Source organism: Peromyscus eremicus, chromosome 9 (genome assembly GCF_949786415.1).
Source record: "Peromyscus eremicus chromosome 9, PerEre_H2_v1, whole genome shotgun sequence".
Classification (NCBI taxonomy): Eukaryota; Metazoa; Chordata; class Mammalia; order Rodentia; family Cricetidae; genus Peromyscus; species Peromyscus eremicus.
This window is the reverse complement of record NC_081425.1, coordinates 8,590,784-8,662,872: the sequence shown is the minus strand read 5'-3', so window position 1 is coordinate 8,662,872 and position 72,089 is coordinate 8,590,784.

Genomic DNA, 72,089 nt, shown 5'->3' with positions numbered 1-72,089 from the left:
TGTTAGTTGCCTTCTGGATTCACACTGACTGGGCCCCCTTCCAGGGCCACCCTTGTGTAGCTGTTCTTTCTTAGCATACACTGAACAGGTTCAACCTGTTACTTTTTGGTAGAGTTTCTGCAGAAGATACATTTTAAAAAATCCCTCCAAGATGAGAGATGCATGAAATTCACATATTGAAATATATATATTTAAGTGAACACTTCAGCAATGAAGTTGATAGCCCTTAAAGTTTGTTATGAAATTGCTATGTGTTGATAGGAACAATTCTACTTGGAGACATTAGATCTATTATTAGTGACATGAATACAAATATGTAGTTATTCATAGTGCTTAATAGAATAGACTGCTTCTTATCTATTTTAGTACTGGTAATCACACACCTCTTTAACTGAAGTAGTGGTTTAGATTAATAAAGATGGAGTTGAGAATTCTAGTTGTGACAATTTGATAAGTTACTTCTGGTATCATAATCTTGGTATCATAATCCATGAACTGGGAAAAGTAATGAAGACCATTACATCAAAGACTGAATGAGATATATATATATCATGATATCATATATATATATATATATATATATATATATATATATATATATATATATATATATACCATTGTCTGATAGGTAGTACAAACTCAATAAATATTTATATAGATGGGCAATTTTTCCTTGTATCTTTAGAAGATGAAAAAACATAATGCACATATAGCTCAAGTATGAGAATTTATCAGTACAGAATATAAAAATGCAGAACACTAGAGTTTAACACTGAGAAGAATTTTTTTAACTCTCCCATTTTCTACTTCGAGTTCAACTGTATTTTATGGTTAATAGCTAATAATAAATCATCATGTCCCAAGATTATTCATATATTGTACCTATTGACATGTTTCCAAGCTTTTCTTATTTGGGAATATTAATATATTATTTTGAAAGACAACACAATTGTATCTTACATGTGAAAGAATTATAAATCTATTTAAGATTATGTTTTATAACTAACTGTAGCACTTCTCTCAAATGAGTACATATTGTAATAGGTTACTTTAGAATTATTTTTAAAATTTTGACTTTATTAGAAATGTTTCCATTTCTCTATAAACTCAGACAAAATGAAAAGGAAACTAAAACCACACATGGATGCATAAGAAATGACTGATTTCTCACTTTTAATAAAGAGGATTTGAAAACAGACACAGGAATCTCTAACTCACTTCTCTCTTTCTTTAAATGTCTTCTCATCAACAATAACAAAAAAGTTATTGTGATAAGTGCTACAAAAGAAATATTATTTCTAATTTTTGTGGTTTGTTTTAAAGTTTTAATTAGTTAAAATTCCTGCCTTCATCATTTTATCTTGAATATTTTTCCATTTCAGACATTTTCCTTTAAAAATCTCTAATCCTTACATTTTGGGTTTGAGTTTTGACTGATGTTGGTTTTTTTTCTCAAACTTTTCCTGAGGTTATGAGTCTAGAAAATAGTTACATCCTCCCAGCATAATGAAAATACCAAACGATGGACATTAGTTTATCTGCTTTCTAAATGATAACCCCTTGTAGATGGCTTGCCCCTTCTCTCTGGCTTCATTTGGATGTCATTTCTCTCTTTGGCGTTCTTCTGTGTTTCTAACTTAGATCAGTTGTAAGAGCATAAATGCCTCAGCCTTCCTTTTCATATGGAGTTTCAATTACAGTGGTGTTTGTCCCATGTTGATGGCATTAGATTATGAGTTCATATTATCAGAACGTTGTCTGGAATTCTGGATATATTATATTGAGTTTATTTATATTTTTTAAAATATATACTAGTTATATAGGCACACTTATATACAAATAGCTATTAGGGTGTGCAACCAAACTAGAATGGCCTTAATCTCATACCTCCAAATGGTATAAGAACTATATATCTACAATCAAGAAGACAATAAACAAAAGGCTTGTGGCCATTGTATATTTTATGCCATAAAGGGAAGGGACCAAAACTAGGAGATATTATATGTTCTTTGAAATTGTGGCACTTACATGTGGCCTGTCCTTACTCCTGGATCTGCACATAGATCTCTTTGCACATGTGTAAACTGTGTTTTCTCACTTCTGTAGCTATGCTCAGCCCAGTCATTCTGGGTTTTCTAATACTTGCTTTTTATGGTGCATTAGCTCCAACAGCGCCTTTATAAGTAGCTTTTCATTTTTTAAGATTTGCTTCACCTCAGTCTCCTTGAGACCTTGAAATTTGTGTGTTTTGAATCTAGACATTGCATTCACTTATTCTGTATTTTATTGTGGCTTTCTGTCATTCAATAGTGCATCAAAATCACCATTTGCCATATTTCACAAAATGTGCTGCAAGGCATTTTTGAAATTATGAAGTTTTTAATTAATTCTAATGGAATTATTGGTACTTCATTCTTGAAATATTAAAGGAAATGAATTATCACCTATCTCAGAGACTACCATTAGATCAAAATCAACAGTCTATAATATGAATGAATCATAGATAAACAAGTTCATGTATCGATAACAGAATGACAAGTTGACTGTAACATAAAATTCTGTAGAATTTAAAATGCTCCTTGACAACATTTGATACACAAATACTGGCAACATCATTTTGAAATCAGAACTATAAAATATACCACATCTATGATATTTTAGGTAAAACTTATGATAGAAGTGAACATACATTTTTGAATCTTAGAAGAGAAATAAAGTATCAATAAACGTACAACATGTGTCACAAAATATAGATTTTTCAAAAAATCAAACATATAAAAATGTAAATAAATGACTAACTGCCCTGCATGATGAAAGCAGATAAATGTGAAGTGAGGAGAAGCAGTCACAGCAGGAAAGATAACGTATCTTTATACAGCCCTTCTGTGTCACACTAGCAGCAAATCTTTCAGTTTGGGTTGATGACAAAACTAGAACTCAATCCAGTTCAGCCAGAGCCATGCTTAGTAAGTTTTAACATTGAGGAGAAGAAAAACAAATCTTGTAGACACACAGAATAGAGGTCTCCTGAGTTTCTTCTCCCAGTAATGTGGTCTGATCATTGTGAAATTAGGACATGGCTTTGAGAGGAGGACAAGTGAGTATGGTTACACTGATGATACTTCTGCTTTATCCCTAGTCAACCAAACTGTGTTGTTTCAGCTGTTTGGTCTAAGCACTACCCTGTCAACAATGTGAGCAGGTTAGGCCTGGTATTTTATATAATCCTTAATAGACCCCCCCACACACACACACACACCTAACATATAAAAACACTTAACAGTTCTTCAAGTGAATATTGCAAAGGGGGAAAACAGGAAGCCACAAATCATCAGCCTTCTCTTAATCTAGATATTAACTCTGTCCTTCCATATGCATGTAGCAATAAATGATTATATGCTACCAGACTCTAGTATTAGGTAGGTATGGGACTGCAAGGCAAAATCCAGAGGATTTTTTTGGAATGCATCTAATATGGAAATCATTAGAGTTGAGAGTAGGACAAAATACCACGAGGTGTCTTCAGAGTTCAGACAATAACAAAACCAACTCATACTTGGCAAGCTGGAAACGTCTTGGTATAAAACAACTTTAACTATCTTAATAACAACAGCACATATTTTGAGAAAAATATTTTCATTGGTAAATGATTTTGGCAGAAATACTCATAAGAATTACTGTGAAAAAAATCAATTTGTTACTCATCTTCAGTTTGTTCAATGAGAAAATAATTTTCTATGGTTACATAAGTAAAACCAACTAAATAGTTTTCAAGAGAATACCTTCCTAAGCAAAATGATACTTTTCAGATTTACTAGATGAGAGGCACACACAAAGTGCTTGAAAGACATGATGAAGACTATTTTTATTGAATCCACCCAAAATTTGTTAATTTATGTTATAACTATGTCTGATAGGAATGATATCATAACTAGGAACAAGAGGACATAAAATTATAGAACTAATATTAAAGAAAAAATTGGTGACATGTTCATATATAATGGCATGTCTACACAGTAATAACACAGATAACCAGCTCAGCAAATCATGTTGTATTTATAAAGAGAATCTTTCAATTAAATAACTCTACCCAGCTAAATTTCAATAAATATTTCCTTCATGAGGAATAGAATCCAACTTTGAGTCTATTTCCATCTTTATATAACTTTGATCCAAGATGGAATTAGGTACTATACTTGGACAGAATGAGCAAAACATCTCTTTAAAGACTCCAAAGAATAAATAACAGAACAAGGAGTGAAGACTATATTTCAGGAAAGACTAACCTGGCAATGCTCTTACCTTTCTTTTTCTCCAGAATAGTTCTGTAATGCAGAACTGGGCATCATTGTGGGGTGAGGGACCATCAGTGATGTATTCTAAGTTAGGCTCAAAGAGAAAGAGAGACGATTCTGGGTAGCTAGAGCAAGAGGTAGGGATTGTAACCACCTGAAACTGTGATGGTAGGAAATTCCCTCTCTGGTTTACATGGCAGTGGCTTCAAGATGGGAAGGGCACTACCATTGGTTTCATTCTTGTGGTCCTCCTACCACTTTCTTAGAAATAAATTCAACTCCAAAAGCAGCACTAGATGAAGGTAAATCAACCCAAAACTTACTGGCCACCTGTGAGAGGAACCACCAGGGAAGTGGAAAGTACGGAGGATGTCAGGTCAGAGAGGGGTTGAGGAGGGCTAAGTTTCTTCCTATAATTTCTCCAGGGCGTCCTGATGGTGGTTACATTTGACTCTTTGGCCTAATCTACAATCTGTGGCTCTCACTCTTTGGTTCTGAGGAAAGTTTAGGTAACATAATTGAAATTCCTATTTCCTCTCTTTTATGTTCTCCATATCACTGAAGAGAATGTAGGAACCACTGGTGTCCTGTGTCAAGGCTTCTGGACGATGTTTTGAGGCAACTCTTTTCACTTGGTTCTTCCTCATTTAGGCTCAAGATAGACCTCATCGCTTCATGCAATAGCCAGTGGAGAGTAGACTTAAATTCTTGGAAGACAGAAATTAAAACTCTTGCTGGAGTCCAGCCTTGGGTCAGGTTAAGGTCATGAAATGGGAAAGGGGCATTGGCACAGGAAAATTTCTGACCACCAGGTTTATTATATTTAAATGGCCCTAAATAACTCGAGCTCTTTTTATTTATACTTAAAAAGAGTTTTTTCTACCATGTTTACATGAACAGTTTTATTATTGGGTCCTATTTTTGACTTTTAAGAAATATGTCATATTTTAAGAAATACGTCGTAATCATTATAAAAGCCTTGCTCTTTTGCTCTTTCCCTTTATGCTTCCCCAAATACACTTTCCCACCCCTACATAACTTTATTCTAGACAAAGCGTTCAGCATTTTTCAAGCTTAACTAAATATTGAGTCAGACACATCCTGCTCTTACAACACTTACATCAGCTGGTAGCTACTTGCAATTATAAAGTTAAAAGTAATAGACATGTGCACAATGACTTAGGGACAACAATATTCAAACCCAAACAATTCTTCCATGTCTACAAGATATGCTTTTATACAGTTCCCTTTTCCACAAAAAGGTCCCATGTCTCAATCTCTCTATAAAAGGCAGACTTTGATAAGGAACTCTTTTCCCATCTCACTATACCATACTTCTTCCACCAATTTAAGTTCCTGTGTATGGTGACAATGGATCTATCCTTCCCATAGTTTGCATTGCATTTTTCCTCTTGGAGTATATCAGAACCTACCAACATTGTATACATTTCTATATGCTTGGTGTCCATGGAACTTACTCTCAATAGTTGGCACTATATGTATCCTGAGCCTTTTTCTTTTCTATTCTGTGTGTGCATGCCTTAAACTTCTTTCCAGAACTGTGAGACATGGATAATGTTCCAAGTGTTGTGTTTTTATACGTGCCCATTACTTCCTGCCACTACTGTTCTAGTAGTCTCCTCCACAAAGTGGTTCTATCTACCTTTTTCCTCAGAACAATTATAAAAGCAAGACTCATTAATTTTAACTGCCTCTATTGAGTCAGAAGAGTTCCCAGGATTAGGAGTTGCAGTTAGTCATTCCAGATAAGAAATTTAAGGAGCATTAGCCCTCTGCTGATTCTAAGGGGGAAATATTTGAGAAATAACAGAATTTCCAGGGAAAATTACAGGTTTTGAGTGTATGATTGACAAGGTGAAACTAAAAAAAAACTGTCAAAAGAATCAACAATATAATGAGAGAGAAAAGACCCTGCAAGCTTCATGAATTCAGCAAAGTCCTGCACTGCCCAGTGGTCCACTCTTCTTGTCACATGAGAGACTGTCTTCTATGGGCTCTGCCTCATGGAGAACCTTTGGACAGGCATTCATATGCTGATCCAAAACTAGGCTGCATGGCTCTGACAAACTGTACTGTGAAATAAAAAATAAATGATAAATAATGACTCTAAGACTCAGAAAACTTCATTGGTCTTACCATGTTGACCCACACATCACTGAGCTGAAGATGTTTCACCGTAGCCTTAGTTTCCACCCAGCTTCTCTACCTTTTTTGTCCTAAATTGAAAACTTGTAAATCTACTCTGCCTTTCATGCTTTGTACATGTGAATTGCCCTGTCTAGAATACCATTGCATCATTATTCACCCTAATCAATTCTACCCTTTCCACTAGACAGATTTAGGAATTCGGTGTTCTGATAACCTGTCCTAATTCACTTTCCTCACATGGCAGACTCACTACCTCCCCAGGCACCCACCCCCACCATTTATCTTCACAGAACATTGAGCTTACCTCCATTGTATTACCCATACAGTATATTTTAACTTTGCTTATTACACCATTAATCATTCCATGTACTTTTAAGCATTTTTTTCAGCAGTAGCCATAGTTTGATTGTTAAGTATAAAAATGAATGTAAGAATGAATGAAAGTAGCATTCACTAGCTTCAGCCCATTCTTAATAAAATATCTTTAAAGAATTCTCTGTGAAATATTTTTCATTCTTATGTGAGGCATTTGAAAATGTGTTATTTACAAAAGCTGGCAGAATTGATGAAATGCCTTTTCACATGAGAATGTGCAATTGTTTTCATAACCGCTTTGGACAACACTGAATAAACTCAAACCCACTCTACCTATATCATCTCGGCTATGATGTTAGCAGAATCTCTAAAAGCAAAGTGAAGTTATTTACAAGTTACACCACTGAGAATTGAAAATGTTATAACCGCTGTACTATTTTCAAAGAAAAAATGTCGAGGTGTTTTTATTTAGAATTAAATGGAAATAGCTTGTATTTCATAGAAAGAAATGCACCATGTAGAATTGAAAGTCTTTGACAATCAAGAGAAAGAAAACTTTATGCATTTGACAGCTTAGCTTATTATTTTAAGATTCTATTTGAAATGGTTCTGTATTTGAAATCTATGAAACCATTTCATGTATATTGAATGAACTGTTGCTGAATAGACTGTCCTATTTGTGTGGTTCAGTGCAATAAAATGAACATTGTTTATCATCCAGACACACACACACACACACACACACACACACACACACACACAAGTGTTTGTGTGTGTGTGTAAATGTACATAGATAGCTAGACAGAGAGATGATAGATAGATAAGCAGATAAATATAGTTAGAAAACAGATCTTTTTTTCAATGAAAAATTAATTATTACAGTCTTAATAATTGTTTTTAGAGGAGATACCATAATATGAAGAATGGAAAAAAACACATGTTACTATTCAATCAAGGACTCCTACAATGTATTGTTTTTTTCTAATCTCTTGATAAATTTCATGAAACCTTGTACGCAGTAAACAATGCTGTATTTTCATGTATTTGTAAACACAAACGTAGAGGTTAAGTAACTTGCCTAAAGACACAAGGTTAATAGAAAAGGTATTACCAGCCTCAATCGCTAGCTTAAGTTCCTAAAGCCTATGCTTTACAGATGGCTAATGCTTATTTGAAGGTTTATGACTTTCCAGAAACCCAGCATTGTAGATGGAGCTCCATTAAAAAATCTATTTGAAGGTAATGATAGGAAATCCATAGAGATGAATCAACACACGGCAAGAAAAAAGGAAGATGTGACTGAAGGTGGTAAGAATTTGAAAGTAATTTAGATGGACTTATGGAATGGTGGTAGGATGAAATTTTTACAAGACAAGTTACTCATTCATTGAGTCATTCCTGCATGAAGAATTGGGAAGTCTATGCTCTGGAAATCTAGATGGAAAATTCTGAGGCGAGTATAGAGGAAGCAAACAAACAAACAGACCAGTAAGCCCATTCACATGGAAATTAGACTCCAAAGACATTAATAGAATAGATAATACATGATGATAAGCCAGAGAGTAGTGAACACTCTGAATTACATGCAGAGGAACTCACAGGTGCACACTCTGTCTTGACCTATCCCTACCTCAAAAAATGATTTTTCAACATCGACAATTGAATAATCATTTGCCTGACTGATATCATTATCTCCTCAATTTCCCTATTCAATCTGTCTTTCCTAATGGGAATTACCTTCTCTAGATTGGATCTAATAGTCTGTGACCTTGTGAGCATCTTATTTTCCTTAGACTTCACCTACAAACTTTGTTCTGTTACTTAACATCAGATGTTGTCTCCTGAGTGATTGTCACCCTTTGATGTACTGGCCTTCATAGAGCATGTGCCATCTCTTCCCCTCCCCATTCATTTTCTTATTTCTTTATGTGACTTTAGCATAGCACCTTATGCAGACATTCCATAAATATTTGACAAGTGAAAAGGAGATGGAAATATGAGGACAGGTAAAGAGAAGTCACCCTGGAATTTTGTGCTCAAATTTCACACTGTGGTGCACTGATGCCCAACCAAGTGTCACACTTTAAAGAGGTCAAACACTTGCGATATGCTTGATACAGAGAAGGAAACAAAGGAACACAGCCTCTTCATCTCCATCAGTGTGTAGGAACTTAGTGATCTGTACTTTTCACAGGATATGGTAAGGATAAGAGATGCAAGGCACTGAAAAATGATCTTTAGGAATGAGCACTTTGTCAAAACAATAGAGCAAATGTTTATAGGAGAGAAATCCCTAAGTCATTACACTTGAAAGAAACAGTCCCACTTTAAAAATTGATATGGCATGCAGTATCAGAATACTCTTTTTTTAAATTTTATTTTATAATTTAATTTTACATATCAGCCATGGATTCCCTTGTTTTCCCCCCTCCTGCCCCCCCCCCCGCCTTTCCCCCAGCCCACCCCCCATTCCCATCTCCTCCATGGCAAAGACTCCCCTGAGGATTGAGTTCAACCTGGTAGATTCAGTCCAGGCAGGTCCAGTCCCTTCCTCCCAGGCTGAGCCAAGTGTCCCTGTATAAGCCCCAGGTTCCAAACAGCCAGCACATGTACTGAGGACAGGTCCCGGTCCCATTGCCTGGATGCCTCCCAAATAGATCAAGCTAATCAACTGTCTCACTTATCCAGAATACTCTTAACTGTATGTTAACTACTTAATGACCCAGGATGTACAAGTGAATTTGGCACAAGCTGCATTTTATTCAAATAATGCAAAGCAGTGTCCTGTCATAAAAAAGACTCAACAAAATCCTTGAAACATAATTAAAGCTGTTTTCTGAAAGCACTGTTTTGCACTCACCGCCTATGTCTTAGAAGTAATTTCTAGCTGGGCGGCTGTGCACATGCTTTTCATCCCAGCACTGGGGAGACAGAGCCAGGCGGATCTATGTGAGTTCAAGGCCAGCCTGGTTTACAGAGGAAGATCCAGGACAGGCACCAAAACTACACGGAGAAATCCTGTCTCAAAAAACAAAAAAACAAAAAACAAAAAAAAAAAACAAAGCAAATAAACAAACAAACAAAAAAACAAAAGAAGGGGAAGAAGTAATTTCTAGAAGTATAACGTTTTAATTTTTTATTGCTTCATCATTTGAAGAATCCATATATATTCAGACACTTAGTCATGTGCTTAAGGATTACTTCAAGTACAACTTCATTTACAATTTAAAAAATGTATTTGAAGAATATCAAAATTCTCATTATCAACTGGACCTATGTTAAGATGGTGATGTCTTCAAATAAAAGACTTGTGATCAGTTCAAATATGGTTTAAAGGAGTTTGTCTATCCCAGGGTTTCTTGAGACCATCCATTAGATTAGCAAATTTATAGCAATTGAAAAAGTTTGTTGTTGTCCTTAAAAGGCAAGGAGAGAGAGAGAGAGAGAGAGAGAGAGAGAGAGAGAGAGAGAGAGAGAGAGAGAGAGAGAGAGAGAGAGAAGAAGAAGAAGAAGAAGAAGGAGGAGGAGGAGGAGGAGGAGGAGGAGGAGGAGGAGGAGGAGGAGGAGGAGGAGGAAGAGAAGGAAGAGGAAGAAAGAAAGACAGAAGGAAGGGAGGAAGGAAGGAAAGAGAAAGAAAGGAAGGAATGAAAACACAAAAAGATCTTAAGTATCCAGGTTCTCCAGTGTAGACTTGAACTCAATATAGTCAAGGATAGACTTGAACTTCTTTTCACTCCTACCTCTGCTTCCATAGGGCTGAGATTACAGGTACCCATCACTATGCCCTCTTTATTCAGTGCTGTAGGTAAACCCATGGCTTCCTGCATGCTAGGTCAGCAGTCTACCAACTGAGCTACATTTGATTATGTATCCCAGGCTGGTCTTGAAATCATGATCCTAAATCCTTGGCCCTAGAATGCTAAGGTTAAGGTATGAACTATCACAAGTGACATTAGAATTTTGATGGAATATACTTACTTCTAGAAATTATAAAATAGGGTGCTGAAAAGCTATAGAAATAACCTAAAATGTTTAATAGTATTCTACAATGTGTTGTGTTTCAGTGTTATTAAAGATGGGCATCTTACTGAAGAGCATATGGGCAAGATTGCATACACAGGTCACATAGGAATCACTAGCATCAGGGATCTGCCTTGAACTCTCTGATAAAGTATTGTTTACTTATAATGTTTCAAATATATGTAACTGTAGTTTCTTTTCAGCTTGCATATGTCTTTGCCTTTTTATTATACATAGGCTTGACATGAAAGCACTAGGATGTTCAGCCTTTGCTCATTGATCTTATGTAGCACAAACTTCTTGCTGTGAGTCAGTGCTGTTTGTAGCAGCTCCTGCTAATGCATCCGCCTCTGGGTTACATCATGTGGAACTGCAGGGCTCTGTCTTCTAGATCTCAGTAGGATCAGTGGCATATGCTGAATTTCCACCTATAATAGACTATGAAAATTCATTTATCTTAACTAGGAAGCTAGATACAATAAGGAGGGCAAGCTAATCCATCCCCATTACCATATCTCTCAGCCCCATGACATCTTGGCATTTCTTCCAAGGCATCCGTCCTGTCTGCACCTCAGTGCTTTCAAACTCTGTGGAGTGGAGGGAGGGAGGGAGGAGAAGGTCATCTATAGATGTGTGAGTCTTTCTGAGCATTGATGTATGCTGCTCCAACCAGTTTCATTGAGTTTTATGACTGTAATTAGCACCTTCTATAAGTTCTAGATTGATAACTTCTACAAGAGACATCAAAGGAAAAGCAGAAGCTCTTTCTTCTGAAAGCTTAGGAGTTTGTTTTCATTTTATTCATTTAGTTGTCTGTGAAATTCTTAGGAACTTCTTTTCATTTTCCATATACATTTCTATTTAAATTATTCTGCCTTATTTTTCAATGAATCTGCTAGCTTTAGAATTAATTTGTATCCTTTATCTCCTATAGTCCTACACTTTTAAATTTCACCTAGTCATTATTTTTGTATTCTGCACGAACGTTGAATGTCCATCCTTTACAACATTTTGGTTGGATTTACAGTAAAACTTTTTTTTTTCTACTACCGCAAATACATTTTAATTATACTTTCTTCTGTTATGATGTGTGTACACAAATATTTAACTAATTCACATGATGGTGATGTCGCTCTGTATGCTATAAATATGTTGCTCTGATTGGTTGATAAATGAAATGCTGATTGGCCAGTAGCCAGGCAGGAAGTATAGGTGGGATAAGCAGATAAGGAGAATTCTGGGAAGAGGAAGGCTGAGTCAGGAGATGCCAGCCTACTGTCCAGGGAGCAGCATGTAATGTCACACAGGTAAAGCCATGGGACATGTGGTGACATATAGATTAACAGAAATGGGCTGAGTTTAAGTGTAAGAACTAGTCAGTAGTAAGCCTGAGATAATGGCTGAGCAGTTTTAATTAATATAAGCCTCTGTATACTTGGGGGACGCAATGGGAAGAGATTTATCCAGGCTGCTGGCAGTCTGGGACACAGGAAAACTTTCAGCTACATTCACATTTGAATATTGCCTGTTATTTATTCACTTGGGCATCTTTTTGTTCATATAATTTTGTTGTGATTTCAGATAAGTCAACTTTTGTACATCTCATTAATATAAACATTCTTGTTTAGCTATAATGTCCCAGGGTGCATCGCTGGGCATTTCTTCACAAGTTATTTTCTCTTCTTTCAATCTAAGATATTATGCCATAACCCCCATGTATCTTTCAGTAGTTAGTTATTTAATCCAAGGAAACAGATTTTTATAAGCATGTCACATCACTACCTAAGTTTGATTCCTCTCTCACCTTAGGAATTTATTACACTGACAGTTTCTATCAAAATAGAAAGCAAGCCAGGTGGTGGTGGCACATGCCTTTAATCCCAGCACTCAAAAAACAAATCCAGGTGGACCTCTGTGAGTTTGAAGCCAACCTGGTCTACAGAGTGATATCCAGGACAGGTACCAAAAATACACAGAGAAACTCAGTCTCAAGAAGCAGAGAGAGAGAGAGAGAGAGAGAGAGAGAGAGAGAGAGAGAGAGAGAGAGAGAGAGAGAGAGAGAGAGAGAACAGAGAGAGAGAGAGAGAGAGAGAGAGAGAGAAGAGAGAGAGAGAGAGAGAGAGAGAGAGAGAGAGAGAGAGAGAGAGAGAGAGAAAGTGAAATAATCTCACCTCATCATCATTCTGACCCTATTGTTTCCTGAAGGAGTGGAAGACTAGTGAGTAGTAGACACCCTCTGAACACAGCATTCTCTTAATTAATTTCTAGGAGGGAGCATGTATCCGTTTGTTTTCTGTTGTGATAAACACGATGACCAAAAGTAACTTCAAGAGAAAAGGTCTCGTTTTATATTACAGGTTGTATTTGTAGTTCATCATCCATGGACAGCAAGGCAGCAACTCAAGGCAGGGACTTAAAGCACAAACAGAGAAACATCGGTTATTGACTTGCTCAACTCAGTTACCTTTCTTATATAGCCCAGCCCCATCTCTCTATGGATGGCATTACTTATAGTAGTCCGGACCCTCCTACATCAATTAGCAATTAAGAAAATGTCACACAGAAAATGCCACAGGTCAATTGAATCAGGGAAATTCCTCAATTAAAGGTATCTCTGGGTTATGACAGATTAACAGCTAAACCTAAACATATTTCATCCCTCGTCATCATTGGCACATAAACACAGCACTTTAAATCATATTCTTTCCTTTACTGTTTGTCTCAAAGATTTCATTTTAATATAATAATATAAAATGTAACACAACTTTAAAAGTCCCACAGTCATTAAATATCCAACAGTTTTAAAGTTCAATGCCTTTTATAAGTTCAGGATTGAGCCAGGTGTGGTGGCACATGCCTTTAATCACAGCACTCAGGAAGCAGAGGCAGGAAGATCTCTATGAGGTCAAAGCCAATCTGCTCTACATAAAGAGGTGCAGGGTTAACTCCATTTATTTTCTTTCCCATTCTTTAGCAGTGTTTGTACAAGTGTGTGTGTGTGTGTGTGTGTGTGTGTGGGTGGGTGGGTGTGGGTGTGGGTGTGTGTGCACACACACACACGTGCACATACAATGTAATCACACATTATGATAATCTGTACTTTTAGTATTTCCAGATAACATTAAATATTTTAGTATCATATAGTTGGATGCTACACTAGGAACAGCCATTACAAATTCACCTTTAAGTGAGAAATTAAACAATAACTAAATAAGTTTTCAAAGACATTTGACTGTTAATTTTCAGTAGATAAAACATATTTACAAATCATAAAAAAGAAAAATCCCTATATAAATGTCACAGTAAATGCTGTATCCAGTTGGCATCTACTATAAACTTTTTGAGAATGTCATCTGTTTAAGAATGCCCTGCATTCTAGTAATGCCGGTATTGATTAATTACTCTTCAACCCTACTTCTGCATCTTTATTTCCTCTATTTCAATATCCAGTTAGGTCTTATGTGTTTTCCATAATCATTTAGAGGAGAAAGGGGCTCACATTTTGCATACTTTGGAGATAAATGATGTAGTCAATCATTTCACATTCTCATGGATCATTACAGCATTCACATTAATTTATGCTCAATTAACATGCTCAGAACCAGTTTTCTGTGGAATTTAGCCAATTGGCCTTACAGTTTCTGGCTCTGCAAGGTCCATTTTGCTGTGATCACTGGTAATATGATGAGCTACAGTGTTCTTTCCTATCATTAGTCTTAGGGCTTTGGTTTTGTTCATAAATTGAACAGGACCAGCATGTGGTTGGATGGCAGTGACAAGTCCTGGCTCAGAGCCTCATTGCTACATCTTGGCAACTGTCCTCTGCACAGATGTGCTGATCAGCCAACCAGCAGGTCACAGGTGTACCTCTGTGCTGGTGTATGGAAAGGTCACTGGGAGGAAGGCCACATTTAACTTGGAGGAATGAGGAGAGACATTGTCTGCTCTAGATGCCTGCTGTTCTCCTATAAGGAGTGAGGCAATCAGCAGGCCATCTATCCCTATACTACAAGCCAGCAGGAATATGACTCTTTTCATGTTCAAACCTCCTAGAAATAACTTTTTAGGAAACATAGACAGTGTTCCATTAAGTATAGATGAACGGGAAACAATTTTCAGTTTATTGCTTGGTGGGAAGTAAGTTTATAATAATTAAAATTAACATATTGTAGATTACTTTGCATTCACAGCATCATATTTAGTGAACTAAGTAAACTCGAGTCAATTCCTGTTTGTTTTTCAATTCTCTTTTAAAAAATCAAAAGATATTCTTAAAATATGTACTTCTTTTTATTCCTTTTTGTCTATTTCATAATAAAAAGGGCTTTAATGATTGGTTTTGTTAACATTTATATGCTTGGAACATAAATGAATCACCTAGTAAGGATAATTTGCTTAGAATAAGATGTGGAAATTGTAAAGTTATAGGCTTTAGCAGGTGTCTCACCTCTTCTCATTTTTCTCATAAGCTATATCCATTTATTAAGTCTGAATCTGCTCTAATGTAAAATATATAGTTATCTAATGCACAATCCTCTCAAATTCATTATTAATATTGTCATAGAAGGCATATATTTCCTAGATTGGCAGCCTGAGAAGTAGGTAATATTCCACGGTGTTCTGAATATTTATGAAGTGATGGGAGAACATTAAGTTGTAGAGAACAGTGAAGGTTTATCAAAAGAATAAATCAAAAATAGGGGCTGGAAATGGCTCAGTGATGCAGAATATTTGCATCTCTTTCAAAGGACTGTAGATAGGTCTCCAGAAACCATATCTGTAACTCTAGCTTTCAGGGATCTGATGCCCACTTCTGACCTCCACAGCTATTCCCGTACTTGTGGAAAATTCTTTCTGTTTCTTTCTCACTTTTGAGATTTTAAAAATAATATTTCAAAAATATTTTCAAAATTAAATTAAAATTCCTTCCCTCAAGTTTCATGTTCTGCTCAGGTTAGCAATATTGAGAGAATTTGATGGGAAGGAAATAGAAAGAATTGTCACTCATTACTTATCAGTTTGGTGCAAGGCAATGTTGCCTTAAACTTATTTTTATTTTCATTAAACACATATTCTTTACATATTATCCACCCTTCATAGATGTGTAAGAGGTTCCATTGAAAGGTAGCAAACATATCCTAGATGACAATGACATGAGGGACACAGGCCTCTCATGGTCACTCCATTGTCATATGGACTTCATAAGAAATCAGGCAGAAGTTTCAGTGAAAGTTGGAATTGCTAGAAATGTGTCAGCATGCCTTTCAGTTCTGGCCTGTGTGGATGAAATGAGGTCTGGATTAATTCGATACTCCAAATAATCCCTTCATCTTTCTCCAATAAAGGCCCTAAAAGGTCTATTGGGCAAATCATGACTGTTATCTGTGTCTACAAGCTAGTGAGGAAGGCTATGATGAGAAACATTTAGGGAAAGCAAATTCTCTCTGAGTTTAAGGAAGGAAGGAATTAAGGATGTCTTGAAGAGTAAAGCTGTTCAGGACCTGGATATGGTAGGTTTTGTTCATAAGTTGAACAAGGCCAGCATGTGGTGGGGTAGCAGTGACATGTCCTGACCATTCACTCAGAGACCATTCCTCTGCACATATTTTTGGGAAAACACATATCCAAAGATTTTTTTTATTTAATATAATAAAAAACATGAATGGCATTAACAGTGTACCATGAAGTTTCTTTTTTATTATTTTTTATATTTATTTCTCATGACCTTGACCCCCACTGGCTCATACAATCCCTCCTCCCTGTCTTCAACAGGACTCCCATAGCTTGGCCCAGTGCTTGGCTGTGCTTCTCTGCATCTGCTTCCATTAGTTACTGGATGAAGGTTCTCTGAAGAAAATTACGGTAGTCACCAATCTGATTACAGGAAATGACCAGTTCAGCTACCCTCTCCTCTATTTCTAGGAGTCTTAGCTGAGGTCATCTTTGTGGATTCCTGGGAGTTGCCCTGGTACCAGGTTTCTCCCTAACCCCAAAATGCACCCCATCCCATCAAGATACCTCTTTCATTACTTTCTCCCTCTATCCCACCCCCAACCAGCCCAACCTGATCCCTCATGTTCCCATCCCTCTACCCCACTCCAGCTCCCCCCACCTCCAGTGTACACAAGAGATCTCTTCTATTTCTTCTTTCAGGGAAATCCATGCATCCTGCTTTGGGCCCTCTTTGTTACCTAGCTTTGCTGGGGCTGTGAATTGTAGCCTGGTTATCCATTACTTTACACCTAATATCCACTTATGCCTGAGTACATACTATGTTTGTCTTTCTAGGTCTGGGTTACTTCACTCAGGATGATTTTTTTTTCTAGTTCTATCCATTTGTCTGCAAGTTCCATGATTGTTTTTATAGCATGTCATTGTTTTTATAGCTGAGTAGTACTCCATTGTGAAGTGTACCACATTTTCTTTACCCATTCTTTGGTTGAGGGACATCGAGGTTGTTTCTAGGTTCTGGCTAGTATGAATACTACTGCTATGTACATAGTTGAACAAGTGTACTTGTGGTATAATTGAGCATCCTTTGAGCCCAAGATTGGTATAGCTGGGTCTTGAGATAGAATGATTCCTAATTTTCTCAAAAACTGCCATATCAATTCCCAAACTGGCTGTACAAGTTTGCATTCCCATCATCAGTGAAGAAGTGTTCCCCTTATTCCACATCCTTTCCAACATAAACTGTCATTAGTGTTTTTATTTTAGCCATTCTAACAGGTATAAGATGGTTCTCAGAGTCATTTTGATTTGCATTTCCCTGATGGCTAACAATGTTGAACAATTCTTTAAGTGTACCTCGATCATTTCAGATTCTTCTGTTGAGATTTCTCTGTGATGTTGAACAATTCTTTAAGTGTACCTCGATCATTTCAGATTCTTCTGTTGAGATTTCTCTGTTCAGTTCTGTATCCTATTTTTTAATTGGATTATTTGGTATTTTGATATCTAGTTCTTGAGTTCTTTATACAGTTTGGAGATCAAACCTCTGTCAGATGTGGAGTTCATGAAATTGTTTTCCCAGTTTGTAGACTTACATTTTGTCTTATTGACAGTTTCCCTTGCCTTACAGAAGCTTTTCAATTTGAGGAGGTCGCATTTATTGTCAATCTCAGTGTCTTTGCTACTATTGTTCTATTCAGGAAGTCGTCTCCTATGCCAACACATTCAAGAACACTTCCCACTTTCTCTTCTATCAGGTTCAGTGTAACTGGATTTATGTTGAAGTCTTTAATCCACTTGGACTTGAGTTTTGTGCAGGGCTATAGATATGCATCTATTTGCATCCATGAAATTTCTTTCTATAGCTGGAGTTTTCTCCAGTCCTGCCTGGCCCTCGGTCAGGACAAATCTGTCTCACCCACCAGTCCCGCAGCAGCTCAGACCCAACTGAGTAAACACACAGAGACTTATATTACTTAAACTGTTTGGCCACAGCAGGCTTCTTGTTATCTAGTTCTTATATCTTAAATTAACCTATTTCTATTAGTCTATAAGTTGCCACTGGTACTTTACATCTCCCTTGTCATGGCGGCGGCTGGTAGCTTCTCTCCACCTCCATCTTCCACTTCCCAGAATTCTCTTTTTTCCTTGTCCCGCCTATACTTCCTGCCTGGCTACTGGCCAATCAGCATTTTATTTATACAGAGCAATATCCACAGCATCTTTCTGATTAGATGTTTGAGAAACTATTTTTTTTTACTTGTGTACATATGACAATGAACAAAACATGGTGTTTTACTAGATTTTATCTAATGGTTAGATACTTTTATTTTGAGTTCTCTTGTTAATGAATAAAAATTTCTAAAAATCAACAAATCAGGTCAATAAATTTCATGATTATTGTTCATTCAAATTATATTTTGTTAATCTTCGTTATATGTAACAATCAACTACAGGTATTAATATAGTTTTTGGTGCCACTTATCATGTTAACATGAATTTCATTCTCAGGTTCCCAACACCACTCCTCAAACCTAGAAGACTAAATTTCGGTTGTTCTTAAGAGAGCCAAGAAGAAATTTTTCCAAATTAGAAATTTTAGTATGATATACTGATAACAAATATTCACTTATTCATTTTCATAAAGAAGTTTGACAAAACACATTGGCAACCTTAAGAAGTAGTGGGGTCACGCCGGGCATTGGTGGCACATGCCTTTAATCCCAGCACTCGGGAGGCAGAGCCAGGCAGATCTCTGTGAGTTTGAGGCCAGCCTGGGCTACCAAGTGAGTTCCAGGAAAAGGCGCAAAGCTACACAGAGAAACCCTGTCTCGAAAAAAAAAAAAAAAAAAAAAAAAAAAAAGAAGTAATGGGGTCTTTATAAAACAATATTATTGTTAAACTGTGTATTGTGTTTTGTGCTACATTTAACTCCATGCTAAGCCCAGCCACTGTTGGTGTTGAGAGCCCAGTGAGCCTTGCCCAGTATTTAATTATATTGGTCACAGACGAACTAATAAATCTCACTTGGTCATAACATTTGGTTTTGTAAGGACCAAACTAGAGATGTATTTTCTACTCTTTAAGGCACATTAATTGCAATTTAAAAACATGTTTTGAATATGAGAGAAAACAATTTACTGAATTTCATGATAAACAAACAGACCAGATAGTACTATTTACACATCAATGACCTAAAATTAAATAGACTGAACTTTGAACAATGCTATTATGTTTTATTAAAAACATTAAATCTAGTTGGGAATATAGCTTAGTTGGTAGATATTTTACCTCAAATTCAGATGGCACTCTGTTCAATCCTTAGGTAGCAAAGGTTTGTAAAACCAGTGTTTAGGAGGTCAAAGTGAGCAAATTAGAAGTTTAAGATCATCATTTCATAGATAGCAAGATCAGAGCAATCCTGTATTAATTACATGAAATCTCCCCCCTCTCTCCCCCCTCTCCCCCCTCTTCCTCTCTCTCTCTCTTCTATGTGTGTGTGTGTGTTAGGATTAAATGTTTAAAATATTTTTTTTTACTAAATAAGAATATGAGATGCAAAATAAATCATTTAAAATTTGCATACTTCATCTTTACATAGCTCTTTAATATTCTTTAACTTCGTGTAAGTTTTCAAATATACTAGCAGTTTGTAAAATAATTCATGTAATTTGAAAATAAATAAATGCTGATTTTATTAATGAAATGTATAGATTATGACCTAGGCTAAATATATAGACATATACACTTTGGTGGTATAACTGCCATATGCCACTTTAATTATTTAAAACTATTTACCTCATAAACTCACTAAATTTAAACATTAAAGAACAATATATGTGTTTGTTATGATTTGTGTATCAAAGTATTTACCCATAAGACTCCTGTGTTAAAGTCTTGATTCCAGCCTGGTGCTGATGCTGAGACAGAATTAGATGATTACAATTAACGTCATGAATCAGTCATCAGTGTAGAAGGTACCATCCTTAAACATTAAAGTTTATGAGCTAAACACAAAATCTAGAAGTAGATTTGGGACAAGTGATTTGACATAAATGGTGGAGCTATACAGGATATAATCAAACTGAAAACCTTCTTAATCCCACTGCTCCTGCCGTTTATGACCAATGTTCAACTTCTAATTGCACAGAGAAGGCAAAGAAACATTCAGCTGAGCTTATGTAGCAACAAATGAATTTGGGCAGTCTATCTTGTTCCAATTTTTGTTATGGAAATTTCAGCACTCATCCCTGAAATTTTCTCAACATTATGCAAGGCATGGTTTTCCTTTGGGGTACTGCTTACCAAATATAGATTAATCCCTCCCTTACACTTAGAGCTGGCATCTTGAAGTACTTGATGTGAAATATAATAGAAAGTCAGAAATTAAATAAAGCCTGTAAGCATTCAGTAGAGCAACTGATGCTTAGATCTTTTTACAGCCAAGATACAAAGGGATGAATGTGGAATGCATGTTAGGAAAAACAAACCATAAAATGTGTTTGGTCTTGCTAAGTTGAAGGCAATTACCTATGTAATTCTATAGTTAAAGTGAATGGTCTGTAAAATATACAAATTTATAATAAATATCCCAACTTATTTTCTTGAAAAAAATAGCAACAGAAAAAATAAAGGATTTCCAAAGAAGATATATCAGTAACAATAGTTACAGGTCTAATAAGAAGGAAAACCCAGTAAAATGAGGAAAACATTAGCAAATTGGTAACCTAGGAGAGGACTCGTTGACAAAAGGAAGGTGTACTGTCAATCATGTTAGATGGCCAGTGCATTTGGAAAAGAGCAATAAATGATGGGCAAGAGAGGAGCAAAGTTATACTGCTGTGCTGGATAGAAGATGACAAGGAAAGTGTGTGCAAGAAAATGGGAGGAGATAGGAGTTTTAATGGCCATTAAAACTTTTTTATATAACTTCCTTGTGTCTTAGGGTTCCAATTGCTGTGTTCAAAACAAAACAAAACAAAACAAAACAAAAACAAAACAAAAACAAAACAAAAAACAAAAACAAACAAACAAAAAACGACCACGACCAAAAGTGACTTGGAGAGGAAAGGATTTATTCCCCTTACAGTTCCAGATTACAGTCATTATCCAAAGCAGTCAAGGAAGGAATTCAGGCAGGGTGGTAAGCTGGAGGCAGAAACTAGTGCAGTGTCCAGAGAAGAGTGCTTGCTCAGCTTGCCTTTATATAGCGCCCAAGACCACCTGCCCAGGGTGGCACTGCCTACAGTGAGCTAGGGCCTCCCTCAGCAGTCATTAGTTAGGCTTGCCCACAGCTGGATTTGTGGAGGCCTTTTCTCCACTGAGTTTGTGTCTTCTTAAATGACTGTGTTATGTGTCAATAGACGTACATACAGCTAGCCAGCACACCTCATGAAGGGGAGAGAATGGCTAGGTTTATAAACGGGCTATCTAAATATGAGTATTATTAGAATGCATTGCAAAACTATAAAATGCTTCATTGGTCTTCAAATGCCTTCTTCCATGAGGCTGAATACCAAAACGTTTGCCAAGTTATTTCATAACTTATTTAACAAGGAGAAAATTACTTATTCTAAGACAAAGGGAGTTTTTAAAAATTTGACTTAAATTGTTTCAACGTAATAGTTGTGATAAACAAGCTATTTCCATCTGAACTTAATGGATAAGCTGTTATCATGTAGTTAAGTACTATTATTTCAGTGCCAGTTCATACAATTTTGTGACCATTTTGAGCCTCCCCAAAGTAAGAATTCTTATTCATTGTAATTCTAAACTTAGAAAAGAGGAGCTGAATTGAAGCATCCATATATTCTAAGAATATTGAGACATACAGAATTGAAGCATAAGGTGATATTCAACACAGAGTTTGTGTTCAAGGTGCTAGCTAGAGGTTCTATAGAAATTCTTAGTGTACATTTTAGTATGAGAACACTATATTAAATCTGATACCTATCTAGGAATTTTTAACACTTGACCATATTTTTGAGAAAGTTTGGAAGAGACTTTTGGCCTTACACCTCGCATTTAGTGAGTCATAGCCAACTTTGAATAAAGAACTGGCTAGCATGCACAGGTCCTTCAAAAATGGACAGTGTAGAACCCTAGGAAAAGTAATATTTTATGTCAGTCATTCTGCAATTTCAACAAACATATTTTAGTTTGGAAGAGAAATTTATGTTATTTTTTAGTGGTTCTATATCTATATCATTATATGTTGGAATTTAGACATTTTAGAACTGATGAAAATTTAATGTGTTTATATAAATAACATACTTCTTGGTAAAATTTTATATAACACTAGTTTAAATTAACTCACAATCTTCAGTGATGTATTATATAAAGAAAAACCTTTTGGAATGTAACATGAATTTTCAGTTTAATAAAGTGATAAGTGTTCATTAGCTAGAAGCAGTTTAAAAATTGAAAATATTTTAGAGTGTTTCAAGTATGTCATTAAAATAATCTGTTCTTAATAAGGTACCCATGCTTTACAAAATAGGGGCAGATTAACTATTTTCTTGGAAGCAGTGGGCACTTATTAGTTATCTTGAAGGTTGCAAATCATGCCTTTTGAATGGTAACTGTGAGATCCTAGCGAAGGCAATGTTAGTCTAAGTGGGAAGTACTAAATTATTACTTCACCATCTTAATGCTTTTTACTCAGGAAAGGAATTCCAATTATCCTGAACCAATTACAGTGGCATGTTCTCTTTCAAGTAAGACATTCAAAGACCAAAGAAATCGTGCTTTTCTTTGGTCTTTGAATATTTGGTAAGTGAATATAAGTTCAAAATATTAGATTATTAAATAAAAATATTTCTGATGTAGATTTAATAAACTGGTGGAACTTCCCCTTTTACCTAATAGTTTCAAATCATTGGTTCATAGGATCTCAAGTCAATCATCATGATTTAGTAAGGCAATTAGGGGGATACCTAAAGAAAGTAGACCAGTGCAAATAAAATGACCTTTATTTCAATGTTAACTAAATATCTCAAACTGCCCATAGCAGGAAAATTACACTCAAGTATCAACATACAAACAAAAATGTAGAGGGAAGTTTCTCTGTGTCCCGCTGGGCCCTGTAGTCGGGATGAATCTCTCCCACCCGTAGTCACGCGGTCACTTATGATATAATTACTCAGAGGCTTAATATTAATTACAAGTTGTGTGGCCTATGGCTCAGACTTCTTACTAGCTAGCTCTTATAACTTAATTTAACCCATAGCTGTTGATCTATGTATTTCCATGTGTTCCGTGGCTTTACCTGTGTCTCATTACATGTTGCTCTTTGGACGATGCCTTGGAGTCTCTCCACTCTGCCTTTCTTCTCTCACTATCTCTTTTGGATTTTCCTACCTGGCTCCATCCTGCTCTTTTATAGGCCAATGCAGCTTTATTTATTGTCCAGTGGTAGCCACACATATTCAAAGCATACAGAAAGATATCCCACAGCACAAAAATTTACACAATGCAATATTACATGTAAAGCAATATTTTATTAAAATATTCTTTTTAAACCTAACATTTACAAATGATATACTAAAAATCAAATTAGCTGCAAAAACAATTATACATGTGATAAGAATACATTGGAAGGGGGGAAGGGGAGGAGGGCGGGAGGGGGGAGAACAAAGGAATCCGTGGCTGATATGTAGAAGTGAATTGTATTGTAAAATAAAATAAAATAAAATTTTTTAAAAAAAGAATACATTGGGAATAATAGTAGCCCCTCCAGATTATTTAATGCAAGTATATAGCTGACAGATACACAACCTGCTGATTAACTAACTGCTTTACCAAGTCCTACCTGAAAGGTTCCCATCACAATTCTCAGCTGAATTCAGCTACTACAAATATTGCTGATAAGTGATATAAAATTGAACTCATAAGTTTATAAAGATAACAAAATATTCTTCACTAGATTAGTTCATATCATGAGAAAATAACTAGGTAGTACATTGAGCATTAACTATCTGTAACACATAAATAATTTGAAGAGTTATGGTTTCACATCATTGTAAACTCCCAAATACTTCACTATTTTATATGAAAATGTAAGCTATAATAAAACACACATGAAATTAGAGCTGCTTCTACCTGCTATTCCTCATGTATGAGTCCAAGTAATGTCCTGATGAGCTGATGTTAGCGTGAAGAGGGAACTCAATGACCGAGCTAGGTCACATTAATCTCTCTTCAGAGTTATTCACTGTATTGATTGTATGAATGTATTTAGTAGTAGCATGGAAAAAGAGAAACATGGAAGATTTTATGGAAAGTCTTTATTTTTATTTTATTTTCATTTTCATTTTCTGGTCTTGCTAGTGGCATGTATATTTCCATCCAATAGGAGTAAAATTTGCTTTGTGGCCTCAGGGAAGAATAGAAACATAATTGTGAACCTAGAAGGGAAATATTTTGTTGTTGGTTGTTTTTGCTCTTTTGGGGGGGCCCACCATCCAGCTCCCAAACAAATCATATAAGGAGGCTTATTTTTAATTGTAAATGTCCAGCTTTAGTTTGGCTAGTTTCTAGCCAGCTTTACTTAACTTTAAATTATCCTATCTACCTTTTGCCTCTGGGCTTTTACTTTTTCTTACTTCTGTATTTCTTACTCTTACTCTGGTGTTTGCTGTGTAGCTGGGTGGCTGGCCCCTGGAGTCCCCCTCCTTCTCTGGCTACTTCTACCTGCCAGCCCCACCTACCTTTCTTCTGCCTTGCTATTGGCTGTTCAGTTCTTTATTAGCCCATCAGGTGTTTTAGACAAGCACAGTAACACAGCTGCATAAAGTTAAGCAAATGCAATATAAACAAAAGTAACACACCTTACAATAATATTCTACAATAAGGCATCATCTCCTTAATCCAAGATTTATAGTTGACATAGACTATTTGCGTCAAATTCCTTGTTTTGCCTGTGCAGATACCATTCTGCACATTTATGGGTGAATAAACACCCCCTGCAGTAGTTTCCTGTTTACTTCAGAATCACATCTCTCTGTCTCTCTTGTCACCACTGTATTGTAGGCTCTTACTCTTTTAAACAAGATTGATAAGCTGTTCATATAGCTTACGATGTCCCTCTGATGCCTCTAGTCACAACCATAAAGATTCCTCAGTGATCTTTTGAAAATTGTATAGAATTTCATTATCATTTCCTGTTTTTATTAGTTTCTTTTTTGTTATTGTGATAGAATATCATGACCAAATCCTAGTTCAGAGGACAAAATGATTTATCTTGGGTTAAAATTCCAGAGGAATGAAATCCACGATGACAGGGAAATTTTCATATTCTCCCCCAAAAGTACCACCAACAAGGACCAAGTGTTCAAATACATGAGCTTATGGTGGATATTTTTCATTAAGCCTCCACACTATTAGATCTGATCAATTTTCCTATAACAAAATCCCAACACTTAGCAAGGGACATAAGGATCTAAATACATAGGAAGATATGACAGAGGTCCTTCTACCACCATATGTCACAGACACTTGAACTTGGTGTGCTTCCCTCTAAGAGCAGAGTGCACACTTTCTGGATTCTGAAAAATTTATGAGAGCCTTCTATAGTTTCCCTTGCTCTCAAAGAATTGCATCCACTTAATAAAAGTTTAAATTTAGGTAAGAAGCAAAAGAAAAAAAAGGTTATCTCAGTCTGATATTATCAATTTACAATTAGAAATTAAATTGATCACTAGATACTAGTTTTTCTTATTTTTTTAATTATGAAGTTATATATTGATAAACAATATGTAAATAAAATAAACATACATGCACACATGCATGTGTGCATGCACACACACAGAGACAGACACACACATGTGTGTTTAAGGGAGAGTGTACTGCACAGAGAGAGGGAGACTGCACAAATAGATTAGGCTTAGAGATCACTCTCATTATAGTTTGCCAGAAATTAATGACCCCTCTTAATGTATGTCTTGAGTTCAAGACATCTTGAGTTCCTGTTGGAGGGCACATCAGAATTCATTGATCTGTCAATAACAAAGGCTTCCTTTTCTTGAGTGTTTGATCTTTGCTCCCAGTGACCAGGGCAGACTACTTTGGTTTCATGGGAGGAAGAATGCATTGCTTTGTCACATATTACATTGCCCTAAGGAGAGGTGGTAATATGTTTATCATTCCCTACAGCTCAATTGAGACTAGCTTGACATTTTTCATTTAAAAATAATGAAATGTGAGGCATCAGATAGTAGAGGGATAGTAAATTGTGTGTCAACCCTTGCTCCTCCCCAGATCTGCCTTAGAGAATTTAATGTTACTGCTTCTTCCATTCACTCTTAGACTGCCTCTAATTAAAGGCAGGCAGGTCATTTCTTACACCCTTTGCTCTAGCCTTCAAGTAAAAGTATATTCCTGATTTCCCAAGAGAAGAGTAAGTTTCTATTGCCTAGTTTTATAAGCCCTGGTTTAATTCCTCAGATTGACACACTTCCACTTCCCCAAGTGATGCTTTACTTGACTTTAGGGCTATGGATTAGTCCTTTGACTTCAATAAGACAAGCATTCAGAACTCACTTGGTAGTACATGTACCTGTTTGTCACATATTTATTTTACATCACTATGAACAACATGCTATGATTTATCAAAATGATGGAAGCAAGGTCTCTGTTCTAACAGAACAAATTTGCAGTGGGGAGATGACATCAAATAAAAATATTTGATGCAATAGATACTGATATGTGATCATATGGCTCTCAGGCCAGATGTAATTTTTCAGGTCGACAGAAAAGTTGTAGAGTGGAGTGCAAACCCCACACATACATGGCAAAGAACACAGGACCAACAGAAACCAGCAAGACTAGGCGCATGTTAAGTCTCAATTTGTCAGACTGAAATTTTCCTTTCTCAACTTTATTTTTGACTGGTACTGCTGCAATCCTCCCTGTTTAAAATTCCCACCAGATGCCAAATCTCAAGAAAATGGTTACCATTTAACCTTGAAAATATATGCCTTGCTGTAAATACAGTATAAAGAATTTGCCTATGCCTGGCTGATACATATTATAGTATAATAATTTATTTTAAACATTACTAAAGTCTGGGCTGGTGAAATAATTCAGTGTATAAAAGCATCTACCGTGAAGGCCTGACAATTACAGAACCATATAAAGGTTGAAGGAGAAACCCAAACCCACAAAGTTGTCTTCTGACCTTGACGTACGTGCCCTGGCACACATGTACATGTACGTACACACACACACACACACACACACACACACACACACACACACACAATAAAATAATAAAACATTACTAGAGTAAAATGAAGAAAATTTAATCTTTATTTAAATTAAAATTGGCTTACAGATTATATGAAATAAAAATGCTAAGTAAGCACATACACTTTTATAAATTGAATTAACTGTCATTTTCCTTTACCACAATGTCCAATACTACAAAATTTGCAAGTTCACTTATGTGTGTGAGTGTGTGTGTGTGTGTGTGCATGTGTCTGTGTGCACATGCACCCTAGTGCATGACTGTGTGTGTGGTATGCTGTGTGTACATGAAGGCCAAAAGTTGATGTCAGATATCTTCTTCAATCAATCCCCATTTTAGTTTCTTTTTGAGACAGGGTCTCACACTGAATCTGGAGCTTCCCAGTCTTGGCTTCCCAGGATGCCGTGGTTATCTCCGATCTCTCTCTCTCTCTCTTTCTCTCTCCAGTTTCTAAGACAGCAGATGTGCGCGCTGGTTCAAGGTTGTTGTGTTTGTTTTAACATTGGCACTGTGGATCCAACTCAGGTCCTAGTGCCCGCCGATAAGCATTTCTTCAACTGAGCCATCTCCAGAGCCTCCATTAAACTTATAAAAGAGGGAAAAAGCTCATAACTGCATCACAAATATGGTTCAAAATTTTTCTCTTGTGTCCTCTCATTCTTCATCAGTGTTACCATCAAGACTTATTTTATACACAACTTGAGTTATTTTCATTGGATTATTGTTTTGTGTCCCACTGAATGGGTAGAAGAGGCTGAGATATGTTGGAAGCAGTTGGCATTGTGTTAGATGAGATGAGAAAACTATAGAATAGCTTTGGCACACCTATCTCTTTACTTCTAACCTTGGTTAGATACACAGTAAGCACAAATCGCTCTAGCCGTGTTCCCAACAGGTAGATGTTTTTTCTTCCAAAACTCTTCCCTGAATGGCTTCTATTAGAAGAATACATATGTCTGGTCTGAAAACCATTGATTTATTTATACAAGGAAAAGCATCAGACAATGGAGTCAAGGTCATAGGAATTCATGAGAGGAGGCTGTCCTACCATTCTGGTTTGTGTGACAAGAGAAAATGCAGCCTTTTCAGAGTCTTTGGAGAATGCCTAAGGTTGAAGCTGTCCATTTTAGATAAAAAAAAAATTCTCATAAAATAACATGGAATTCAAATGTCTAAGTAAAGTAATATATTTTATTTGTGACAAACCATTTGCTCCCATTACTACTAGGAAAATGATATTAAATGATGAAATTGCATTTTTCTTGAAATACAGTTTTCTGTGACATTTTCTTCTTTTCTCAAGACATGCAAAAGCAGGCAACAACAAATGTTGGTGCTGCAGGACTACGGTGGGTGATTATCTCCTTGATATATTTTTCCACTGTGTAACACTAAATCCCCAGACTGTGATTTCTTACATAACATTCTGAACATGTATTTTCATACCCTTTCTTAAGAGGTGGGAACATTACTAGATTTCCTTTTGTAGTGAGAATAGAAACTTTTAGTAAGGCAGAAAATTCTCTGGATACTCTTTGCTACAAAAAAATTAATTCAATTTTCTTTGAGTGAATATTTAATATATAGACGATATCATGTCGACTCCATGTACTCAGTAAGCCTACAACTGATGAAGTAAACAAAACCCAAATTATATACAAAAATGAAACTGTAAACAACTAATTTCAAAAACCATTGTTTGTCAGCATGTAAGAAAACACTTAGACTACTAGTAACAGTGGAGAGGGTGCCTAAACTGGCCTACTCTGGTAATCAGATTGGTGAATACCCTAACTGTCATCATAGAACCTTCATCCAGTAACTGATGGAAGCAGTTGCAGAGATCCACAACGAAGCACCAGGCTGAGCTGCAGGAGTCAAGTTGATGAGAGGGAAAAGGAATTATATGAGCAAGGCGGGGTCAAGATCATGATGGGGACATCTACAGAGACAATTGAGCCAAAGTTCATAGGAACTCACGAACTTTAGATCGACAGCTGTGGAACCTGCATGCAACCGGACTAGGCCCTCTGCATATGGGAGACAGTTGTATAGCTGGGTGTCTTTGAGGAGCCCCTGGCAGTGGGATCAGGATCTATCCCTGGTGCATGAGCTGGTGTTCTGGCCTTGCTCACCTTTGATGCAGGGGGGAGGGGTTTGGTCCTGCCTCAACTGAATGTACCAGGCTTTGCTGACTCCTGATGGGAAGCCTTACCCTTTTGGAGGAAGAGATGAGGGATGGGTTGAGGGTGGGAGACTGTGGTGAGCAGGAGGAGGCATGAGAGGGAGAACTGTGGCTGGTATGTAAAATGAATAAAAACATTCTTTTCATTAAAAAAAAAGAAAACTCATGAATACTACAAGACACGGGGAAATCAGACTTCAGAATAAGTGCTATAAAAATAACTTCTGCAGTAGGTGGGGAGGGAATCAGATATATGCGAAGATTAAAGCAAGAAACCAGATTGGTCATTATTTTCCAAAATCTTCGTCTTGACCCCCCGTGCTTATTGAACTGATCTACATATATCATATTATGCAATCACTAACACTTTTTCTCAACGGGGTGGTGAATTTAGGGCCTCACACATGCAGGGTTTATCCCCAGCCAAACTAATAATTTTTGAAGATTTGGATTGATATTTTTTTAAATGAAGTTAGCTGAAGAAAACTATGAAGTTTTTCATATATTACCATAGTTTCATGTTATTGAAAATATTTTCAGTAAAATGTCAAATTTAATAAATATATTTAATAAAGCAATATTATTAGTTGTTATTTTTCTATATAAATTTTCCTCTTGCCATTTTGCAAATATTCTAGCTTATGTAATTTATTAGAGACAATATATAAGAAGTTGTACTGTAGGTGTTCCCCTAGAAGACTTAGGTCTCCCTATTTTAACATATAGTTTAGGAATATTCCAAATCTACCCTTCAAAATTCACCTCTAATGCAAGGTGAAATAAAGGTACTCATTCACAGTGTGTCTTAGCAACTTGTGAACAATCTTTTAAAAGCAAATAGCTGCATGCATATTTCAATGTTTCCAATTAAGGCATTTCAAATGCATATTCTCAGTATTACTGTTGGCCTAGGTATCTGGGGAAGAAAATATGTCATGTCAGAAAATAATTGAAATTGTGCCTGAACTGTTGCAAAGAACAACCTTTTTATCTACTCCTTAAATAAATGCTTTCCATTTCAAAGACAATTCTAACTGAACCACATAGCTCAAATGATCAGTTAAAGTAGACACCTGACTTCTTCAAGGAGTCCTGATTTTTATGTGATTTGATCAACTCAGAGAGTGTAAATTCTAGTGCCAGAGCAAAACATATGCACAGGCTTATCTGAATCCTTGTGTTCAGGCATCTGGTGAAATATGTTCATGTCACTATCTTCTTTCAAGCAGTGTTTATCATCATCTCCCTGATTGCCTAATATAAGTTTACAACCAGTCTCCTAGGTGTACTAGTGCATTACTGCTCTCCCACAGATATCATAAACAGCGACATCCTTGGTAATGAATGTCAGAATCATGCCAGCCTCAGAGTATATTACACATTGCCATGTTCCATTGCCTGTACACCAAGCTAGGAACTCATTCTCCATTCCTTAGTCAAACAGATCTTATGTGCCAAGGTTTTACCAGTTGTAAAAGGAAGACATCTTATATGTCCAATCAATTATGAAGACACTCAAAATGTCTTATCTAAACAGCCCCATTGTCTTAGCCCATTATTACTTTTCCTAAAATTAATTTCTCTCCTATTATGGAAACTTTCAAAATGATAAGATTTTAAGGCTGGAGGGGACTTAATGACACCTGTCTAAATAGCTAACTTTTCAAGTTAAGAAATGAAAAATAAAGATAGTTTTTTGTTGTTGTTTTTTCAATATATTGGAAACTGGTACATAAATCCAATTGAAACATTTAACACCTAGTGCAGGACTCTTTCTCTTTGACCAATTAAGTCTTCTGCAATGTTCTGAGGCCTAAATGCCAGAGCTATGATGTAGGCTCCAAAGATCTGCTGATGACTTGTGTCCAGTTGTGTTTTCTTTTCTGGTCTCCATTTGCTGTGAGAGACCCTTCTTTGATTAGTGTTGGTAGCTGCACATATCTGTGAACATAAAGATAAGTTTTACATTGTAGTAAGAAATTATTCTGGGCTAGCAGAGTGATGGCAGTCTAATAGTTTCTAAGTCCTTTGTTTAACTGGCTCTGGGAAGCTGGTTAGGTTTTCAGTACTGAGAATGGATAAATATAATCATAAAAAAGGAGCTATCAACGTAGTGTTTGGAGATATGAGAGCAGTTGGAGGCAGGTAATTGTGAGCAACAGGGGCTAAGAAGGATAGGAAGTAATATAATTCTATTTCAAGTTTGTTTGTTTTTGTTTGTTTGTTTGTTTGTTTGTTTTTTCGAGACAGAGTTTCTCTGTGTAGCTTTGCGCCTTTCCCGGATCTCGCTCTGTAGACCAGGCTGGCCTCAAACTCACAAAGATCCTCCTGCTTCTGCCTCCCGAGTGCTGAGATTAAGGGCGAGCGCCATCACCGCCCGGCTCAAATTTTGTTTTTATTAGAATCCTCTGGAGTGTTTCTTTCTCTGTCTCTCTGTCTCTGTCTCTCTGTCTCTGTCTCTCTGTCTCTGTCTCTCTCTCTGTATGCATGTGTGCGTGTTTCAACTTGTATGTGTCATATATCCCAAATGTTTTGTTTCACTCTGTGTTTCCTTAACATAGGTTTTGAATAATACATGAGATACTTTCCCTGTGTTTGATCACATTAGTACAGGAGCAGTCTTTGTTTCATTGGCTTTGAAGCAGAAATCATTATTCTTTCTTTTACCTTTTCTTCTAGTAATTTTAATTGCCATTTGAGAAGTTTCCACTAAATGTGAGCTGAAATTATGAGCTTCATACTGAAATTCAATCTCTTCTTAATGAGAGAATTTCTTCACTTGTCTTGGAATGATCTTGTTATGGATGATTCCTTTTTTATGTAAATGGAGAAGGAAAATGTTAAAAAAACTCACTAAGAATTGAGATGTTTTCTATGTCAAGAGAATGTTGCAAGATGATTCTATGTAAATTCACATTGGGGAGAATGAGTTTTTTATTTTTTAATAAGAAAATAAAAAGACATTAGTTTCAAAGTGAAAATGTGCTACGCTTTAAGAATGAAAACATGGAGGAATCTGACCTAAAACAATACTAAATATAAGACAGAATCAATGGAGCATGTTTGTGTAAGTGCTTTAAAGGAACATTTAACCCTAGGGAAAAAAATTTATCTTTGAAAAGCATTACCAAAAATTGTCTGCAACTGATGGAAAGAATCCTAGAGTTGATACTGACACTCAAGGAATATTCACCTATTTATTTTCAAACTCATATGAAGAGAGATATCTTCAGTGGCTTACTGCTGTCACCAGAGAAAAACAAGGAATGAAATTGAGAAATTCAGGAAGTTTGTTCTTCCAAATTGTGAATTTGCCCACGTCAGCTTGGATAAATTAATTATGCTCTGATAGGAGAACCTTAGAGATTCAATCTTTGAAGAGTACTCTTTGCTGTAATCAATAAAGCAGGATAGCATTTAAGCCTGCCTCCGGGAGGAAGAGTGTAGAACTCACCATTGGGGGGGGGGGGCTTTATATTCACTTCATAATTTTATCAGTAATACAAAAGTGACCACATTTAAAAATTAAGAGCAAAATTAATATTAAGGGCATTATATTCTTTAAATTAGACTTGAAAATTAGTTTGTGTTAACATATAGAAATTTCATAGGCATGAACTATGTTTTTAGAAAAGCACTTAATTTTAATGATTTAAAATGAAAAAATAATTTTATCTCAATAAAATGGAATTTTAAAAATAAGTATAGCAAATAAAACCTTTATGTTAAAATTATGAAATGACATAAAAACCTCACCTAACACATTTTTCTAACTTCAAAAAATAATTACATTATAGAATTTGTAGTAACTTAATATCTAAAGTGTATGAAAGATGTACATGATGCACAACTACCACGAGGACCACATTCTAGAACGCTAAGTGCATTTTATCTTAATACCTGCCATGAAATAAAGTTTCCACATGTTCAAAATTTCACATGAAGGGATCCTTAAGTTAAGAGTAATTATAATACTTGTAAATACTAATTACAATTATACAATTCGTTGTCTATTAGGCTATATGTGAGTGTTTATGACAAACATTACTGAGCAATCACTGTTCCCCTTCACATAAATAAAATCTACACTCTTCCACATTGCTTTACGTGAAGTATTTTCTTTACGTGAAGCAATCTTGTCACTTTAGCTGTTGGAGACTTTCCAGGAATCCCTGCGGGTTTTTTCCCCCATTTTGTATTTTATTAAGGTAATATCTTTTAGAAATTGTAAAATACTGAAAGTGACAGAAGGAACAGAGAGAATTTAGAAATAAGCATTTAAATGTACACTAAAATACTTCTAGTGTGCAAACTTCTAAAAAGCATATTATTATAACTATAATTATATAACTATAAATTTTAAAATTATATAATTTATATAATTATAAATACTAATGCTACCATTCAAGACATTGCAAAATGAAACTGTTATTGTAGAGCTAATTGACCAAGAGCTCAACTCCCAAAATTGAGTGTTATTGATAATAAAAATGGGATACAAAGGACTAGATAGAATATACTGCAGTATATTTCTAGATGCCTTATTTGCTTTGTAATACTGCAGGCAGAAATATAACACCCTTATCTTTGCAGACAGTTTATGAGACTTTTAATTCTACTTTTTACAAAAGCCTTCCTCTTTTTTCCCAAGTAATATTCCCTTTTGTATACAAATTGTGCCCATTCATCCTTCCGTTGACTTCATAGCTTTTCTGTCTTTGCACTGCTACAATCGACGTGGGCGTACTGATGTCTCTTTGCTGTGCATGACTCAGCAGTGAGATAGCAAGATGTTACATTGCTTCTGTTTTTAGAGTGTTGAGGAACCTTCATATTATTTTGCATAATAGTTGTATTAATTTGCTTTCTCTCCTGGGCCCAGGGTCTAAGATGCTCACATCCTCGCTTGCATTTTTTTTATATTTTCTTTTCTTTTTTTCAAATTATAGCTAGTCTGACCATCATGACATGAAATTTCATTCATTTTTTTTGGTTTTCCTTTTCCTGATTATTAGAAATGTTGAGTGTTTTTCATAAAGCCATTCTCTGCTTATACATCATCCTGTATAAAGAGTGGTCTGTTGTTTATTTTTAGATTGGTTGCTGTTTATTGTTGAGTTATATGAGATCCTGATGTATTCTGTAGATTAGTCAGTTACTGGATGAAGAGTTTTCAAATAGTTCACCATTCTATGTAGGTTCCATTGCTATTGATTATTTCCTTCATTAGATGAAAATATGTGTGTGTGTGTGTGTGTGTGTGTGTGTGTGTATAAATTATATACATGTATACCCATGTATCTTGCTACTATTTTCATTTACAGTTTATGGGCTGCCATCAAACACTAATATGTAGAGGAGTTGGATATCATCAAATATGAAAATACTTATTCCAAGAAGAAATAACTGAGCTAGAACACATTTTCCATTAAGAGCAGAGGACATACATTTGCTGTATGTGTCAGTTAAGTTTCTCAAACCAAGTCTAACTAACCATCCCAGTGCAGAGTAATGTTCCATTTCACATACTCAAATTGTTTGGCTTTTCCTCATTTTATATTTTGATTTCAAGTAGTTTAAAACTCCTATCAACAAATCCAGTTCTTCATAGGAAGATAGGGGCTAGAGGCAGCAAATGTTTTAACAAAAATGAAAGCGTTCTTGTTGTACACTCACCTTTGGAGATTTCATACAGCTATTTTTCCATAAAATAAAATCTTATTGACAGTTACAATGCTGGTATGTTGAATGTTTCCTAAGACAGAATTAACTGTTTTTCAAAGTGAGCATTTTTGTTCTGAGTTAATGTTTTGATGGTTGGCATTTTAAAACTACAGGTTTTGTGTTTGTTATCTATCTATAGTTATTTTTACTTCATTTATGTTGTTTATATATTATTTGAATATAAATATCAACTTGCATACCATTTCATTCTGATAATATAGTTATTTTTAAACAGTGAGAAAGTAAAAATCTATAGGATTGATTTCTTTATTTCAAAGAAGATATAGAGTCTTCATTCAGTTGACATGTCTCTGATAATCCTCCTAACATTCTGAAAAGTAATTAATGACCTTGTGGCAATTATTTTGTGTGTAGAGTAAGAGATTATGATTAATTTTATACATTTCTTGGACAATGGATTATTAAGTGAACTTTGTTTTCTCTTGTTTTGGGTGAAGATTTAGAGGCTTAACGTGCAGAAGTCATGCCATTGCTCTGGTCAGACTGACTATAATTAAAAAAAGACAAAATATTAAAAAGTATGCAAGCCAGAATGCCAGCCTCTTACACCTGAGTCTACCAGTGTGAGTGTAAATCAGCACAGTCATTGTAGAGAATAATATGAGGATTTGTCAAAAAAAAATAATAAGTAAAGGGAGTATATGTGTAGCTATCTCTACTGAGTAAAATATAGCAAAGAGACACACACACTACCATATCAAATACATAGTCAATGGTTTGGTATTAATCTATATAGGAACCAAGCAAAAAACATTAGCAACTTTTTAGTGGTTTATATTTTAATTGGTACTTAGGTGACCGTGTGGGTGCTTTTCAAAACTCAGTAAACATACACTTAAGATTTATGTATTTCTTTTTGTGTGGAGACAATTTTATTTCTAAAACCTGAAGAGGAATATCAATAGGAAAGATCATTGTCAGCAGCTACAACATAAAAACATAGTTATAACCCTGGCAACGTTTGGATCACTGAAGAAGAAGGGAACCATATGTCTACTCTGGTTTTTCTTCTTTATTTATTTGCTTGCTTTTAAGTGCAAATAGTGATTAATGTTTCTGCAGATGTTACAGGCAGACTTTTACTACTGATGAAATCTCCAACCGAAGTTTTTATTCCATAACTGAAGACAGAATGTAGAAACAACCCTGATACTGCATTTTAGTTTAATATTATTATATTTATACAGTATATAATAACATTATATTATTAATAATATTAATTGTATAGTCTCAAGACCAAGTACTCAATATAGACAACACTTTACACTGATACTAGAATTCCTTGTGCTCTGAAATGAAATAGTTTAAGAATGAAAATGTCAGGATGTATTGTGTAAGAGAAGAATAAATGAAAACCAAAAAAAGTAGACGTGTTACATGTATACAATGAACTATTACTCATCTTTTAAAAGAAGAAAGAAAGGAAGAAAGAAAAAAGGAAAGAAAGAAAGAAAGAAAGAAAGAAAGAAAGAAAGAAAGAAAGAAAGAAAGAAAGGAAGGAAGGAAGGAAGGAAAGGAAGGGAGAGAGGAGGGGAGGGAGAGAGAGAAAGCAAGCAAGCAACCACACAGTATTCTAGGTATAACAGTAATCTAAATATAGGCAGCTACAAACAAAGTAACCAACTAAATGAAACTAAAAAGGAAGAAGAAAAGAATTAAGTAAAATTAAAGTCTCTAAAACCTTTCAAAGAAACAAATTTAAAAGGAAAACAATGAAGAAAAGCAAAACTTGAAGAGCTCCAAACAAATATATTTCTCAAAGTCACCCACTTTGCAAAAGGTGAAGCTGCCATTTCCTCCATGCATCCAGATGATAATTTTAACTGAAGAAGCCACCAAGAGCAAGACAGGAAGACTTTGCATGCAGACAGTAAGGAAGTCACCTGTTTTCATTTTGATCTATATTTGTCATGACAGAGCATGAAAATTGCTCCCCTGGAGTGAGACAGGAGGGATCTTGAGATATTAAGCTCATTTGGTATTGAGAGACAGTAGGAGGCAGGAGGTGTAAGAAGAGATGCTACCTGTAGGAATGATGTGAGAAGAATGCATGAGAACTACAGTAACTGTGCAACCCTCTATGGAAAACAAAATTAATCAAAATGTCGGACTCAAGAGTTTCTCAGGAGCGTAGATGCCAAATGACCTTTAGCTGTTTAAAGAATGTAGCATGCTGTAGCCATAACTATGCAGTGTCCATGGGTTGAAGTGGGAAGTAATCAGCACATCTCGGAGATTCTACTCTTCTCTCCTGCACATTACATGTTGCCATAAGTAAATACACATAAAAGTTCCAAAACTTGTTCAGTGGGAGTCGTTTTCTTTTTATATTTTACTTGAAATATGATTACTCTATTATCTTCCTTCCTTCTCCTCCATTCAATCCCTCTCATATGCCCTCTCAAATTTCTGGTCTCCATTTATTTGTTACTGTTGCACATACATACGTGCACGCGCACACACATACACACACACACACACACACACACACACACATACACACACACGCATACATATACTAAATGTATAAATACAACCTTCTGATTCTGTTTAGTGTTACTTCTATGTATATGGGCTTTATTTTAGAGTTGAGAACATGGTGGAATTAATATATCACAAAATCCTTTTGAAGAATGTTCTCATATAATGTCTCTTCTCCCTGCCACCTCGAAATCCTCCTCTGAACTTTCTTCTGATTTCGTTCCCTTTCTATAACTGATAACCAACCTACCTACATATATGTGTGTGTGTGTGTGTGTGTGTGTGTGTGTGTGTGTGTGTGTGTGTGTAATCTGGTTTGCTTCGACTATATGGTCTTTTACAGTCTGTAATAATTTCATGACTTTCCGAAAATTAAAGCCATGCATCATAGTCATCACAATCTATGGACAACAAAAACTCAAGAGTTGTAAAACTAGTCTTCCATTTCATTTCTACCATTTGTTTTTACCTTCATATGTTAAATAACAAGACATGCAGCCTTTGAGAATATATCTGCCAAGAAAAAGATAGTTAGAGATTGCTGAATTTATTCTCTAGCCCACCATATTTAAGATAGTCTGTGGCTCACATAATACATTTTACATGTCGCTTGACTTCAAAATTCATTCCCATTTTGTCACGTGTGTTGTGAGTCCTCATTTTGTCCTCATGATTTCTCAATTAGATGATTGATCAGCTAATCTTTTGACATTACTGTTATAATTGCAGACCATTTTGCTTTGGGGCTTGGAGTTACTACTTTGGGGTAAACTTTTCTGATAATTAAATAAATATATATGCACAATGGATATATGGATGTATAGTACATATGTGCAGATATGTGTGCATATAATGTATGTATATATTTACATTTAATTTTGGCTTCCAATAAAATTACAATTATGTCACAAAACATTTTTCTCCATACAACATGCCATGTTCTTGAGTAATGAAATACTTATTTTCTTTTAACTTAGTCATGTTTTCACAGAACTTGCAATTAAAGTTACTTTATTCCTGAATATCAAGTGTCTCTTTTTTCAATAGCTCCTCCCCTTTTCCTCCTCCTGGCTGAGGGGTGGCTTTCTTTTTCAAGACTTTATGGTCACCTTTGTTTAGATTTGGCCTAGTAATACCCATGTGGGTGAAGTGGGTGCTCACATTACCAGTAGTGCCATTATTTTTTCCTATTTAACCTATTCAATGTTGGTGACACACTCTTGTAAACTGAGCACCCTTTGCAAATCTGCTCACTTTTCCTGTGTCCCTAAATAATCTGTTCCTCTTCATCTTTTTGATAGGCATAGAGTTCTTCCTTTTTGGTTCTTTGGAAAAAGGGCAAGAACTAACCTCCCTCCCAACATATGATAGTGCATTGGGATGAATTTTAAGTTCTTGATTTGGTCACAGATCACAAGCAGATTCAACTTGATTTTGGTAGCAGCTACTTCAGAGATGGCCACAAAAGGACCATTTAACTAACTTGAAAATAAAAAGAAATAATCTTGTGAACATACATAATATTAAACTACATAATAACAAATAAGAAGATTCCTAATAAATTCAGAAATAAATAAAAGATTTGCTATTAAAATTTAATGTATTTTCTGTTTATAAATATATTATAGCACAAACAATTATATGAATATAAAATATGAAATGAAAGTGTAATTTATTTTGATTTTTAAAATTAATAATGGAGACATAAGAATGTATGCTTTTATAGAAAAGATACTTACAGAATTTAAATATTTTAACCTAATGTATAAATTCCCATAAACTTCTAAATTAATGCATGCAATATATTAACATGTATTTAATAACAAATACATAATTATATTTATTATATCAATAGTGTGCAACTTCCATATATTGACAAAACACCTGTGGGATCTTATCATTGAACTTAGTATAATAGCAATAAACGATAGTGAATAATAGTAAATTACAGAGAATCTAAACGTAAAGAGACAATGCACGTAGTATCGGAAAGCAGGAACATATTTTACTGCAAGCATAGCATATAGTGGATAGGATGAAGAAAAATAAAGTTTTACCCTGTGATATGCCTTATTTATTTTTAGTTGTTTTTTTCTTTAATAATATTTTTATTCCCCTTTATATTCTGTATACTCTTTTTTGAATCTCCTACTAGATAGGGTTTATAAAGATCATGAGTGGGGTTATGCTTTATCATTTTATTGAAATTGTGGTAATCTATCTCTTGCTCACTTTTCAAGTATACTAGGAAGACTGTAGGTTGTAACAAATTTACATCCAAATTACTGACCTGAGCAACATGTACATCTGTATTATATTTTAAAAATATTATTACTTCTATCCAAAATGAGAGCCAACATTCACAAAGTACATTCATAATTCAGGTACCAGAACAAACAAAAGAGCTGAACACATATTTTGATCTACCAGAATACTAGTGTTATTTTGACTTGTATATATCACTTTTATATTTATGGAGATTTTATATTTTAAGCTGTAATTTATAGATGAATTTAAAATCAGTCACTAAGGACTTGTTTATAGATGCCCAGCACATGTCAAGCATCATACAGTGACCAAGTTACAGCATTTGTATCTTCAATCTGCTGAGAGAATGGAAGTTAATAGAGATAGGAAAGAACCATGATGGCTTCTAAGGACAGCTCTGAAGCTATAAGCTAGCACCACTGGGGAGCATGGGAATGACATACCAATGATTATTTTTATGTGTTTATAAACTTAAATTCTTAGAAAAACACCATTAATCTAGAGATCAATTAAATGTGTACATATTCTTAGTTATATATGTTTATGTCTTCTTAGGAATGTGTTAAGTTTTGGTTGTTTTATACTGTGGCTCTGATCTGTCACCTATACAATGTTTGTTCTTTGGGCTGTGCTGAGATCATATACAAAAGTGATTGCTTAAGAATATCCCTCCACAGTGTGGAGGATGTGGTAAGACTCAGAAAAGGAGAGGACAGCAGGTTGAGAAGATTTTCATCCCTGCAGTTACTGACAGCAGACAGAGATGAATATTCTGGATGGCTCTTTATTTTATGTTGGTCACACTGTGTGTGTCTAAAAGAAAAACTGAGGATTGTGGGATCGTGGAAGGAGGTATGAGACTCTCATGTGTAATTTTGATGGGTTAAATATGTGGCTTTGCTATAGGTATTTGAATGCAGTTTTAATTCTCTCAATGTGGCTTCATTATTCAGTGGAAATAAATCTTTGTAGATTCTTAAAAAGTATTATTTTTGTTAGCATCTAGTATTCAAATTTAACTTTCAAACCTCCAATAAGAAGTTTGGAGACGCAGCATCACACTTACTTGCAAGAACAAATGTTGCATATGCAACCCGCATGGGCATTAGCAATGAGGACCTTCTCTGTCGTTGAAACCTGTCTATGTTATAAGACAACAAGACCACTGTGTACGGTGATTTTAGAGCCCTGACACATTTTTAAACCCATTTGAAAATTCTTCACCAACTGCAGACACAACACAAACCCAGGTAACTATTTTCAGTTGTCACAAATCCATATTTACTCGTATTTACTCTACTCCCCATCAGCTCCAACACTTAACTAGGCACCTACAGGTCGGAGTTGAGTACTATGATCAAAAGTGGTGATGAACACATGCCTAAGTCATAATTCCTGCATGGTGAATATCCATGAGTGATTATATGTCTGCTCAGGTGTCACCTGCTCTGCAAAGCATCAGAAATCCACCCTCAAATCAGCAACTGAGGTTTATCTAAATAATGAAAGCATCACCTGGTGTCTTAATGGCTTCTCTGCCTTCAGAAGAGGGGCATGCCAACCTGCCAGAGGCCCCCAGGCTGCCACAGTCTCTGCTGCAGCACAAAAGGTTCCTTTCTATGTAGTGAGTAGAACAGAAGGAGATATAGGATTACATACTAGAGCCAGAGAAGAAGAGCCACAGTGACTATGAAAAGCTTGTTACCTAAGAAAACAGAATATCAAGGGTACTAAAGGAAGATTTGTTTTCATCACCAAGAAGCAGGTAGCTGGGGGCTGGAGAGATGGCTCAGCAGTTAGAGTATATAAAGCTTTCAGAGGACCCAAGTTCAATTCCCATCATCAACATTAGGCTGCTTAAAATTCTGTAACTCTAGCCCTTAGGGATTCAATGTCCTCTGCTAGCATTATACTTACCTTCACACACACACACACACACACACACACACACACACACACACACAGAGCAAGCACTGGAGACTTCAATAATTTTGTCAAGGACAATTCTTTCCAATATTAAAAAAAAAACATACTTTTACATGGTCAAACTATTAATTCCATATATAAGTTGTAATAATTACCTCTATATCCCCCATCCTTTAAAGTTGGTGTCTACACCTTCCTATATAAGATCAATAGGAAGCTTAGATATTTTATTTCAGAACTGATTATTTTGGAATCCTCCTTGAAACCAGAGCAAAGTTAAAATAACATTATATGAGCTTGCCCTTATTCTCATAGGTAATATAAATGCTTTATTATTTATGGGTTCAATAAAGATGTTTTCTCAACTTAGGTTAATTTGTTTACATGGGTACTTTAAAATGAAACAAACTGGCTCCAACACCTAATTACTATACAATTAGAATATCATAAATATGCAAGTCTATTTCACTAAAGTTTTGGCTGATTCTGTTGTACTTTGTTTTAAGATCGACAATTCAAGATTTATAAAGCAAAAGCATACTGCTACAGTGTAGGGCAGTGTTATTGTTTACCGGTAGAGTAATAGAAAAATAGATAAAAATTCCAAATAAATATTGATATCCTTCCGCCACATGGAGGATGCACTGAAACTGTCCAAAGCCTCTAAGGTCTCACCTGGAGCTGTGAAATCAGTTCGCAGGTGCCCCATCTCGTACATCCGATTTCTAGAAAGTGTTTTCCATGTGTGAGCAGCAGGGGATTAGCTTCAAAAGGCATGTCTGTAGCAGTGATGTTTTGGTCCATTGGACATTTTTCTTAAAAGACTATGGGTTTCCATCTTTAGCTCCTGCTCGGCACCAAAAAACCAAGGTCCACTCTGGGTTCCTGACTTCTCACGTCATGAACAGTCTTAATGTGAAAATGAAAAAAGAGGAAAGTGACAACTTTAGCACCATTCCTTTAAAGAACCTCAGGGAAGTTTAGATTTAACAAGAAACAAGCACACAAAACTCAATGCAATGGCAACAGGAAGGCAGAAAATGTGCGTATTAGAAACAGTCCATCATTTGTACTGCTGCCGGCCTCCCTCAGAGGCCATTTGTAGTGGGGATTGTAATACCACACTTTAATGTTACACATATCTCACAACTTTCCTAGTTGGGGTTAGGGTGGACCCCTTCATATCCAACCCTGCTTGTGTTATCTTTTCCAGATTTTTCTAAGGCAGCCTGGGGACATTTTCAATGAGCAATAGACCAATCAGAACCAGACCCCATCCCTCTAACTAACTCATGCCAGTTCCAGGCACAAAACAAAACTATCCTATTGTTTGGGTCCATTTCAACTAGCCAAAGTAGTAAAGAGCTCACCAGTCCTGTTTTCTCTTGCCTGCCGTTTTACAAGAAGTGGAGTTCTAGAAAAAGGCTCTAAGCTGCTTTCTCCTTAGCTCCCTTCTCTTCTGTTACTGCTTGCCTGTGTGGCCCTTTACGGCATGCGGGGCTGCCTCTGAGTCTGATAAACCAAGGAGCCTTTAGCCTAATAAACGCTGTCCTCAGAGTTTCTGTTTTAAACAATAGGCGGAGAATCGTTTGTGCAGATGAAAGCTATAGCTTGCTTGCATGATAGGCCATTGTGTCTTTCATCCCAGTATGGAATTTGGCTATAAGTGACACTTTGAAGCCTGAGAGTTTGCTGATGACCAATTCATTAGTGAACATTTTACTGCACAAGAAATAATAAAAGACAAATTCCCCACTTCAGTCTGGAGATGGGCATGAACCACTCAATATCATGTTTCTATCGCTTTCTTGAATTCTTACACCTGGCATGTAGCCAGTAATATTGAAAGGATCCTTGATCAGTTTGCTTGTGTCTCATCATGTGCTTTATCTATGAAGTCTATAGTATCTTGTAGGTTTTTAGAATTGATAAGTCCATGTCAGTTTCTTGTGAAAAATAAAATACAATCGTGTTACATTACATTGAGTGCTACTTACAAGGACCCCCGTAAAGAAAAATAATTTTTGTTTTGTTTTGAGTTTTCTTTCTAAGCATTATAATAGTTTTAGAAAGAAAAACAATAGATACTTAAGCATAAAAGGAGCTATAGCAACAATCATTTTTATTTGATTTTTACTGTTATTTAAACTTAATTCTCTTTTTAATTTAACTTGTATGGGATATATTTATATTGCAAGTGACTTCATTAATGTATTTCCTCTTTGTGCAAAGAAACTATGAACATATATATATATATATATATATATATATATATACTATGTCATTAAAATCTAATGCTTAGTAGTAGATACTAGTCTGTTTTTTAACAGGTATGGAATATTTATCATTTTATCAAAGGCAAAGTAAGATGGAAGATTTGATCTGAATTTAAAAAGAAAATTACCATCTTTATTATGATTATCAGAGCTATTGCAATATTTTATTGATTGTGGTAATAGGAGATATATAAATTTTTCTCTAACACTACCATTCATTTCCAAGTTAATTAAACTAGTGTTACTATAACACTTTCACTCACCAATGCAGCTGTATGCATCTAGAAACTTACCTATGGGAAGCACATCTTTGAGAGGTGTGCAACATCACACAATGAACCACTCACCGCCTTTCTCTCATTCCCAACCATTAAGCACTTTGTTACTTAAAAACAACTACATGTGAAAGAATCTCATTTACAGAAAATGGTCTTTTTTATAATATTTCCAATTGTTTAAAAATTTGTTGTTTTGCCTATTCCATATGATTTTGTGTCTGCTTTTTTATTCTTCCCTATGAATTCCTAGGTTTTGCCTCTTGAATGTATCCCAGACATGTTGGAGGTATCATTGTAGTAGTCAGGGTTCTCTAAAGAAATAGAACTGATAGGGTGAGGACACAAATACAGACACATATGTGACTTATTAATAAGAATGATTTTATGGGCTAGTAATCCAAAAACGGATGTCTGCTGAATCCAGTAGTTGTTCAGTCAACCAGACTGGCTATCTCAGCAGCCCCAAAATGGTCCTGGAGGTGTGGGAGATTTCTAGAGAGCTGATGGTCTTCAGTCTATGTTGGTATCGCAAAGAAGTAGGCTCTAATACCAGTGAGGACAACTAGATGGAGTCTAAATCTTGATCATAGTTTAGATTTTGTGAATCAGGGACAGGAAACCAAGTGACAGTTCCAATGTCAGTGGATTGTGTGTGTCTGTAAAAGTTATCTTCTGGGGACACAGCATCATAGACTACTGGTCAAGTAGTACCACTGGACATGCAGAGATCTAATCCCATGCTCACATTGACCATAAAGGTGTTACTCCAGCTTTCTGATGTTTTTATGAGCACAATAAAGTGGATTTTGTATTTAAATTTTCATTTCTTTCAAGAGCTAAGAGGTACTTTGTTTGAATATCAAAAAGAAAAGCTGATCTTAAATGTGAGATGGGTTGCATCACCTGAACAGTGAGACATGCTTCAGCTATTGGTTGGCCAGAAGTTCTTCATGAAAAACTAAACCCTATTTTGCCATTAAACAGAATCCACAGCAGCAAGTGCCCTCTGGAGTCAGAGGCTTTGGCCTCATTTACCAGACACATGTGAGTCTCTCATCAGTGTCCTCAGTGTCCTCCATAATACATTGTACAACTGGAGATAGTCTCACCACTCAGAAATGAGTCTAGAAAAACTCAGATAGTAAGTGGACTTGACTGAGTGTCTTACATACATGCTCTTATATAGTAAGGCTGCCACTAGTACATGGTACTAGTTCAGATCAAATTCAAAATATTTTTCTTATCCATATATATGTGTGTGTGTGTGTGTGTGTGTGTGTGTGTGTGTGTGTGTGTGTGTGTAGGTATTCATACTCTTCAAATCAACATTCATATGCAGACATTAAGGTATGACACTTCTAACAGTATTCCTTAATCTACTTATGAACAATAGAAACTATTTCTCAGGTTGTAGAAACATGTAAACACGTATATTTATTTTATAAGACTCATAAAAGATTCTGGACCTACACATGATTAAGACATTTTAAAATTAATTAGAATTTTGATTTCAATATGAGGTTCTGCAAAGAGTAATTCAAGGATAATGGGCATCAGACAAAAGCAAGATCTTATAGCATAAGACTTCTAGTACATGGTGCGCCAGTCCACTTAAGGACAGAGAGATCACATCTAATGAGTGGCTTTCTGCTTTGTGTTTTCACCACAATTGGCGTATTTAATATCTTCAAGATTGCTATAATAAACACTGTTTGTTGTTGTTGTTTGTTTAATTGACTGCTTGGTGGTGACAATGCATCTCATATAGCCCAGGCTGGTCTGGAATTCACAGTAGAACCAAGAAAGATGCTGAATTCCTAACCCTCCTTGCCTTTACTTGCCAACCACTGGGATTACAGATGTGTGTCAACACATTCAGCTACTATTTGAAAATTCTGTTTGTTAGAAGGAACTGATTCTGGGGCGGGGGTGGTAGGGGAGGATTATGTTCTTTGTCAAGGCTCGTGAAAGTGAGGAGCAAAGTCCTTTCAAGGCCAAACTTCTTTCCCTTAGATGAAATTACCAAATACATATTATTTTTATACTTAAGAGAGTAATGAGCCAATTCTCTTAGGCCTTTGAAAGAGTAGTTACTATGGAAAGAAAGGGTTAATAGATTTGAATGAAATAATCTTTATCATAAGCTAAGAGCATAGTTTGAAAAGACTGGATAGAGTACAGAGCTGTGAAACTATAAGAATGCAAATTTACATTTTATCTCAATTAAGTATGTAGAAGTGCACCTTCAAAGGACTGACTAAAGTTTTACTTTCGTTTCTTCTTGTCTTTACACATTTATATTTTCCATCAGATTAATTTAAAATGGCTGTCTAGAGCAATATTGACACAGATTTTACCCTGTCCAGAGTGCGCTGCCCAATTCTAATTTAACATAGATACTTTAGTGACTAAAATTTTGGTTGACATTCCGAAACTTTTGATACAGTTTTTATCACCAAATTTGTTTCTACTCACAGTAACTTCAATAATTACACTAAATCATCGTATAATCGTAGCACTAAGAACTGCCTCAGAAATATGCACAGCTGAATTAATGGGAGCAGGTATTCACTTGTGTGTAGGCAAGGTTGTGCCAAATCTACATAGTCCGTGGGAAGCCATGGAAAGGTTTAGCATACCATCAGGAAAATTCCTACTAACTCTTGGAAACCAATTTTCCCAGCAAATTTAGCAATAATTTATGAGCAGGATGATCATGTTCTGTGACACTGATTAAGTTGCTTTCAACTCTGAAATCAAGCATCGACCTTCTCATGACTAAATTCAGTATGTCCATAGAGGAGCCTGAACTTGGATTAAAATATTACTGCTTCCAGCTTCTCCAGCATTCTTTATTCAGTTCTGTTTTTATTTTGTTTGCCTATTTGGTTGGTGGTTGCTGTTGTTTCCTAACCCCAAGGAATCAGAAATGCCGACTGGTTGCTTGAATAGAAGAATATCACATAGAGGCTGATTGAGCCAGTTTGTTACATCATGGCCTGGGAGAGCTGAAAGTTTCGAAAGTATTGATTATAGCTCCAAAGAGACTAATGCATTATGAGCTAGTCTGGCCATTAACAAACAGATGGAATTGTACCTAAAAGCTTTGAATCTTTTCCATGATTTTTGTGACTGTCTGGCTGCTGTTAGTCAGTCTGCAATAGTAATGGCCTAAATGAAAATCCATAAATGCCCTAATGTTCTCCATCTCCTACACTTGCACAGTCAGAGTTTATTCTTCAGTTGTGTTGATAAATTTTCCGTGGCCTTTCATTCAAAAAAGACAAAAGTTAAAAAGCTACAAAGAAATAATGCTTTGAAATTCAACTGTGCAAAGAATATCTAAGTCATTGCCATTTGCCATATTTATTCTACTTGATTCAGATTTTAATTTATAAAGACTGTTTGTCTTTTTAGTATAATTTAAACTATAATAGTATATTCTAGACAACCCAGATACAATACATAATGAATACTACGTGAAATATTGAAGTTCTCTATGAATGATTTTTAATATCTGGCACATTAGCAAGTCTTTGTGTGAATCTATGATGCCACCAATAAAGATTGCAGTCACAGAAATCGATAAAATTTTGATATTTGACTGTTTCCTTATTTGAAATGATGAGGAATTCTTTGGTCACATTCTGTATTGGACATTAACATCCCCTCAAATGCCACATGAATCCAATCCTCACAATATGATTGCTAAAGCTTCAAATTTTCTGAAGCCAAAGTTTCTTCAAGGTGTGGTGATGCTAATTTTTTTGCATTATCTGATTAAATTTATTTTTTAGCAGGTTGTATTTATTTATTTGAAAATATATATGTACAGACATACAGTTTTTTGCATGTAACAACAAATAATGTATTAAAAGGGCAAGAATTTGCAGGAGAGCATGGGGGATATATAGGATGATTTGGAGGAAGACAGCATGGGGTAAATTATGCAATTATAATTTCAGAAATTAAAGAAATAATTTTTAAAAATATAAAAAAATAAGCTGCACGTTGACATACTTTCCTATTATTTATCTTTCCCTAAAGAAACATGAAGAAAGGTCCATTCATTCTGGACAGGGAGTCCATAAAATTAAAAGAAAATTCCTCTAAACTTCTATACGTTGAAACCAGTGAGCTTATTGGAGTTACAGGTGAGATTCAGGCACATGCATCACCAAAAGGTCAACCCAGCAGCAGCAATGACTTGGGACAGGTCAGAGTCAGATCTTCTATGCCATGACAGCCAGCAGGTACGCTAGACAGAACCCACTATCACAATAATTATTTACTATGTATATAAATGAGGCGATTTTAAGAAGCCTTTTCAAAACCTTATTAAATTTATGTAATGTAAACCAGTCACCATTATTTGTTCAGCAGAATTTCAAGTCAATTTTATTTGTTGCTTTATTCATATAAGTGATCTCCTCATGACTCAAACAGGATTTCATAGTGTGATTGTGGTTTCTGGCTATGAGAAACAGAGTAATGCCTGTCCCAGGATATCAATGTTCTATTTCTAGAAACTATGAATAGGCTTGGTGATATAACCAAAGAGAGGTAAGGTTGACAGTAATGTTAGCTCTATGAATGGTGTGATTGTCATCAGTAGTGAGGGGATCCTGGCAGTGTGTGGGCTTACTGCAGCTACAAAGGTCAATAAAAGTAAAAGGGAGGAGCCAATGCCAGAGGAAAAACTGTGAGAAATGTGGAACTTCTGGAAGTGGAGAAGGATCTGGTGACCAGGGATTGGGAGAGAACAGAAGTGATGTGAGGCTGAGTTTTCCCTGAGCCTCATTAGGATCACATCTCTCTTGGTGTCTTGACTTTAGACCAGAGAGTACCATGTGCCAAGCTCATAACCTACAAAACAATAAGGTATTAAGTTGACTAAAATTTTAAGTAATTACATTTTTAGTAATTTTTTATGGCAGCAATATAAACCTCATGCCCTAGGTTCTTGACATTTAATTCAGCCCAACTAATGTAAACGAATGTCAATGAAGGAAAGTGTTAAAGAAGTTGAAAAAGAAATATTCATATTACTAGTAAGAATTATTATTAATGCAATGAATATTGTGTCTAACACTGGTGAGACTGGTAAAGAAATGGTTTTTATTGGGAGTCATTTTTAAGCCATTCACATATTTTATTATCACCAAGATTTCATATTTTTCTACATAAAGTCTTGGATTTTTTTATTTAAGTTTATTCTAAGTATTTTTTATGATCATTTTTAAATACTATGAAAAAAGTGTAAACATTCCTGTTTGACAGCCCCCGGGTAGATAGAATGGAATTTCCTGTTCACACATGAAAGCATACATGATTCAACGCACAAGTTAAGATCCACCACATGGTTTTAGCATAGCTCAAGCATGTGTCTTAGAGTTTTTATTGCTGTAAAGAGTCACTGTGACCATAGGAACTCTTATAAAGGAAAATATTTAATTGGGTTAGGTTTACATATAGCTCAGAGGTTTAGTACAGAGGAAGCATGGCCACAGTAAGGTAGACACGGTTTTGGAAAGGTAGCTGAGAATTCTACAGCCACATCATCATGCAGCAGGAAGAGAGTAACACTGGGCCTGGTATGAGCATTTGAAACCCCAAAGCCCACCCCCAGTGACACACTTCCTCCAACAAGGCCACACCTCCTAATACTGGCACTCCCTATGAGCCTGTGGGGGCCGTTTTCTTTCAAACCACCACAGCATGGGAGAATAATTTTGTGGCATGAATACATTACAGAGATTTTTCTACCTTAATATGTTTAAAATGATTTTGTGCTAAGAAAATAGCTTAGTTTGTTATAATATTTCATTTAGTTTTCTAAATGCCACAGTGCTTTAATAAGACAAATATTTTATTTTATCAAAACTTTCATTTGTTTTGAATAATTATAAAAATAATAATGATTTTAACATGTATTTGTGTGCTGATGACAGTGTTATTTAATTAGCTAACATTTGCTAGCACTAAGAGCTGTGCCAATGCTGAATACTTTAAAACATTAAGCCATTTAGTTATCAGAATAACTCTATGAACATGGTGTTATTTGTAATATTATTTTATTTTACTGGTAAGACAATAAGAGCAAAGAAAGGTTAAGTAACTTGCTCCAGATTCACCAGTAAGCCAAGAATGCAGCTAGACTCTGGGTTAGGAAGTGATGACTGTTTTCTTTGCAAATCCTGTAAATTCTAAATATCTCATATGTATTGGCTAAGTACTGCTCAAAAGAGTTTGAGGGGGTGTTCTATTATTAAGCCCTTTTCAAAGGAAAGAATCAAGACTTAGAGTGAGCAAGGGACTTTTCAACTGAAACACTGCCTTTCATCACGTCTTAACTCCCTACTGGAGTGACTGCCTCTGCAGCACCTATCTTTGAAAAGGCACTAGGGTACCCTTTTACCAGTGATACAACTATTGCATCACATGATACTCCAGTCAGAGCCCATGGGTACCCATAATCTTTGGTTCATCTTAGGGTGTGTTGTTGGTAACAAAAACAAAAACAAACAAATGAACAAAACAAACCTCTAATTATCAAATATAGAAATGTGGTAATAGAAGCCAACAGAAGCTCCTGTATACTAGTGAGGGCAGACAGGAAACAGGGCTGAGAGAAAGACAAACCAAGTCCTGATTTAGAAGTCTAGTTTGCTTTGATTACACAAGCCAAGTACCCAGAATCTTAATGCAACTGACATTTGCAAGGAATTGGCCTTCCCTTTTAAAAGAATCTAAGGCATATTAATGCTTCAAAAATGGATTTGTATGGCTTGCTTTGATTATGAAATGATAAGTTACAGAGCTATCAAAAGTTCAGCTCCCTGTAAAACATAAGCTTTCATACTGTGTTCTTTCCTTCCTGTAATCTCTTTATGATCCAATACAGAATATTTCAGCCTGTGATTTCCAATTTAATCCTGCTCCTAATTTCAGCTAATAATTTTATCTTTCTTTTAACCACAGTTGAACTGATTCTAGATTCTTGGTCACTAATGACTCTGTAGAACAATCAGCTGGAATAATTTCCATCATCTATTTAAAGAGAGGCAATGTTTTTTGTTTTGTTTTGTTTTGTTTTTTATAATTTAATTTAATTTTACATATCAGCCACAGATTCCCTTGTCCTCCCCCCTTCCCCCCCTCCCCCTTCCCCCCCTCCCCCTTCCTCCCCTCCCCCTTCCCCCAGCCCAACCCCCATTCCCATCTCCTCCAAGGCAAAGACTCCCCTGGGGATTGAGTTCAACCTGGTAGATTCAGCCCAGGCAGGTCCAATCCAAGAAGCAATGTTGAATGCATGCTTCCTGTAGGTCTTTCTTGGAAATCAGAAAAATCAGAGTAAGACTCAAAATTTAAAGTAAAAATTAAAATAATAAAGCACATTGTAAGTCCCAAGATTTTGCACCATTACAGCATATGTTTTCTTATGCTGCATAAGGAAGTTGAGGTATAATTTAACAATAATCTTAAGATATAAGTATCAGCACAGATGATTATGAATTATGGACTAACAGTTGTAAAAATATTCTGATCAAGATCATTGTGATTTCAAAGGGCATTTTTGCTTTTAGTTTCCTGGTGTGGTTGTTAAAAATTATTTACTTATGCAAGCAGAATTGTTTGCTTTCCCTAAGTAAACATTTTATTAACACATAATAAAAAGAATTCAGCTTAAAAGCTTTTTGCCAACAATGTTCAGTGACCCAACTACATACACATTATTTTACCTTAGAAGAAAGATTTCTTTCACATGTTTTATGTAATCAATTGTTAATCAAGTAATACTATTTAAATCATGAAAGACTTTTCAAAGAGAAAAATTGAAATTAAACAGTAAACTAGATAGAGAAGACACATGTTTCATCTACAAAGCAGGATACACCAAATACTCAGAAAACTCTGAACTGAAATTTGACACTTTTCATCAAGTTCCTTTTTTATTTGTGTGGGGGGGTGGGGGTACTCCTGGCATAGTGTGTTGATAGTGGAGTTTGGGGGACCACTCTGTGGAGTCTGTTCTCTTTGTATCTCACTGTTACTAGTAGAGAAATGGAAGTTGCCATCATGGAGTTGCCAAAAAGACAAACAGCTGCCTAGGGGCTGCTCTACCATCATGGTCTTCTGATTCCAATTCACAACCTTCAGAAAAACTCAGAACCATGTTTTATTCAACATAATTTGGAGGCATTGCTAGCCCAAAACACCCAGTGTGAGGATACAGTCAGTAGCAAACACCCAGTGGGGGTGCAGTTAGTCACTGAATGTATAATTTGTGAAGTGGTGAATTTGTCCATTTCTAAAAATGCAGGTGCCAAGGCTTCTGAGAGCAATTAGACTATTGTCTCAGAGTTCATGAGTCCCTGCACATATGATTCCTGTTCTGTCTTTACATAAATATTGGAAATGTGGTATTTTACATTTCAGATAGAGCTACTGAGGCTTAGGACTTGAATATGGTCATACAATCAGGAACCGACAGGAGAACCAAGAATGTCAGGCAGAGAGAGAAAAGAACACATGCTTTTAATGCCAATATTCATTTTAGCCTTTTTAGTAAGACAACTTTCTCATATTTAAAGTAGAAACATGAGACATCATTTCAAATCCAAATATGAAACATTTATTTTTGAAATACCCATTATTTCAAGAACTAGTTACAGCTTTACTTGAAATGTGTATGAAATATTGTGCTGTTGAACACATAAAATATTGGTATATAAATCCATATCATTGAGTTTTAAATAATGATACTGAAAAACTGTTAGATTTATTGATTGAGATACTGGGCAGTGAACATGCATTCTAAAAATCTATGCACATGTTGATTTTCATTTACAATGAAATATCTGGCTTCAGTTAATAATCTTCATTTTCATAGCAAAATGTACTTTAGCATAATTTTTCCCAAAACATTTCCTATACCTTGAGGCTAAGTTTTCTAAATATTCTTTCTTAAATGGGGTCATCTTTTATTGGAACATTTTGCCCTTTACCACAATCTGAGTTCTCTCTCACTCCCAAGTCCCTTCAAGGAAGAGACTTCATGATACCTGCTGCAGGACAGGGACTGCATACAGCTGACCCTGGAGCATGAGCTATCATATGTGGAGGATCCTCAGGCAGCAAGAGAAGTTTGTACCCCTTCAGAATAGAAGACAATGAAAGAAGTTTCTCTGTCCCATCAATTCTAACTCTCAGGATGTTCTTAAATATGTCATGTCAGCCTGTGACACAAAGATCTCACCAAGACCTTCCTTGTACCAGCTCCATGATATATTTATCTTATATTAAAATTGATTTTAATATAAATTCTAGATCAGACAACTGCAATGATAAAAGCAAGAATGTAGTAACTATTCTACAACAAAGACAGACTTTTCTACCCCCGTGGATCTTCCCAACAGAAACAAGGAAGCAACGTACTAATCCTATCTTTGTAGGCATGGTAGAGATAGTCAATGGTGGTATTTCTCCACTATTCTAAATAAAAAAGACTGTAAGTAAGTACTTTAACAAGGTCGGTTTGATTCACTGTTCCAACTGCCCTCTGTCCAATGTTTCAGTTTGATGGGACTGTTTATGCAGGAGGGATATTTTGAAAATTATAATTATATTCATTGAATGAGAGGAACTTTCCTCTCCCTACTTATCTGTAAAGACCATGGCTATTAACGTAAGCAAAACCAATAGTCAACAAATTTTGTGGGTCATATTTTCCCCTAATGAGACTACTAGTAGTACTTAAATCAAAAGTTACAGTGAGCATTTAATAGACTCTCTCAGCCTGCTTCTGTGGGTACCTGGCACTATATATACTAAGTGTTAAGTTACGTGCCAATAGTCCAACCATGACGAAGTGAAGAAGTGTGGAGCATTTACTAATATCTTCATTGGATACTTCATGGTTTGCCACTAAAATACAGTTTTGCATGTGATCTCCTATACTTTGTTACCAGTTCCTACCTCTTGGCTTCAGGTTCTCTCTTCAGGATCTTTTCCTTGAAAAGGGGTTAGATTCCTTTAAGCTTTTCTCAACTCTGCACTGTTATATATTCCCGGTAGAGGGCGCTGGCGTGACATTGTAGGAGAAGAGGCCTTTCCAGCTGGCTCCTGCTGAGGCAGCAGGTCAGCAGGGCAGATGTGCAGACATGGGTGTTAATTCCTGCCTTATACTCAGAGCTGACTCCCTCTACAGTCTTGCAGTCCCAGTCTCATCTGCCACCCACTTCCCCAGCTCTCCCAACGGGACACCACACATTTTCGCCATCTCTAACATGCCACCTCTGCTTACACCTGCAGCTACGGGAGCCTGCACCCCCAAAGAATGCCTTCTTCTGGCCTAGAGACTGGCTCAGATAGGTCTGGTGTCTACTGCCACCACCACCAACATCTGGAATGCAGGCACTGTAAGGCTCCCTTCCAGCTGTTTCTTCCTGGTTATGCTCCTTTAGGCGTAGGACACATTCTACCTTTCCTATTGCACCTTACACCGGTTACCCTTTTTGCTTGACAATTGTTTCTAAAATAGTTTCTCCTGTTGAAGACATTAGCACTTACTTATCTCTGGGTTGGACTCCTGGTGATACAAATAACAGGAGAATCGTTTTCCAAGGAAATAAGTTTTATTTAAACCCTGAGTTTGTTCTTTTACTACAACAAAACTATCACTTTTTCCAAGTGTTTTCATCTATGGATCCATCTAATGCTCTTAAACCTAATCCAAATTCACCTGTGAAGAAAACTGAGGTGATAGCGTTTGATATCTTAAAGGAGCTTGTGAATTGGTTTGTTGTTGTTGTTGTTTGTTTTATGTTAACCTTAATAGCTTCATTCAGTATTTGAAACAAAGTGATTGTTCTATTAGTATAACATGAATAATCATGACTATCATGAATGATCAGAAAGCTTTTTGGCCCACTCTCTTCCACATTGTTGGCTTTTCTGCTGTGTCTTGATGATCCTCTGTCCACTTTTTCTATTTCAATGTAAGGATCTTGTAGCTGGGCACATGAAGCTCCTACAAACCTGTTTCTGGCATCTATCTAGAGAGATCTTTCACCTGAGGAGCTAGGCAAGCTCTAATCTCTTTGGGCAAACTAGCGTGTCTACACGACATGGAGGGAGACAGAAGGCCAATGGCTGAGATTTCTCCTAAGACTTAGAATCCAAGTAGCATTAAGGACTGGCCCTCTTCAGGATGAATGTTGATATCACTTCTGGTCTAGCCTAGCAGGAAGAAAAGGAGCTATAGGCCCTGTTGCCAAAGGAAGACTCAGGAGGTTAAAGAGGGGTGTAGCTATTCATCCTTCCTCATTGATTTCCTTTAGTGCTGTTTCATTTCCAATCCTTACTCTATCAACCTTTTCACCTATACTGTGGACACCCTGAGGGTCTATCCTGCTTCTGTCTCCAGAGTCCTGAGTTTGCAGATGTGTGTTGCTGTAGCCAACACTGGAATAGTCCCCAGCTTTCACATTTTAACAGGTTCATTTTATTTATTTATTTGGGGTTGTTGGGTTTTTTATTTATTTGCTCTTTTTGTTCGTTTTATTTTGTCTTGTTTTTGAGATATACATGATCTCATGCAATCCAGGCCTACCTTGAACTCTCAACCCTCCTGATTCTACCAGCACTGTGGTGGCCTTAATGGGATAGGTAACATTCCAGACTCTGCTTTATTCTTATCATAGTGTAATAGCTGCTTAGAGAGTCCAAAAAACAGGGAAAGTCAACTCTTCACCCCTGGCAATAACATGGCCTCCCTTGTAAATAAGGTCTTTATAGATGCAGTTCAGTGAAGAATCTCAGCAGGAGGCTATCTTGGATTTAGGACCCTAATTCTAATAGCTTGCATCTTTGTAAGATAAAGAAAGGGTGATTTCAGGTACAGTCCAATAAGGCACAAAACCCATTTACATGTGAAGTTGGATGCAGAAATCAGAATTATTCAGCCACAGCCAAGAAATACCTGCAGCCTCCAGGAACTGGAAGAAACAGGGAAGGATTCTCCCTATAGCCTGTGAAAGGAACACAGCCCTGCCAACACCTTGATTTTGGACATCTGGCCTCCAGAACTGTGTGGGAATGCATTTCAGCTGTTTAAAGTCACCAAGTGTGTGGTAATTGGTTGTGGCAGCCCTAGGAAACTAATATAAATAGAATCCCATTAACTTCCTGTCTTTCAGAAGTCCTCCAAAGTTGCTGCACCACCCCATAAACCCCGGCCCCACATGAGTCTTGGCTCTGCTGGGTATCCTTCTCATTGTGTTTCTTCTGACCACGACAGATGCAATGATGCTCAGTCTGAATTAGAGCTTTTAAAACAGTATTTAATGTTTAACTCAGTCTCTCTTCAACCTTCCCTGGGTGTCCAGATTCAGGCTGGATTGAAGAGAAATCATTCAGCTATGAGAAAAGAGATTTAATTTCAGTTCTGTGACACACAGAGTGTGCACTCCCTGGGTACAGTAGTGGAGAAGAGAACCAACTGCATTTAAAATGAAAGCCAATCAAGACCGGTAGATTTGACAGGTTACTCACTCAGCTTCAGTGATCCCCACTCCACTTTATCCATAAGGTGTGTACACGTGTGTGTATGTATTAAGGTCCTAAATTCCCCACTGGCATTGTTTCATAAAAGCTCTCCAGAAATTTGCATTTTAATTTTACCTAGACTCAATTTTTTTTTTTTTTTTTTTTTACTTAGACTCAGTCCCCCTTATAACATTAATTTTTAACTTTAAACCTTTGGAGACAGAAGTGTGCTTTACAAAAGTCTTTTACTATTTCCTTCCTCCAGCAAAAGTCATGTGTTTCTGCTGAGGAAAAATTACATATGTAAATGTGAAGAGGGCATTTGAAGGCAGACATCACCTTGGACTAGACTGGGCAGTCACATGGGTTTTTCTTCATTAAGACATTTTAAAGTTTAGTTCTCAGTGTGAAGATAATTTAAATTGAAAGAATTTTTGTACCTTGCAACTGCTAAGATCCCTGTGCGTGCATGAAGTTTTACAAATGAGAAGCTGTGTGGCACATCGGAGAGAGGAAGGTGCTTGGCTCTGAAGCAAGGGAACACTGCCTAAGTATCTCCCTTTGATGTCACAGCCAGAAAATTGGGCATTAAAAATGAATAACCCTGCAAATATAAGAAAAATTAGAACAAGTAAAATATAATTTAATGAATCCCTGTGTGATAAGAAATCATAGTTCAAATCATTTGATATCAGAAACTACCTTCTATCCCTTAACCTTAAATCAAAAGTTAAGAACCAGCTCAAGTCATGTGACTTCTGCTAAAACTTTTCAGATAATTCAAGCCCACATTTATGTATTTCTCTAAGGAGTTCATCTGTACTTTCCCATGTCAATCATCAGCTAGTAATCTATACCATTCTGTAGCAATGTCTAAACTCCTTAACCTGTGCATCTCGCTTTCCTACTGAGATTCTAAACTCAAGGAAGTTAAGAACCTACCTTAAGCTGCTTCTGTAACCTTTGCTTTAACAAATACCCATTTTCTTTCTTAATTGAAGTGATGTAAACTAAAAAAAAAAAAAAAGACCAGCTATATACAGTGCAAGATTTTTAACTGTCTCACTTGCAACAGAAAATGCAGAACCATACATCTGTGCTCTTAAAAGCTGTAGCAGGTTGTCTGTGTTTAGTCACCAGTCACTAGTAAACTTGTGGAGGTCCATAGAAAAGTGTACATCCACCAGCACACTTCCTTTACAGCTCTCCTTGTTAGTGTTTGTGTTCTTTACTTAGCATGACTGTTAAAGTATGTTTGAAAAGTGGTTGACAAGACCTGACCTCAACAACGTACCTCCTCAGTCATCAAGTTTCCCTCAGCTCAGAGCTGGCAAGCTGTGAGTAGCGCCCACTCTGGGCCACTGCTCCAAATACTATACACACAGGTAAATATAGACATAGCATAGATGCAGGTGTGTGTATGAGTATTCACTATCAGTGGCCTTGAAATTCTAATAATATTAGTCTTGTTATGAGGATATTTAAATAAATCTCTCAGTGTCATAGAATAACTAAATAAAGATTCAGATCCCAGATTGGTTCCTTGCTTCCCAAATCTACATATTCTGCATCAAGTCACATGGCTATCAAATTTTTATATTTCATAAGATAAAATGGTATGGTGGTGCACACCTTTAACCCCACTACTCCAGAAGCAGAAGGATATCTGTGAGCTCTAGGCCAGGTAGGGCTACCTAATAAGACAATTTATCCTAGAGAAAGAGAAGACAGAGAGAGAGAGAGAGAGAGAGAGAGAGAGAGAGAGAGAGAGAGAGAGAGAGAGAGAGAGAGAGAACTTTAAAAAGATCAATTAAAACTATACTAGGTTTGGATTCTAGTATGTAAAAATGCAAAAAAATCACTTTTGTTAATCTAGTTAGTAGTCTATAAATCACAAAATAAAGACTCTAATGCAAAGCAAAGAGAGAAGGTTACCCATGAGCAAGTGAGAGCAGGTTGACAGGAAAACAGAAAGTCAGAACACAGAGGAATGTCCTAATAAGCATTAGGAGGATCACATTGTTGTTTGGAACTCCTCCGCAGATAAGATAAGCAACTCAAGGGACTCAGCCTGCCTCTGCCTCTAGTATGCAGTAATTAAATTATGTAAAACTTTTAAAAGAGATTTTGCAAAGGAGCATGGTTATCAGCCCATGATAATAAGATGATGAAGTGATAGTCACTAGTGAGGATTTACAAACCATGAATTGAAAGCTAGTTATACTAACCCTTCACTATCAATTTCATTTTAGTCTCCTGTATACAGACTTGGAAACATGTTTTTATATTGTGTTGCTAATGGTGGGATAGAGCTTAAGGAGGGAAAGGGATGAGTGAAATGGCAAGCAACCCTCACACCCCAATAACCCCAACTAGCATAGAAAGAAGGCAGTGGCCCTGTTTCCAAGAGGCAGAATTATGGAAAATGGCTCTTATCCCCGATCTTCAGTCATACAGCACATCAACGCAGGAGACTCCTAAAATCTCCACTGCACAGTCTCTAAATTGTTTCCAACTCTGTGAGACTGAGACCCTCCTCAGCACAAAGGAAAGGCAGAGCAGGGTAAGCTGAGAGCCAGTGTTTATGCCATGTGTTGGGCATGTGTGTGGTCTGCTCCAGATCTCCTTATTAAACACTCAGCCATACATTTCAGGGGACTGAAAATTTAGAACTTTACTTATCAGTTTTTCTGTTAACTATGCTTCAAAAACTCTTCAAAGGGAATATATTGCATCATTAGTGAATAACACAAACATCAATCTCAGTGGTTGTAACTATTCAGGGATCTTTTAAAGGGCTGAAAAACTGGCCACATCTTGGCTTGATTATATTAGAAAATTTGGGGTGAATCTGTGTCATATTTATTCTCTCAAATTAATTACAATACCAACTAAATTTAAGAACTGCTACTTTAGTTGAATAGGATGCTTTATTAGTCAATATTCATTGGGGAAATATTGCCAATAAGATACACAATAGGTAGATGATAGATGATAAATTGTTAGATAGATTCATAGAAAAATGATGGCTAGATAATATACAGGTAGAGGATTGAATGATAGACCAATTATACATAGATATATATATATAGAGAGAGAGAGATAGAGTGACAGATGAAAAGACAGATGAGAGATAGACATATGATAGAAGAATCATTACTGGAACTGGTTCACATGATTTTAGAGGCCAAATATTTAATTCAAGAGTTGATATCAATGTTTATAATTCTTTCTCCCTCTCTTTGTCTTTCTGTATCCTTACTGTTTTCCGTTGGTGGATTAAACTTGAAGATGAGAGCTGAAGTCCAACAAATGCTGTCTAGGACAACATGAAACATCTGCTGTGATTTAGATAATCAGACAAGGAAACCTTGCCAGAGAGAGGCTCTCTGGTTAGTACGGTTCAACTGGAAGAGGTTAATCTGCATTTTGCAAGCATACGCAAGACTATACTTTATATTGTCAGTGTAGGAATATCATAGATGAGAAATGAGAAAATTAGGCCTTAAAACTTAGTTGTTCTATCTTAACTTTTCTAAAAATATCTTCCAATTTTTTCCTGCCATGTACCTCATGTATTCTTTCAATTTTCAGACATCTTACTGGTGACCACATTGACTTCTTTTGGTAATATCTCTTTTGAATTCTGCCTATGTATTGCAAGTTCCTTGCTTATTCAAGCCTATTCCAAACAAATGACATAAGATTTATCTCCCTCTCAAAAGCAACTATTTTCTCAATGTCTAGGCCTAACATTCTTATGTGATTTATCATTTCTGCATATTTGTATTTTATAGCAGAACTTAATATTCTCAAAGAATAATACAAAATACTCCAAAATCATTTTGCATATTTGAAGGAAGGGGCTTTACTGTAGAGGTGAAAGAGACCTGTGTCATTTTCATTACTCACTTTGGATAGCCTTATACATTTTAAAGGGAAATATAACTGTTATGAATAACCTTTGCTAAAGACTGCTTTTCAAGGAAGAAGTGCTGTAGGCAAATCAAAGAAATTCAAATTGAAGAAAAGCAATGAGATAAACATTAAAGCATGAAAACTACATCTCAAGAATGAATGACCCATTTTCAACAAAATTTAAAGCTCAGCAAAAAGTCAAATCATACACTTGGCAAAAACTGGCAGATTTAAATTGAAGGATAATTATCCATTGTAGCAACTGTTGTCTCTACTGTCTTCACTCAGCTTCTTCAGTCATACACTGAAGTAGTGTTTGAGCCAGTAGAAATAGAAAAATATGCTTTATTAAGTACGTTAAGCATATTTATGAGCACAGTTACACATGTCACATCAAATCTTTATTTAGAGATGGAGAAATGTCTCAGTGGTTAAGAGCACATTCTGCTTTGCCAGAGGAGCAGAGTTTAGTTCTTAGCACCCATATTGAATAGCTCACAACTGCCTACAACTCTAGTTCAAGGGAATCCTTTATTGAAAACTGCCTACATGTGGGATATGTTCACAAACACACACACACACACACACACACACACACACACACACACACCACATGTAAACTTAAATAAAAACCATAACAAAATAAAATTTAAATTTAAAAATATAAGTAAAATTATATAGATGTTCAGTGTAGAACAAATTTTGATATAAATGTACATCATAGACTGATAAAATCAAGTTATTTAGCAGATACATTACTTTGTATATTTATTATATGTATGTGTATGTGGTGAGAACACTAAAATTTGCTAATCAGTTTTCACATATATAATATATTATTATTAATTATAGTCATCATGATGTACACCAGGTCTCTTAAACCCAATTCCTCTTTTCTAACTAGTACATTATGTCCTTTCACAACACTGGTCTCTCCAATTTACCTTCCTCCCATTTTTTGATAATCACTGTTTTAATCTCAATTTCAAAGAGCTTAACTTGTATAAGATTTATCTTTTTGTGCCTGCCTTACTTTACTTAACATGATACCAACATTCATTCATGTTACCACAAATGTCAGGATCACCTTTGATAAGGTCAAGTTCTACATTGTATAAGTATATCAGTTACTTTTCTGCTGCCATGATAAATTGTCATGACCAAAATCAGTTTAGAGAAGAAAGAACTTATTTAGGCTTATGCTTCCAGAGGGATAAGAGTCCATCAAGATGGGGGAGCATAATAGAAAGCAACAGGCATGTTAAGAGGAGCAGGGAACTAGAAGATCACATAAGATATATCCCCCACCAAGTACTCCACCAAGAACTAGTTCTCCAAACAGCACTGACTATTGTAGACCAGATGTTCAATTACTTGAGCCTGTGGGAATATTTTTACATAAACTAATGCTGTATATGTGCATTATTTTCTTATCCAATGATTCATGTGACAGCTAATCTTGGTTGTAGTTTTGACTCCTGGAATCAACTAAAATCCAAGAAGCTGGGCACACCAGTGAGGAATCTTATTAATTGTATTTGAGGTGAAAACCCACCATAAACATGGGACACACTTTCTGGTGGCAGTCCACATAAAAGAACATGGAAGAAGAGAGCGTTTGCTTTTTGCCTGTTTGCCTTCACTCTCACTCACAATTTATCTATCAGGTTGCAGAGGTGTTCCTTCACTGGTATCCATTTCTTTGGGAATTACAATGTAGACTGATGACCAGCAGCTCTCCAGGAATCCTCCAGAACTCTGGCACCACATTGGGACTGGTGAGACATCTAGCCTAGTGGACTGAACAACTACTAGATTCTTGGCCTAGGAAATAACCTTTGTTAGATAGACTACATGGACCACAGCATTTATGCTACCCTTAGTACATACATTAATTATATTAAAATATAGTCATTATTATATTAGCATATAATGTATTAATATACGATATTGTATATTGATTATATTTTTTGATATATTGATATATATCACATATATATGATATGTATGCTTGTGGTCATGTTCATTAAGTCATCCTATGAGTTTTGTTCCTAAAGAACTCTGACTGCTAATGCAATTCATTAATAGAACCTTAGATTGATTCTATATGCTGACTATTATGAATACTGATGAATAAACATGAAAATACACATATATCTTGAGCAAATCCATGTGGGTATATACAAGAGGAGGATAACTCACTCATGTGGTGTTGCTTTTTCATTTTTTTGAGAAAACATCATCCTGCTTTTTAAAATATCTCTGATAATCTATGTTTCTACCAATAGTATGTGAGAATTTATGTTTCATTTTTCTGATAACTGTTCTGAAGTATGAGGTATTTGTTGTGATTTCAGTACGAATGCCCCTGATGGTTAGAGATAATGACATTTTCTTTCAAGTACCTGTTGTGTATCTTTTGAGTACTGCATTAGCCCCTTGTAGCTTAAATGGTTTTGAAATGTTTGCTCCTCTTCTACAGGTCTTCTCTAGTTTGATGACTGTTTCCTCAGCTAGGCAGAAGTGATTTAATCAGATGTAATCATACATGTCCAACTTTGCTTTTTTCCCTATGTTCCTGGAGTTATTTCTAAAACACCTCTGCCTAAACCAGTGCCATCGAACTTCCCCCTGTTATCTTCTTATAACTTCATGGTTTCTGGTGCTAGGCTTAAGTTTTTAATCCATCTTGGTCGACTTTTAATTTTTCTCATTATTGCACTTATTTATTTGTTTTGTGTATATGTATGTGTGAGTGTATCTTATTCAAAGTTTTAAAGAAATAATAACTTTCAGTATGTGGATATTTATCTTATTGATTAAATTTACTCTAAGTATTTTCATATGCATTGTAAATGGGACCTTTAAAGGGAGGTTATTCATTTTAAGTTAGGGGTTTTGTGTGTGTGTGTGTGTGTGTGTGTGTGTGTGTGTGTGTGTGTGTGTGTGTCTGTGTGTGTGTGTGTGTGTGTGTGTATGTGTGGAGTATGTGCATTTGAGTTCAGGTAGATGCCAGAAGAGGAAGCCGGCTCTCCTGGAGGTAGAGTAGCAGTGGTTGCTATCAGTCTGGGTAAAAGTCCAATTCTTCCTAATGCACAATTGAAGCTTGCCCATAGGGGTGTGGTAGAAAGAAAAATGAGAAGCCTGACGTAAAAGAGAAATGTGGGAGAGATTTTCCAGTGGTGCATCAAGGCAAGTGTCTGCATACATCTCAAAGGAATGACTCTTGTTAATAGAGTTCCTGCTTTGTGAGTTTGGAAGCTGCATACTCTTGCAGCTCCACGTTTGATGCAGTGAGGTTCTGTACTGTGCAACTGTTTACAATCTTGTGGAGCACAAGAGAGATTTCTCTCTCCCATCTGTACCAACACTTGGAAAAGGCAAAGAGAACACCCCGTTTTTCCTGTCTTTTCAAATGAGGCGATTGAGCTGGAATCTCAAGAATCATTACTTAAGCACAGCAAAGAAGCATCCTGCATTTCAACAGAATGCTACAGTTTTGTTTTTTTTTTTGCAATTAAAGCCAAAAGAAATATTCTCTCACAATGATCTCCTTTTGCAACATTATTTGACACAACTGGATTCTAGTCGTGCTCTTTTTTCCAATATAATATTTTTATTGATTATTTGAGAATTTCATATAATGCATCCTGATCACACTCACTTCTCAGTCCTCCCAGGTCCACTCCCCCCCCCCCACAGAAAAAAAAAGGTTCAATATGTGTTGCTCATATACTCACTGCAGCATGGTAACACTCCCAGTGGCCAGCCCCTTGAGTCCCCCCCTTGCTCATGTGATCCCTTTTCCCTCTCTTTGACTGGACTCTCAGAACTCAGCCTGGTGCTTGGCTGTGGATCTCTGCATCTGCTTCCATCAGTTAGTGGATGAAGGTTCTATGATGACAGTTAGGGTATTCACCAATCTGATTACCAGAGTAGACTAGTTCAGGCACCCTCACCAGTAGTCTAGTAGTCTAATTTGGGCTCATCCTTGTGGGATTCCTGGGAATTTCCCTAGCACCAGGTTTTTCCCTTACTACAAAATGTCTCCGGTATCTCTTTCACATCATGATGGGGAAATCTACAGAGACAATTGAACCAAGCTCAAAGGAACTCACAAACTTTAGACTGACAGCTGTGGAATCTACATGGCACTGGACTAGACCCTCTGCCAATGAGAGACAGTTGTGTAGCTGGGTCTGTTTGAGGGTCCCCCTGGCAGTGGGATCAGAGTCTATCTCTTGTGCATGAGCCAACTTCTGGATCCCATTACCTATGGTCAGATACCTTGTTCACCCCTGATAATGTGGAGAGAGTCTTGGTCCTGCATCAACTGAATGTACCAGGCTTAGCTGTCCACTCATGGGAGAACTTACCCTGTTGGAGGAAGGGATGAGGGCTGTGGAGGGAGAAGACAGGTGGTCGGGGGAGTGGGAAGAGGGATGAGAGGTGGATCTGTGGTTGGTATGTAAAATGAATTTAAAAACATTTGAAAAAAGAAAATAGAGTCCTTCCTCATCTCCTCTGCACCAGAAGCCATCAATTGGGAAGAGCTACACTTCAGTATCCTCATCACAATTTTTAAAAGTTCTCTTTGATGGCTTGTAAACTTTTTCTTTTGGGGGGAAGGTCATGGAATGTAATGGGAAGAGGTTGTCCCAGAAGCCTTCTTTGTCTCTCATTCTTAACTGTGAGTCTGCAGTCATTGATATCACTGCAGATGAAGCTTCCTTGCCCTTTACAGTCAGTAGCAGCACAGATCATGGACTTCCACATGGTTCCTGGTGACAGCACAGTTATGGTTGATATGGTACTGACATATTTTGTGCTTTTCATTGTAAAATCATAGAAATTAGTTTTGTATTTATAAATGTTATGAAATTAGTACAGAGTAGAGAAATAATTTAGGAAGTTTGGTATGCTGAAAACAGTGATTTCAAGAAATAGTTAATTTTCTAGCTATTTTATGTCATATCTATAAAGACTTTTACTCTTATAGCAAATAACTATATTGCAAGATAACTACCTCTGTAGTGACACAATTTAGTTCTTTTTCCTTGACAACCCAGCAGCCACACAGAGTTAGATGTAGGAATTTGAGTACTACGGAAAAACTTAGTTTGCCACTATTTCAGGTGTGTGAAATGCCATGATTCTACTTCATTTTTAAATACTAATTTCTTTGCATGCATGTGTTTGTCTGAGTATATGGATGTGCACCACATACACGTGGAAGCTCTTAGGATTGGAGCTCCAGGTGGCTGTGAGCTGCAGTGTGGGTGCTGGGAAATAACTTAAGTTTTCTTCAAAAGCACTGGGTACTATTACCTACTGAGCATCCCCACAGCCCCAATCCTTCTTCTTAAATCAATAAAAATTGTGGGCAATGGTGTTAGTGGAGTATGCAGGCAAAGGACCAAATTAACTCTTTCAGTGTTTCCTACAGAGGAGTCCGCTGTGCAATTGAAATTGAAGTCAGTGAATGCCACCCCTGTAAAAGACTAGGACATGGTTGGAGTCCACTGACATAAGCAATATGCACATCAGTTCAGTTTGCCTAAAACTAGAGGAGAGAAGGAGGCAGGCGAGTGTCAGCCATGCAATGCATTAACTCTATACAGTGGATCTCTTCTGTGACCAACTAGGACCATTAGAACTTCACAGAGCCCGATTCAAACCATGGTTGAAGTAACTGTAACCCTCCTACATGTGTCTGAACTACGGAGAGCGGGGTTTGGTTCAATTCATACTGAGGTCCATTAAACAAAGGAATGTTCAATAAGCCTGACACTGGGAAGTGAATTTCCCCAGATGGTGATGAGCCTAATACAGTCTATTAGGACAGTTTCTCTTAGCATGGAAGTGTACCAAGCCAAGACATCCTCAGGCAGCAGAGGAGAGGCCAACATGCTGTACATAGCTGACTGCCTTTCCTAGCACCAACTGGATTCCAACACTCTGTTCCTTGGCTTGACCCCACGTCATCTGTTTCACAGTGTCTAGGCTGCTATCACAGCTGCAATGAGAAAATGTTTTTGAAAATAAGTAATATTTTTATTCTCATAAGTGAAAATAGCAAGTGGCAACTGTCCTGCACAAATCACATTAAATGGTAATAGAGTAGTAGTAAGTTATGTAGCTCATAGAAATTATTATAATGCTTTTAAAGAGTGTTTCATTAAACGCATAAGAATAAAATGCATTTAACTAAAAGGACAAATGAAAACAGACCACACAAAAATTACATAGAATTCAAAAAATCTGTATGTCAAGGAGGAAAATAAATTTGGAAAGCTGTCTACTAGAAGTCTATTGAAGCAAATGGTGCTCTAATCTGTTTCTCTTTTAAAATAATTATGGATATTTTTGTATTTTCTAAATACTTCACTAGTGATATTCAGTATTATAAGTATTTTCATAAAAATCTGTGATATAACTACAGTTTTTGAAAGACCAACTATCTACATAACAATAAGAATGAAATAATTAGGCTACCAATTCCACAAAATCCTACAGTGCAAAACTTTAACAAGGCAAAGGCAGGATATTTGAGTTAAAACTGATCTGCTCTCAACCATCCCAGAAAGACAGAAAATGCAACTGCCATTTCTGTATGAATATGCACTTACATTTCAGGAAGGCTTGGCATTGAGAAAAACTGACTTCACTTTCAATAAAGTGTATATCATTACTGTTGAAATCCTTGTGAGTTATATCAGGTACTGGAAAACATGAGAACCCTCCTGAAGATGTATTTCACTCTTGGTGGGGAGGGGCATGGCAGCAAGAGGAGGAGGCCATCTGGTCATACTGTTCCTGCCATTCGGAAGAAAAAGGAGATGAGTTTACAGACAAAATATATGAAAGTTCTACTGGGTGTTCCGGAATTCCTTTCCTTTTCTTTTCCTGATTAATAGATACCCACACCTGATTGCCCCTTCAGCAATTCATGTTTCCTGGCAGAAAGCTGGACCCATGTTCTTCCTTATTGGCAGTTCAGCTATGCACGCTGTTCTCCAAAGCAGATACGTGAATCTCTGCTTTGCGTTGCCTTCCAGTTTCTTACTGAGTTTATTTATTGAGCACATCCTATTTGTCAAGAGCTAAATTAAATGGGCAGTTCAGACAGTGTTCCCTGTCCAGACAGCTCAGATCTCAATGATGTTAAGTAGGTGTCTTTATTGTACTAACACACTGTGAGTCTCCATCTAGGGTCTGCCCCTACACTTTCCTATGTGACTACTTGAGTAGTCAGGGCCAAAGCTGTCATGTAAGCATTAAAATATAAAATGAGTTTCAGAACCCAAATAACCTACTAGCATTCATAAAAATTCAAAGAATAAAAAATGAAACAATTCTTCTGAATAATTCTTCAGGGTTATTTCATAAGCCCTTAATAGGTGATAAGGAAAAACATATTGAAACATTTAAATCAGCTTAACTTACTTCAATAAGATATTCTAGTATCTTTCTTTCAGGAAAGTCTCATTCTCTCATCTGGAAAAAAAATGCCCTTTTTTAAGATCACCTTCCCTTTTGGGGGCTGTTCTTACTAAAATGGCATTGTCTTGTAACGACTGAGGAGCTCATCTGTTCTTGGACCACGGAAGAGGGCTTTGGGCTTCTGTTGCCTCTAGTGTGTGTCACGGTTAGGTACATGGCTTCTGCTATCTGGGTGCTCACTCTCTTGCTGCTTTACAGTTGTAGTCTTTGCCTCATCCAGGATGAGGAGGAGTAACTATAAACTCCAGCCAAATTTTTCACTTAAGACCTGAGAAGTGATCCTTATCTCTTGCTCATGATTGCTGTGCCCAAAGTACTCATCTCTATGCTAAACCTACTGATCTGCCTGTTTCACATGAGGACTGATGACAGGTGGTGAAACCAGAGCAAAGCCTTAAACTATGCAAATTTCTGGAATTGTATTGCAGTCTGCACCCCATTATTGATACTCCATCAAGCTCTGTAGTCCTCATTTATAGTTCACACATCCACATCCTCTCCTAGGCTATGAACAGAAAGAAGAGTTTGGGCCATAAATGTTTGACTACATTCCTCTCATCTACTTTTTCTCCTGTCTTCATTTATCCTACAAATGCTTTCATCTTGTTAGACATACATTGTATACGTTATGAGTGGAGAAGAAAACCACAAAGAAAATTTCTGAGTAGTTATGGATCTTAATTCCAGAAAGGGGAAAAAGAAGTTCATATGAACATGTCAAGGGATAAGTTGTTTGAAGGAAAACGGAGTACAAAATGGCGAGAAGAAAGGTGGGCTGAAGTGTGGAAGAGATTTTTGATGAATACCATTTGCAAGTACAAGCCTGAATATTTTAAAGCTGGCTTCCTTTCAACAGAGTGCTTTCCAGTCAGAGTTAACAGTGATTGTGAAAGTCCGAATTGGGAAGAAGTGTGGATTGACAGAAGGGAATTAGACAGCCAGTGTACCTAGAGCGAATATGGTGCAGGGGTGGGAGGGGGTGAACATGGATAGAGGGGTCAAGAGAAACCACCTTGAGAAGACTTAGCACCTCTGGAGTTATTTGAGCATCAGTACCTGAACCATCTATCAGAAAGTAACTAGAGGAGATAAGATAGTCATATTTCCCAGAATGCATGAAATGCACACTTATCCTCTGGGACTACAATTGAATCTGGATACATATTGAAAGTAGGGATTAAAATGTCTGACAAAACCATTGCTTTATAAATGTTAAAAGAATGATAACACCATGGACTCAGAGAAAAGAGACTAGAACTTGAAGCATAGGAACATCAAGAGCTAGTTTTGGGAAACAAAGCATTGAATATCCTTTAAGAAACCGATATCTTTTAGGTAATTTATCAAATCTGGGGATCTGGGTAAAGGTAGGAATTGTTAGCATAGAGGATTGGATGATGTTTGATCTGGAGAAAGTATAGAATGTTCAGACAAGAAGTCCTAGAGCTGAACACAAAAGTGCCCGGATGTTCCTGAGAAGAAGACAAATAAATGAAGAGTGCCTAGGTAGTATAGTCTATGAAGTCAGTGGAAGTAAAAAGTGCAACGAGGAGAGGCAGTCAAACCCATCAAATGCCCTGAGTGGGCAAGCAAGAAGTCACCTTGACAAAGGCATTTTTAGATTCATGAAGATTAAAGTCTGATTGGAGAGCATTAAAGAGAGAGCTGGGAGAAAGTCTGCTTAAATGCATTTATTTCCACAACCTCCCAATACACTACTAAAATGTGTGTGATGGACCTTTTGTAAAGGCATAAGCTACAAGGACAAGGGGTATAGAAAAGGAGACAACAGCAGAAAAACCAAGTCAACGAAATTTTATCATCTAGTGGCAAATGTGCTAGTAGTCACTAACTCATTAGACAAGAGATGCTAAAATTTGTCCTTGAATGCAGGATGCTAAAAGGATGAACCTGAATTTTCTTATAAACTCCAAGAAGCACCAGTTTGCATGGCTAGCAAGGTGACATGGAGTGAATACAACAGAGTTGAGTGAAAGCCTCTTAAGTCTGCCATGTGCCAAGCTTTCCTTCCCAGTTCCGTGTAAAAAGGCAAGTGTCTGTCTAGTCTCACTCAGGACTAGAAGATAGCTCTTTGGAAAGGTTTGACAAATAAAAATGTTTTAAACATGGAGATGCCAGACTCTAGTGAAGGAAAGGGTATGGAAATTATTGATAGCAGAGGTTTTAAGCGCTTAAAAAAAAAAAAAAAAAAAAAGAATGGAAGGCACACTACACCCCATGTCCTTGCTTATTTCTCTTTATCTTTACAAAGATGGCTGGCAGGAGTCTGCCTGTGTCTTTGTAATGGGTTCTCTCCTAGTGGAACACCCAAAGGCTACAACAATATATTTCTCTATGTCTTTGTTAGATTCCTCATTGCTGACATCATCTAATTGTATTGCAATAAATAATGATTTATTCTCAGATTGCTTCTTTATTTCCTGTATTTAGTAAAGCCCTCCTTTAACTTTACCCACAAGATCCTGTCTTATATACAAACTTTATATCACTTAAACAATCACCTGAAATTAAAATTTCATATTCCTTCATACCTTAAATAGAGCATTGTATTAAACTCCAAGGACCACGAATAGGTTCATACATTTAGCCAACCTTTGCTGTTTTTGCATCCAGAACAACTTCTGTTTTCTGTCTTTTGTTATGTTGGATGTGATATTTAGCAAAGTAGGAATTTCTGATGTGAAAAACATATGGTGCTCTATGATGAAAATGAGTTCTGACATCCCAGCACAGGCATCTAGGTGTTTAATGATGTTTGATGACATAAATTAACAAAACTTCAGGTTTCCAAATTGTTACTTAGATTCAACGTGGCAGAGTACCAGCTGTTTATCACATTTTCTACATACTGTTATCAGATTCATATATTAACTGTTCTTTCTAAACCAATTATCATAGGACACCTTCAGAATCCACTACACAAAACTTTAAGCAAACCAGTCACATAGACACCAGAGGGTGGCAATCTGGACATCAGTGAATCACTAGTGTTCTGCATTGCTCCTCAAATTGTTCTATCTATAATAGAACTATACTAACATTATAGTTAATACCATTTTTGTCTTAGACATGTTGCCTACCTTATGAAAAGCAGCAGTTGAAATGTACACAGAGTTTGTTTGTAGATCAGGAAGTATTCACTGCTTTATAGAATACTCTTTGGAGGCAATTCATTCTTTCTCTTTGTAAAATAAAATCTTAACCTGTGGATCTTTCAAAATATTCATAAAATGGGAGATGACACTGTTAAAATGCTTTTGGTGGCTCCTTCTTAAACTTTTAGTTCATTGACCTATCACTTTGTCTATCAGCTCCTCACTTACAAAACTATCCTCCTTATTTCAAGGACCTTATTTCCATTCACTAACTCAGGCAAACAGATTATTGAGGACTTCTCATCCATTTATCAGCCTTCAGTTTTTCAGTTATGAAAATAGTCACTCA